Source organism: Mauremys mutica, chromosome 13, assembly GCF_020497125.1.
Source record: "Mauremys mutica isolate MM-2020 ecotype Southern chromosome 13, ASM2049712v1, whole genome shotgun sequence".
NCBI lineage: Eukaryota > Metazoa > Chordata > Testudines > Geoemydidae > Mauremys > Mauremys mutica.
Window position 1 is genome coordinate 44,352,707 of NC_059084.1, and position 70,468 is coordinate 44,423,174.

At 49.9% G+C, this 70,468-nt stretch overlaps 4 protein-coding genes across 4 annotated transcripts in view; all 4 read left to right on the forward strand.

Annotated features, from left to right (window-relative positions):
- Nucleotides 1-22,239: 22,239 nt before the first annotated feature.
- LOC123348084 (olfactory receptor 10S1-like) lies at nucleotides 22,240-29,126 on the forward strand. Its single transcript, XM_044985403.1, has 2 exons — nucleotides 22,240-23,151; nucleotides 29,100-29,126. Exons 1-2 carry the CDS (start codon nucleotides 22,240-22,242, stop codon nucleotides 29,124-29,126), a joined length of 939 nt encoding a protein of 312 aa, XP_044841338.1.
- An 11,030-nt stretch (nucleotides 29,127-40,156) lies between these two features.
- LOC123347446 (olfactory receptor 10S1-like) lies at nucleotides 40,157-47,970 on the forward strand. The gene is made up of 3 exons (XM_044984864.1): nucleotides 40,157-41,068; nucleotides 42,758-42,840; nucleotides 47,913-47,970. Exons 1-3 carry the CDS (start codon nucleotides 40,157-40,159, stop codon nucleotides 47,968-47,970), a joined length of 1,053 nt encoding a protein of 350 aa, XP_044840799.1.
- A 720-nt stretch (nucleotides 47,971-48,690) lies between these two features.
- Nucleotides 48,691-55,589, forward strand: LOC123348083 (olfactory receptor 10S1-like). Its single transcript, XM_044985402.1, has 2 exons — nucleotides 48,691-49,602; nucleotides 55,563-55,589. Exons 1-2 carry the CDS (start codon nucleotides 48,691-48,693, stop codon nucleotides 55,587-55,589), a joined length of 939 nt encoding a protein of 312 aa, XP_044841337.1.
- An 8,645-nt stretch (nucleotides 55,590-64,234) lies between these two features.
- Nucleotides 64,235-70,468, forward strand: part of LOC123348082 (olfactory receptor 10S1-like) — a 6,547-nt gene continuing 313 nt past the window's right edge. The window contains exon 1 of the mRNA XM_044985401.1: nucleotides 64,235-65,146. Coding sequence (XP_044841336.1) covers nucleotides 64,235-65,146 — 912 coding nt within the window. The remainder of the gene's footprint in view (nucleotides 65,147-70,468) is intronic.

Here is a 70,468-nt window from a genome sequence, read left to right on the forward strand (position 1 = left end):
TTCTCCATTCACAGCACGCTGCAGCATGAGGTCTCCCCATTCCTTTCCAGTTGGTAGTGGCCAAGGGAATGCTGGGAAATGTAGTTCTTTCCCTGCTCCAGGGCTGGCTCTATAGGCAGGGAGCTAATCAAGGAACTACAGCTCCCAGGGGCCCCTCTTGGTTCTCAGCTCCCAGGCTGGATCCCTGCCGGCTGCCGCCCCTGCAAATGGGCTGCCCCAAACAGGTGCTTGCTTTGCTGATGCCTAGAGCCGCCCCTGGTCTTGTATGAACGCTTGTAGTGGTCTGAACTCAATGGCCAAGCTGAGGTATGAATACAGACTGTGGTTATGAAACTCTGGGTATGTCTACACTACCAGAGTAGTTCGATTTAACTTAACTCGAATTTGTGGAATCGACCTTACAAAGTCGAACGTGTGTATCGACACTAAGGACAGTAATTCGACTTTGTGAGTCCACACTAACGGGGCAAGCATCGACATTGGAAGCGGTGCACTGTGGGCAGCTATCCCACAGTTCCCGCAGTCCCTGCTGCCCATTGGAATTCTGGGGCGAGCCCCCAATGCCTGCTGGGGGAAAAAAATGTGTTGAGGGTGGTTTTGGGTAACTGTCGTCATTCAACCGTCACTCCCGCCCTCCCTCCCTGAAAGCGCCGGCGGGAAATCTGTTCGCACACTTTTCTGGTCAGTGACAGCGCGGACGCCACAGCACTGTGAGCATGGAGCCCGCTGCAATCATTGCTGCACTTATGGCCATTGTCAACTCCTCGCACCTTATCGTCTACCTCTTCCACAGTCAGATGCTGAGAAATCGGGCAAGGAGGCTCCGGCAGCGTGGTGAGGACATGAAGTGTGAGAGTGGCACAGACCTCTCACAAAGCACGGGACCCTGCGCCGTGGACATCATGGTGGCAATGGGTCATGTTCATGCTGTGGAACGGCGATTCTGGGCCTGGGAAACAAGCACGGACTGGTGGGACCACATAGTGCTGCAGGTCTGGGATGAATCTCAGTGGCTGCGAAACTTTCGCATGCGTAAGGGCACTTTCCTTGAATTCTGTGAGTTGCTGTCCCCTGCCCTGAAGCGCAAGGACACCCAGATGCGAGCAGCCCTGACTGTGCAGAAGCGAGTGGCCATAGCCCTCTGGAAACTTGCAACGCCAGACAGCTACTGGTCAGTAGTGAACCACTTTGGCGTGGGCAAATCTACCGTGGGGGTTGCTGTTATGCAAGTAGCCCACGCAATCGTTGAGCTACTGCTCTCAAAGGTAGTGACCCTGGGAAACGTCCAGGTCGTCATAGATGGCTTTGCCGCGATGGGATTCCCAAACTGCGGTGGGGCTATAGATGGAACTCACATCCCTATCCTGGGACCGGACCACCAGGCCAGCCAGTATATTAACCGAAAGGGCTACTTTTCAATGGTGCTGCAAGCACTGGTGGACCATAGGGGACGCTTTACCAACATCAACGTCGGGTGGCCGGGCAAGGTTCATGACGCGCGTGTTTTCAGGAACTCTGGTCTGTTTAGACGCCTGCAGGAAGGTAGTTTCTTCCCGGACCACAAAATAACTGTTGGGGATGTGCAGATGCCTATAGTGATCCTCGGGGACCCAGCCTACCCGCTAATGCCCTGGCTCATGAAGCCCTATACAGGCGCCTTGGACAGTGACAAGGAGCTCTTCAACTACCGGCTGAGCAAGTGCAGAATGGTGGTGGAGTGTGCTTTTGGACATCTCAAGGGGAGATGGAGGAGCTTACTGACTAGCTCGGATCTCAGCGAAACCAATATCCCCATGGTTATTGCAGCTTGCTGTGTGCTCCACAATCTCTGTGAGAGCAAGGGGGAGACCTTTATGGTGGGATGGGAGGTTGAGGCAAATCACCTGGCTGCTAATTACACTCAGCCAGACAGCCGTGCAATTAGAAGAGCCCAGCGGGAAGTGCTGTGCATGCGGGAGGCTTTGAAAGCTAGGTTCCTCAGCGAGCAGCGTGACCTGTGACTGTTCAGTTTCTTTACAGAGAAGCTGAACCTGCCCCTGTTTCTTTACCCAGTTACTGTTGACTATCCTCTGCAGTTACATACCCCGTTCACCCCGTTTCCCCCCTTCCAACAGACGTTTAAAAATAAAATACATGGAACATTGTTAATTAACAACGTTTTCTCTATTAATGACTTCGCGTTAAAGAGTTGAAACTGGGACGCAGACTGTGCTGGGTAGGGTGTGTAGTGATGTAAAGACCGCTTCTAAACTCGAGGAATGACAGGCTCCTGCTCCTAGAGCAGTCTGCAGTGCCGGACTGGTTGTTTCAACGGAGCCTGCCATCTCTCCTTTTCGGGACTCTGTGTGTGGGGGCTATGTGACCTTGTGGCTGGGGAGGACAGTTACAGATTCCCCTGCTGCATGGCTCTGTGGTCCAGGACAAGGACCGCTGCATAAGATCTGTAACCGCCCTCCCCCGCCACAAAGTCATATACCCCCCACCCACACAGAACATGAAAACCACCTCCCAGACTGACCAGGGTGCCTACTGACTGCACTGTGTGTGTGACCTGCTGCTGATCCTGCCCCCGTGTCTGTACCCTGGTAAAGGTGACTGTTCTATGCAATTACCAACCCCCTTCCTCCCCCCTTCAAACACAGTCTTCTGTACAAGAACATGATGGAAACAGTAATTAACAGCAAAGTATTTTTAATAATCAACTAGACAGCTAGGGGATGAAACTGGGATTGGGGCTTGGGTGAGTCAGGAAGGGAAGGACTTCTCAAAAATTAGGGAATGAGAGCTTTTTGGTAATTGAGCACTCTGCAGGGGTGGAGTGACAGTTTTCATGGCCCCTGGCGCACCTCCTTCTTGTTACTTTGGGTGAGGGGGGTATGGGACTTTGTGGTGGGGGTGGGCGGTAGCAGATACACTGCAGGGGGGCTCTGTCCTCCTGCCTGCGGTCCTGCAGAACATCCACAAGGTGCCAGAGCATGTCCGTTTGCTCCCTCATTAGTCCAGGCAGCGTTTGAGTTGCCTGCTGGTCCTCTTTATGCCACCTGTCCTCCCGTTCGCTGTGTGAGCGCTGGTCCTGAGAGATGTTCTCCCTCCACTGGCTCTGCTGGGCCGCCTCGGCTCGGGAGCAGCCCATAAGGTCTGCGAACATCTCGTCCCGTGTCCTTTTCTTTCACCGCCTAATCTGCACCAGCCTCTGTGAGGGGGATGCTGGGGCAGGTCGGGAGACAGTCGCAGCTGTGTGATGGGAAAAAGGGAGTGAATTCCTTACAAAGATACATTTTTGTGAACAATGAACATAGTCCAGTCTGTCTCTGTGAACAAGACCATGCACAGCACCTATCTCATGCACACTCAGGACAAGTTCAAATTTTCGGCCTTCGCGTTCATTGCCTGGGGTCTTGCACTGGAGATCAGACAAGCGGGGCAGGACAGCAGAATCCGTGTAGCAGGCAGGCATGGTAAGCCATAGACTTTTGGCTGCTTAAAACTTAATGTATAGCAGTGCCCTCCTGCTGCAGACAATCCGGAAAGCATGAACTCTGCCCCTGTTCCACCTCCTCGTGGCTGTCCCCGGGAAAGATCCCTGTATGCTGCCCCTCTGCAGCCTCCACCATGTGGCTGTAAACCGACGCTTATTGTTATGCAAAGGAACAGTGAAGCATTCCCAATACTAACATTACCCTAATTCAATGCAGGGGTCGCAGAGCGAGATCACCTTGAGGAGGATCACTGACAGAGACAGAGAGCGCATGCTGCATGAAAGCCAGCACAAACCAGGGGCCTATGCTGCCATGCTCGTGGAGGCAATGCTCCCAGAGTACCTGATGATAGCCTGGCACGGAAAAGTGTCCTATCACGGAGCACCCAATAAGGCAGCTCTCCCCAGGAACCTCATGCGGAGGCTTTTCAATTACCTGCAGGAGAGCTTCGTGGAGATCTCCCAAGAGGATTTCTGTTCTATCCCCATATATATTGACCTTCTTTTCACATAGTTCAGATTCCTGTTCCATTAAAAATAAATGTTTACATGTTTAAAGCACTTACCGACTGATCCTTCCCCTGATTCAGGGTCCGGGTTAACGGCCGGGGAGGGTTGGTAAGGGATCTCCGTGAGGGTGATGAAGAGATCCTGGCTGTCGGGGAAATCAGTGTTGTAAGCGCTGTCGACTGCCTTGTCCTCCTCATCTCCTTCCTCATCTTCTCCGTCCGCGAACATCGACGAGAAACCGGCCGTTGACACTATCCCATCATCAGAGTCCACACACACTGGTGGGGCAGTGGTGGCAGACCCACTGAGAATGGCATGCAGTGCCTCGTAGAACTGGCATGTCTGGGGCTGGGATCCAGAGCGTCCGTTTGCCGCTTTGATTTTTTGGTAGCCTTGTCTCAGGTCCTTGATTTTCACGCGGCACTGCATTGTATCCCAGCTGTATCCTCTGTCTGCCATGGCTTTGGAGACCTTCTCGTAGGTCTTTGCATTCCGTTTTTTGGAGCGCAGTTCTGAAAGCACAGACTCATCGCCCCACACAGCGATCAGATCCAAGACTTCCCGGTCAGTCCAAGCTGGGGCCCTCTTTCTATTCTGAGATTGCATGGACTCCTCTGCTGGAGAGCTCTGCATCGCTGCCAGTGCTGCTGAGCTCGCCACGACGTCCACACAGGAAATGAGATTCAAACTGGCCAGACAGGAAAAGGAATTCAAATTTTCCTGGGGCTTTTCCTGTGTGGCTGGTCAGAGCATCCGAGCTCGGACTGCTGTCCAGAGCGTCAACAGAGTGGTGCACTGTGGGATAGCTCCCGGAGCTATTAGCGTCAAATTCCATCCACACCTAGCCTAATTCGACATGGCCATGTCGAATTTAGCGCTACTCCCCTCGTCGGGGAGGAGTACAGAAATCGAACTAAAGAGACCTCTATGTCGAACTAAATAGCTTTGTTGTGTGGACGGGTGCTGGGTTAATTCGAATTAACGCTGCTAAATTTGACATAAACTCCTAGTGTAGACCAGGCCTCTGTCTTATGCTCATGACTGGCACTACAAATCCCATCTCCTCACAGCAAGGAGCGGGGGAGGGGTCCTCCCAAGCCTGTTGTGTACACAACACAACCACAGCCAGGAAAAGACAATGGGGGCTTTCAAGGCTAATTCCCCACTCTGACACTTCGAGTGCATAAGGTGGGGACCCTCAAGGACTCCAAAAATTAATACTGGTCACTCCAAGCTGGTAATGCTGCCACCACCCAAGTGACAAACTGCCTTTTGCCAATTGTAGCAGGGTGGTCACCCCACTCCGGCCCTGAAAGGGTTAAAGGGCAGCCCTTGGAAAGGGCTGGGGCTAAGAGCCAAGAAGAAAAGCCTGGGAGGCAGCCAATCAGGGCCAGGCTGGGCCCTATAAAAGAGCTGCGGGGCCTGGCTGCCTGGGAATAGAGGGTACGTGATGCAGAGCAGGGCTGGGGAAAGGCAAGAGGAGCTGGGGAGCTCCAGCCTGGCAACTCTCCAGGCTGAGGCCTGGTTAAAGGCCTAAGCAGGTACTGGGGCTGCAGAGGTGCAGCCTGGGGATAGGCAGAGGCAGCTGGTATGGGAGGTATGGGATACTGGGGTCTGGGAGGGACTCGGGGGTCCTGAGGCAGGAGAGACACCAGCCAGCAGAGGTGCTTCGTGCTGGAATCGAATTAATTCCTGAGGCAACCAGTAGGAGGCGCTGTGCCAGTGAGTGTCGAGCTACTACACCAATCCAGAAAAAATCTCACTTGGGAAGATTTTTTTTCTGAGACCCCTCAGCTTTCCCACCCCTCCCTCGGGGCAGCCGAGAAAGAAAACAAAAGAAAGGGGAAGCTCAGCTCTTGTATCAGCTGATTAACAGATGCACAAACCTTTACCTCCTAAGGGTATGTCTACACTATGGGATTATTCCGCTTTTACAGAAATCGATTTTTGGAAACAGATTGTATAATGTCGAGTGCATGTGGCCACACTAAGCACATTAATTCTGCAGTGTGAATCCATGTACCGAGGCTAGTGTCGACTTCCGGAACGTTGCACTGTGGGTAGCTATCCCATAGTTCCTGCAGTCTCCCCCGCCCATTGGAATTCTGGGTTGAGATCCCAATGCCTGATAGGGCCAAAAATTTGTCGCGGGTGGTTATGGGTAAACGTTGTCAGTCAATCCTCCCTCTGTGAACGCAACGGCAGACAATCATTTCGCGCCCTTTTCCCTAGATTGCCCGGACAGACGCCATAGCACGGCAACCATGGAGTTCGTTCAGCCTTTTTTCACTGTCACTGTATGTCTACAGTGACAGACGCAGTACTGCAGTGCTACACAGCAGCATTCACTTGCCTTTTCAAGTTAGCAAAGACGGTTACCAGCCCTACTGTACCGTCTGCTGCTTTGCGAGTTGACAAAGACAGTTACCAGTCATACTGTACTGTCTGCTGCTGTCATGGGTGCTCCTGGCCGGCCTCGGTGAGGTCGGTTGGGGGCGCCTGGACAAAAATGGGAATGACTCTCCAGGTCATTCTCTTCTTTAAGTTTTGTCTAATGGAGAGTCAGTCCTGCTTAGAATATCAGGCAACCCTACTAAAGAACCAGAGAGGCAAACAGCTGCTCTGGATCAGAGCCCCAGACATCCCATCGAAATGAAGAGCTGCCTGCCATTCTAGGGGTTGCCCCTGCAACAACCCCACCCGTTGCTTCCCTCCTCCCCCACCCCTCCTGGGCTACCACGGCAGTTATCCCCCTGTGGAGGCCAAGAATTAATTAATAAAGGTTTGAAGGGATCTTAATGTATGTTAGCTAATTAGCAGAGGTTAAGCTGTTACCCTGTATCTGGTGCAGAGTGAATTGTGTGAAAAGTCGTTACGACCTTGTGAATTGCAGTCTTGTTTTCTGTTCTGGTATTGCAGACAAATAAGATAACGAATAGGCTTATGTATAAACAAATGCAAATGTTTATTTTTACTGTCTGCAAGTATGCTAACCATGGTCTGCTAGAAAGGTATAAAGATTGTTATGATTGTTTACTAATTGAGAGAGATCTGTCCAGGACAAGGGGCAACCCAGTTCCTGACACTCTCTCCCTCTTGTGTTCACTAGAGTATTATAATAAAGTATTTGTTTTTGCTGCACCCAAACATAAAAGCGAGAACTGAGTTTTCTTCGACAATTTGGGGGCTCGTCCGGGATGGCAACGCCCACGGACACACAGACGGCTGCTACGGATCGTTCCCCTTCGAACCCCATGGCGCCACAATAGAGGTAAGAGACCTTTTGAAATCTCTATTGGGGTATCGGAGGAGGACTGTCTGTGGGGGACGTCTGTTTCTGTTGGGCTCACGCCATCTGAACTTTTTGACTGTGCAGCAGGATCAAATGCAGAGTGGTATTGGGGAGAGGCCCCAATAAGGTTAGTTATAGCAGTACTGGGAACTGCTGAGTTGGCCAACAGGTAATGCATAAGGTAATGCATTAGAATGCACCGGTGCTGAGGGGTTTTTACCGCCTCAAGAGGGGTTGTCATACCGCCTCATGGTATTGGTCCGGACCAGGTAACGATGCATCTTGGTTAAAACAAAACAAAAACAAAAAACAAAAAAAATTTTTAAAAAGGTTAAAAAAGGGTTAAATAGAGGAAAAGAGGCCTTGGTGTGTGTGTGTGTGTGTATACCTGTGTGAGTGTTCGTTACTGGAAGACGCCCAGATTGCCCTGTGAAGCGATTGCTAATGATCAGGAGTAGTCTAACGCAAGACCAGTAACTAGTGGATCTTTAGGAGATCCGACCCACGGTGGGCTGACTCAGCTTGGCATAGTCCGGCGAGGAAGCTGCCTGGGTCTAGGAGTGTGTAAACCCATCTTCCCTCCCTTTCCCTTCTGTGTGGGCTACTGACAATCTGATCGTCTCCCTGGAAGCAATTAGAGTATGTGGCTTTATCTCCCAGAGATTAGCCGACGCTCTTTGCTGAAAGGGGGTGTAAGAGGGTCGTAGTCTTTCTTGTGAGTCTCTCCTGTACGTGAGTGCCCTGTAGGGAGGGATTCTTAGATTCTGGTCCGCTAGCGCGGACAGGGACCCCCTCGGTTGGTGTGACTGGAAAATGGGGGGGGAACAGTCTAAACTTTCCACTTTACCCCCTAAGGGTACCCCAGCATATTATATGTACGTACATTATGGTCCTAACACCTGCAGGTATTTAAATGATTGGAATCTGTACACGCGTGAAAATTCATTTAAACAATGCCCATTAGAAGGTACCTTTGAGTTAGATAAACTTACATACCTCCGGGAAACCCTTAAATCACACACCTCTGCTGCGCAGTGCGAGCAGTTTCTGTCTTGGTGGGAGGAAGCAACAAAGAGACTCCATGAGTCTCGGGTGCGGAGTCTGAAGGACTCCCAGGAGAAATTAAAAACTGAAGTACAGGATTTAAAACATAAATGTCAGACATCCAAATGTCTTCCTGCTTCAGTGCAGCCCTCTGCTTCTCTTTATCCTCAATTAGTTAAACCTGAAAGTGAGGAGGAGACTACAGAAGATATAGTGGATTTTTTTAGCAGCATTCCACAGCCGCAGCCCGTTTCCCCCTCGGCCCCCCCTTCTCGGGCTGTGCAGGCAGTGATTGTCTCGTCACCGCAATTATCAACTGCACAAGTTGTTCATTCTCCTTCTTCGGAAGAATTATCTTCTTCCCTACTGACTGACACCAGTAGTCCGGTTAACCCTGCTTCTGCTGATAACCATGCCGGCTACTTTCTTAGAAGCACGACACAGGCACTCCAGGCTCCTTTAAGGGACTTGCCTGGAGCTGGAGCGATAGGGGGGTTAGTTAAGGTACATGCCCCTTGGACACCTGGAGATCTTAGAAACTTGGTGAAAGAATTTCCTAAAATCAGGGAGGAGCCAGTAAAGTTTAGAGAAGAGCTCCAGACAGTGATTCAGTGCTATAATCCATCTTGGGCAGATATTAATCAACTTTTACGAGCTGTACTGCCCGCCGAAGTTCAGCAACGACTTAACAGACAGGCAGCTTGGCCTGATACCGACCCTGGTATTGGGGATGCTTTGACAGAGGCTAGGAATCGTCTCTTGACCTCTATTTCAGAAGTTTGTCCTAAGAAAACAGATTGGACCAAGATTGCAAATTGTAAACAAAATAAGGGAGAATCCCCTGCTGATTATCTTGATCGACTGACAAAGGTCTTTGAACAGCATTCGGGAATTACTGATCCAGCTGATAATGCCAGGGAAGCGGTAGGAGCTGCTTTTGTTCAGGGACTCTTGCCAAAAGTTCAGCAACCATTGAGAACTATTTGTATTGGCTGGCAAACTAAACCCCTTTCAGAATTGGTGACAGTTGCAAATCATTGTACGGCTTGCATAGACCAGAAGAAAGAAACCAGTGAAACAAAACTTATGGCTTTACAGTTACAAACTTATCAGAACAGGGGTCGTGGGGGAATGAGAAGAGGACGGGGACGAGGTCGTGGGAGAGGTATGGGACGGGGTTCCTCATATCCTGCCCAGAATCCTGCCCCGACTGGGAGCACTGCATGCCACTTGTGTGGTCAGGAGGGACACTGGAGAAATGAGTGTCCAAATCGTTTTGCTCAAAATCCTACTCAGTTCCCCAATCCTGAAGCACCTGTATTCTCCCCACAAGGAACCCCTTACTAGGACAGCCTGAGGGAACGTAACTGCATCATGAATCCTTTAATTTCTATTAATCAAGAAGGCCCATTTGTTGATTGTAATATTGCTGGTAAATCTGTTACTTGTCTTGTAGACACTGGGGCTAGTAGATCTGCTCTGAGATCCTCAGAGTTTCCCTCTGTTCCTTTGTCCGCTTTGTCTGTTAATGCTGTGGGCATTTCAAACTGTCCTGTTTCGCATCCTGTCTCAGTACCCCTCGAAATTTGTCTTGGCCCTCTAGAAGATAAACATTCCTTTCTACTTCTCCTGTGAATTTGCTGGGAAGAGATCTGTTGTGTAAATTAGGTTGTACCATCTACTGTACACCAGATGGCGTATTCTTACAGGTTCCTGATGAGAATACTAACCTGGTGTTGGCTACACTCCATATATCCGAGCCAGCTGCGTCGAAGTCTCCACTCAGCCCTGACCTTGTGCATTTGTTGTCACAAGTGCCCCCCCATCTCTGGTCTCGTCATGCAAATGAAGTGGGACAGATTAGAACAGCCGAGCTGGTTAAGATTTTTGTGGACCCTGCTAAGCTTTTGCCAAGGATTCCACAGTACCCACTGCGTCCTGAAGCAGTGGCAGGCATAGCTCCGGTTATAGAATCTTTATTGCAACAGGGTATTATTGTTCCCACTATTAGTTCTTGTAATACTCCTATCTTTCCTGTAAAGAAGCCAGGAAGGAATACCTATCGGTTTGTTCAAGACCTTCGCGCTATTAATGCTGTGGTTTTGCCTTCTTTTCCAGTGGTTCCAAATCCAGCTACAATTCTTTCTTGTATTCCACCGTCAGCCACTTATTTTTCTGTTGTAGATTTGTGTTCAGTTTTTTTTTCTATTCCAATTCACCCAGATAGTCAGTATTTGTTTGCCTTTACTTATAAAGGATGTCAGTATACCTGGACCAGGTTACCCCAAGGGTATACTGAATCTCCCTCCCTGTTTTCTCAGATCCTGAAGAAGGATCTGGATGATGTGGTTTTCCCTGGAAAATCAGTACTTATACAGTATGTGGATGACCTTTTACTGGCGTCTTTCTCTTTTGAATCTTCTAAAACTGATACTCTGACTCTTTTAACTGCTTTAGCTGCCAAGGGTCACAAAGCATCCCAGGAGAAACTCCAACTGTGTCAACCCAAGGTTCATTATCTTGGTCATGATATTTCTCATGGCAAGCGTCATTTATCAGACTCTCGTATTTCAGCTATTTTAAATATGCCTAGGCCTAGTACTGTTTCTCAAATGCGTACTTTTCTGGGCATGACTGGATATTGCAGGCAGTGGATTTTAGGTTATGCAACAGTGATTAAACCCTTACAGGATCTGACTAAGTCTGGTACCCCTGAACCTCTTCCTTGGCCCCCAGAGGCTGAGAGCGCTTTTGTTGCTATTAAACAGAGACTATCTACTGCTCCGGCCCTAGGACTTCCTGATTATACTAAACCATTTACTCTTTTCTGTCATGAGCGTAATGGGTTTGCTTTGGCTGTACTAACGCAAAAGCACGGGGACAAACACCGTCCAATTGCCTACTACAGTACTGCCCTAGACGCTGTGGCGGTAGGATTTTCCCCTTGTTTACGGGCTGTAGCGGCAGCGGCCCTTTCTGTTCAGTTATCTGAATCTATTGTATTGGGTTCTCCTTTGAGTGTGTGTGTTCTGCATGCTGTGGCTGCACTCTTGTTGAAATCTCGGACGCAGCATTTATCCGCTTCTCGTCTTATCAAATATGAACTGGTTTTGCTATCTTCCTCTCATATTACTTTGGCTCGTTGCCCTGTTCTTAATCCAGCCTCTTTGTTGCCTGGGCCTGAAGATGGAACCCCACATGATTGTATGTTTGTAACGTCTGTTCTTACTCGTCCTAGGGATGATTTACTGGATGTGCCTTTGCAGAATCCTGATCTCCTTTATTTTGTGGATGGCTCGTGTTTGCGAGATTCTAAGGGTAAATTAGTTGCTGGTTATGCTGTCTGCACTACCTGTGCTGTTGTTGAGAGTGCTTTCCTTTCTTCAGTGTTTTCCTCTCAAGTAGCTGAACTTGTGGCTTTGACTCGAGCTTGTGTTTTGGCTCGAGATCAAACGATCACTATCTATACGGATTCTCGTTATGCTTTTGGAGTGGTTCATGATTTTGGATTGCTTTGGAAATATAGAGGCTTCCTTACATCCACTGGTTCTCCTATTAAGAATGGTTTTTATGTTTCTGCTCTTTTGGATGCTCTTTTGTTGCCTAAAGCTATAGCTGTTGTTAAATGTACTGCTCACAAGACCCCTCATGATGAAGTTACCCGTGGGAATGCTCTAGCTGACTCTGCAGCTAGGACAGCGGCTCTTTCTGCACCTCAGGCTGTACATTCCTGTGTACTGATAGAGCAGCCTTCACTGGCCTCCCTTGACGATCTGGCTAAGATCCAGGAGGCAGCATCAAGAACTGAGAAGCACTCTTGGAGTGCTGCTGGCTGCATTTTACATTCTGATAATCTTTGGCGTGCCCCGGATGGTCGCCTGGTGGCACCAAAGATGTTATTGCCCTATCTTGCTCGCATATACCATGGGATGGCACACGTGAGCAAAGGGGGGATGGTTGCTGCAGTTGCCCGAGATTGGTTTGCACCCATTTTCCCTTCTGTTGCCCATTCCTACTGTCAACACTGTGTGATTTGTCAACAACACAACATTGGTAAAGCTGTTAAAGCTATGCGAGCAGCCCACCCTCCTCCTTGGGGACCTTTTGTAAATATTCAGATTGATTTTATTCAAATGTCTAAATGTTGTGGTTATGAATATGTATTAATTTTAGTTGATGTATTTACCAATTGGGTTGAAGCTTTTCCCTGCAGGAAGGCAGATGCCAGGACTGTTGTGAAACTTCTGCTTAAGGATTTTGTCCCTCGTTTTGGCATTCCTGTGAGTATCAACAGTGATCGTGGAACTCACTTTACTGGACAGATTGTAAAGGAGTTATGTACAGCTTTGCAGATCCAACACAACCTTCACTGCCCTCATCACCCACAATCTGCTGGGACAGTGGAACGCCAGAACGGGATTTTAAAAAATAAACTGGCCAAGATTTGTGCTGAAACGAACTTAAAGTGGCCAGATGCCCTTCCATTGGCACTGATGAGTATGAGAGCCATTCCCAATCGAAAGACTGGACTCAGCCCTCATGAGATTTTGACGGGGCGCCCAATGCGACTACCAACTGCACCCCCACTGACCTTAGCTCAGATGGACATTCATTTGATGGATGATATAATGCTTAAGTATTGTCAGGCACTAATGAAATGTGTTAAGTCTTTTTATACACAGGTGAAGGAAGCCTTACCGAAGGATCCTGTGCAACCTTGCCACTCGTTGGAACCGGGAGACTGGGTCTACATAAAGGTCCATCAACGAAAGACTGCCCTGGCTCCACGCTGGAAAGGCCCTTTCCAAGTCCTGTTGACTACCAACACTGCTGTGAAGTGTCAAGGACTACCTGCCTGGACCCATGCATCGCACTGCAAAAAGACCCCACCACCTCGGGAGGCCACACCTACTGATGATCAACGTGCTCCTTCTTCTAGCCCTGCTGTTCCTGCTGGACAGCGGAAGAAGAGGACAAGGTGACGTGCTAGAAACCTCTCCCTTGTCCTCTGACGGACCTACTGTGCCTTTGGATTTTTCTAAAGGAATTCCCACATTACAACCCTCTTCCCTTTATCATGCTAGAGCACGATTGTTTTTGGGGAAGAGGAGAAGATATATTCGTTCTGCAAACTCCTCCAGAGTCCAGGGATTCCTGACTAAAAGAGACATTATGAACTGGCCCTGGTGGAAGAAACGAAGCATCGTTTATTGGCAAGGAGGGAACTGTGGGGAGCGTGCTTGGGCGTGTGGGGTTGAATGGTGGCTTGGATTTCTTCCAGGGGCAGGGCTCTGTGCTTATGGACAAGTACCCTGGGGTTGTACTGCCCTCCCTAATTGGCTTTCCGATAATGACTACCAAAAGCACCTTGCTACCACAAAGGTTACCCCCACTAGCCCCTCAACCCTGGCCGTCACTTCTGTAATTTATCCAGATGTAAACGAAATTGTATATTCTAATGAGATTTGTTGGCCCAGACCTTCCCATCTTAGTGATTTATTAGAATATTGCTCAGAAAGCCTATTTTTTAAAGTTCAACAGACTTCATATGAGAGAACCATTGAGTGGAAAACAAATGGATCAGTGGCAATAGAGATCCATAATATTACTGCAGATCAGCCCCTAGACTTTAAATATGAAATTGATGGATTCCATAGTGAAGTAGATATGATGGTTATTCCTGGAATTTGTGCTATGTTACCTGAAAGAGGCCCTTATTGTTATTTGGTTACCCAATTAGTGAATAATCAAACGACTACCCAAAGAGTTTGTTCTACTACTGGAAATTTTACCTGTCTGGAGACCATTCCAGTGACTGATAATGTAACTTGTACTTTATTGCAATACACTCCCTCTTATGCTATTGATATTAATGCCTCTCAGAAATATATGCAGGTCTACACCCAACAGATGTGGTATAGACCTACGCTGAGGGGAAATGTGCCAGAATATCGGTGGACTGTACTTAACACTACACTTGGGACTGTGAAGTTTACATTGCCTTTATCTAGTTTTCAGATCACCTCTACATATCCAAATTGTTCCCAAGGGGCTGCCATTAGATTAGCACAACTGAGGGCCTGGGTTATTTCCTCTAGAAAGAAGAGGGATCTAGCCGGATCCTTGTGGGATGGGGCCAATTCTGCAGCTGCTGTTTGGAATATTTTTAAGACCCAGGAGCATGATGAGAAATTGGGCCAATTAGAGAAGGCCACTGGCCTGATTTCTGGGGCACAGCTGACACAAGTGCAAACCGGAGTGGGTGAGTTACATGTCATTTCCTCCCTTAGTTCTCTGACCCAGAATTTATTGAGAGAGATGGTACTGAATATCACTGAGGCTGGAAAGGCATTGCAGTGGGATCTAGCATGTTCGGAAATTCAGGATTTCCTGAATGACCAGCTGATGGCCATTCAGAATGATCTAGTGCACCAAGCTTGGCCCACTGCCCTTACAGACACGTCAGGAGTACCATCTGATCTGTGGCCATGGAGACATACTTGGAGACTTTCTGGATGGAAATGTGGACGTTCACAGTGCTCCTTCCAAGCATATGGACCGGTTAAGGGGGTGTGGGCTCCCACATACCGAATCCTGCCGGGTCCATGGGGAGGATGCATGTGGGATTGGGTGATTCACCGAGATATCTGGGAAGTCAGGCCACCTGATTCTCCTAATCGCTTTTTGGTTAGTGCTCCTGGGATTACAGCTGATATTTGGATGGGGTTAGGGAATTTATGGACATTTTGGCCGTTAGAACCACCACAGCTTCAGTGTATACGGAAACTGAAGCCAGGGGAAGTTGTCACTGTTTATGACAATATTTGCTGGGAGGGTAGAGGTCAAGGGACTACCCTTACAGGACACCCACTTTTTCAGGCTAATGATAGCTGTGTGTACGTTAATACCACCACATTAAGAGATATACATTTTAATCTTACCACTGCTGCAGGCAATCATATTATTTACTGGCCTGCAGATAGAATGTTACATGTAGCTCTTAGATTTCAGGTATATTTTAATTGGACTAGGATAGTACCTGATCGGTTTCAGAATTTGCTTTCATTGTTGCCAGAGGTTCGCAGAATCTCTGAGTTGCAAGGGCAAATTCACATGCTTCAGAATATATATCATGCTGAGCAGAATGCCTTTCATACAGCTTATAGAGTGTCTACTTTATGTACTAAGTTTGATGTATTGTGCTTTGTTACCAAAACTGTACGACAACCCCATTATTTTATTCCTATGGGGATGTTATTGTTTGTAGTGTTGTTGGTTGGTGTGGGATTATGTTATTGTTGTTGTTGTTGTAAAGGACGTAATGATAGTAATAGTACTTTTCATGTTCATGCTAATCATGCATTGTCATTACATCCCATGAAAACCCCTAAGGTTGAGATGTCTCCTGTAGACTCTGAAATCCATGGTTTAATGCAAATTGAGATTTGAGGTATTTGTTGTACTAGAAGTACAAAAGGGGGGAATGTGGAGGCCAAGAATTAATTAATAAAGGTTTGAAGGGATCTTAATGTATGTTAGCTAATTAGCAGAGGTTAAGCTGTTACCCTGTATCTGGTGCAGAGTGAATTGTGTGAAAAGTCGTTACGACCTTGTGAATTGCAGTCTTGTTTTCTGTTCTGGTATTGCAGACAAATAAGATAACGAATAGGCTTATGTATTAACAAATGCAAATGTTTATTTTTACTGTCTGCAAGTATGCTAACCATGGTCTGCTAGAAAGGTATAAAGATTGTTATGATTGTTTACTAATTGAGAGAGATCTGTCCAGGACAAGGGGCAACCCAGTTCCTGACACTCTCTCCCTCTTGTGTTCACTAGAGTATTATAATAAAGTATTTGTTTTTGCTGCACCCAAACATAAAAGCGAGAACTGAGTTTTCTTCGACACCCCCATTTGTGTGATGAAGTAATAAAGAATGCAGGATTTTGAAACAACACTGACTTTATTGCCTCTGCAAGCAGAGATCAAAGGTGGGTGGGGAGGGCGGCTGGCTTACAGCGAAGTAGAGTGAACCACCATTCTGCACTTACTCAGCCTATAGCTGAAAATGGGAATCTGTGACAAGCACTTGGATAGAAGCACAGGCAGGACTGAATCTCCATTTGTGTGTGGGCCTTTGGTTGACTCTGGTAAAATACAAAATGTCCCAGGATATGTATATTGGGGGACAGTTCTAAACGGCAGCTTAATTTTTTTATTTGCAGCAAAATGTAGAGGTCTAAGTATCTGATTGTGAGCCCTAGTAGCAAGGGTAGGCTGGGGTAGGGGTGACTGCATAGAGCTGCTGACTGGGAGAGCAGCCTGAGGCAGAAGCCTCCCGCTTCCGTGATATTCCAGGCAGGACTGAATCTCCATTAGACAAAACTTAAAGAAGAGAATGACCTGGAGTCATTCTCATTTTTGCCCAGGTGCCCCGGACCGACCTCACCGAGGCCAGGAGCACCCATGGGACGACGAGGACGGATACCAGTCATACTGTACCGTCTGACATCCGGAAGGGAAGGGAAGGGGATGCTGCTGTGTAGTGCTGCAGCACCACGTCTGCCAGCAGCATCCAGTAGACATATGGGGACATTGAAAAAAGAGGCGAGAAACAATTTTTTTCCCCTTTCTTTCATGGGGGAAGGGGGCGCTGAGGACATATACCCTGAACCACCCATGACAATGTTTTTGACCCTTCAGGCATTGGGAGCTCAGCCCAGAATTCAAATGGTTTTCGGAGAGTGCGGGAACTGTGGGATAGCTACAGTCGTCAGTCGACCCTCCCTCTGTGAGCGTCCATTTGATTCTTTGGCTTTCTGGTACACTTGTCTCAGCTCCTTAAGTTTCACGCAGCACTGTGTTGAGTCCCTGTTGTGGCCTCTGTCCATCATGGCCTTGGAGATTTTTGTAAATGCTTTGGCATTTCGTCTTTTGGAACAGAGTTCTGATAGAACAGATTCATCTCCCCATACAGAGATCAGATTCAGTATCTCCCGTACAGTCCATGCTGGAGCTCTTTTTTGATTCTGGGACTGCATGGTCACCTATGCTGATCGGCGCTCCACGCTGAGAGAACAGGAAATGAAATTCAAAAGTTCGTGGGACTTTTCCTGTCTACCTGGCCAATGCATCCAAGTTCAGATTGCTGTCCAGAGTGGTCACAATGGTGCACTGTGAGATAGCGCCAGGAGGCCAATAGCGTCGAATTTAAGCCACATTAATCCTAATTCAAAATGGCAATGTCGATTTCAGTGCTACTCCCCCCATTGGGGATGAGACCAGAAATCGATTTTAAGAACCTTTATGTCAACAAAAATGGCTTCGTTGTGTGGACGGGTGCAGGGTTGATTCGATTTAACGCTGCTAAATTCGACATAAACTCATAGTGTAGACCAGGCCTAAGACACAGAAATCTAATCAAGTTCTTAAAAAAGGTAAATTTTAATGAAAAAAGAAAGAAAACGCATCTGAAAACTCAGGCTGTTAGGGACTGAACACCAAAAATGACTTTCTTGGGGTCCAGTTTAAAGGTTACAAGCAAAACAAAAACACCTGGGGTTAGTATAGAGGAATCCACAAGCCCAAAATGAAGAATTAAATCTTATCATGTCTAACTAGACATTCATGATCTACTTACATAGCTGTGGTTTCAAAGGAGTAGTTTCTAGCTATGATGTTCATGATTTTTATACCTGCCCCAAACCTTATAGCATGTTGCTACCTTGTTTGCTTCTGCCCGAGAGACAAAAGATCCCCACACCCACCAGTTTTTCCCCATTTGAAAGAGTACAGCTTCCCTGTTGGTTCCTCTGCTCAGGCGTCAACTCATGTTAAGCATCTCTTACCCTTTACAGGTAAGGCAATTAGAGAACAGCTACTAAAAAGGACTTTATTGCTAACTGACTGGTTGGGGAGTTACACAAGGGAGTTACTGAATCTCTCTCTCTCTCTCTCACACACACACACACTGACAGACACACACACACGCACACACACACAAACGTGTCTCTATACAACCCTGCAGTCACATCTGATCCAGGCAGAAGGGGACATAAAATGGAGGCTTCTGGACTTTTTGTACAATGCCATAGAGTTTATGGCCAGACGGGACCATCAGCACAGCCAGTCTGCCCGCCTGTCTCTCGCAGGCCACCAACCCCACCCAGCATCCTCCCACTGAAGCCAACACATGAAATCAGACCAAGACGTTGCATCCACAGGCAGAGAACAGGAGAGACCGAGATGCACCATGACCTGGGGGTTCCCTGCACTGGTGGGGGTTTGATTTAGTGAGACATATCCAGGTGAACCCAGCAAGCAACTGCACCCCCCTCCCACCACCACCAACACTGCAGAGGAAGGCCAGAAAACCCCACGGTCACTGCCTGGGGGGAAATTCCTTCCCAGCCCCCCATACGGTGAATTGGCAAGAACTATTTATCTGTGGGTATTCGCATCGGCCAGCTGTGCAGCTGCTCTAATTCAGAGGTGCTGCGATGACTCCAGTGGAGCTGTGGATGATTTACACCAGATGGGGATCTGGCCACATTGACTCCAATTGACTCTGGGGGATTTACACTATGAAGGGTACCCACTGATACACTAGCAATGGGCTTTCCTCCGTCTTAGCTTGCCTCTTAGCTGACCCTCAGTCCCAACCCAGACACTCCCCCCCCCCCCACACACACACTGTCTGGCTTGTTTGAGCGATGCCCTGCTGGTTTTTCACCACTAGATCATGCTCGATGCAGACTCATCCCAGTAAAGCTCCCGGGATCTTGGAAGCTGCCAGAGGCATGTTAAAATGATCTCCATGTAGCTAGCAGCAACGCAGCCCTGGGTAGCGAACCGTCAGACACTCAGCGAAGAATCCCGATGGGATGCCCACTCTCCCCTGCTGACAGGGTCTGGGAATGGGAGACCTGGGGCGAGGCTTCGCCTGGATTTGCGTCAGACAGTTAGCTCCAAGGAGCATGGTGAGCAGTGTACCCAAGGGTGAAAATATCTTTCAAATACTTGGCTGACTCAGGCACTTTGCCACAGCGGAGACAATGAAGCGGCTGTTCCTCATCCCGGTACCGTGAGAGTGGTGAGTGCGTCTGAGCCGGGGAATGTTTTTTCTTTAGGGACAGAGGGACTGCCAGAGCAGGTTAACCCAAGGTCCATCCAGCCCAGGCTCTGATCTGAGGCTCTGCTACCAGCTGGTTCATAGGATACACGGTACAAGAAACCCTACAGAGGGCAGCTAAGAGTTCACCTGCCTCTAGTGGGTCCTTTCTCCCTCACCTCTCCCAGTTCAGGATCAGCTCATTCCCGGATCAGGAGAGGACACCACCCTTCCTGCTTTATACAAATCCCCTGATTTCATGCTGGCTGTCATCTGTGCAGGCACTCTGGATGTTGACTTTCCTGTGTGGAAAAGTTTTGAAATTGGAACTGGAATCATGCAATAGACCAGGGGTCGGCAACCTTTCAGAAGAAGCTGAGTCTTCATTTATTCACTCTAATTTAAGGTTTTGCGTGCCGATAATACATTTTAACGTTTTTAGAAGGTCTCTCTCTCTATAAGTCTAAACTATTGTTGTATGTAAAGTAAACAAGTTTTTTAAAATGTTTAAGAAGCTTCATTTAAAATTAAATTAAAATGCAGATCTTATCAGTTTAGAGCAGTGGTTCTTAACCTGGGGTGCACGCACCCCCTGGGGCAGGGCCGGTGCAAGGATATTTTGCCACCTAGGCGAAACTTCCACCTTGCCCATTGGTTCATTGAGGGACAAATCCCCAACAAGCCTTTATAGACCCCAGGGGCCAGCCAAGCCCAGGGGCTGCTCCCCAGACCAGGTTCCCCCCTCCCCACTCACTGAACTCCCCTGGAGAGTGCACAGCCCCCCACGAGCCCTCCCAACCCCACCCAGGTGGCTCCTGCCCCGAGTCCACTCACTGGCTTTGCCGGGCTTGGGCTGCTGCAGCAGCTCGGCAGGGAGGAGCCACCTTCTGGGGGCATTGGAGAGCCAGAGCATCCCGCTTGCGGCGGCGGCGAGCCCCAGCCATGGAGGAGCCGGCACAGTGCAGGGGGGCAGCAGCCCTGCAAAGGCGGCAGTGGTACTGCTAGCGGGGAGCAGCTGCGCCCCTCCACCCCTCCTGCCCAGGCTGTGGCCCGGTGCCTCCCTGGGGGCTCCTGCAGGCTGCAGTGGATGTATGTGAGCGCCAGCCCCATGCACCCCCTGGCTGCCCCCTCACCTAGGGTTACCATATTTCAACAATCAAAAAAGAGGGGAGAGCCCTGCCCTAGCCCCCATCCACTCCCTCCCACTTCCCACCTCGATTGCCCCGGTCAGAACCCCAAACCCCCCACCCCCTGCTCCTTGTCCTCTGACTGCCCCCTCCTGGAACCCCTGCCCCTAACTGCCCCCCAGAACCCCACCCCCTACCTAAGCCTCCCTGCTCCTTGTTCCCTGACTGCCCTCTCCTGAGACCCCCCCCCAACTCTCCCCCTAAGAACCTACCCCCTACCTGTCCCCTGACTGCCCCAACCCTTATGAACACCCCTGCCCCAAGACAGACCCCCGGGGACTCCCACGCCCCATCCAACCACTCCCCACCCCCTGACAGGACCCCCCAGAACTCCCAACCCATCCATCCCTCCCCCTGCTCCCTGACTGCCCCCCGGGACGCCCCTTACCAGGCCCATGCTGGTGAGACTCTGGCTCCACGTCGAGGCAAAGCTCCATGCGGAGTGCTGAGGCAGCGGAAGAGGAGGGAGCTGCAGGAGGAGCAGTGGCAGCTCACACTTCTGGGAGCCGCAAAACCCGAGTGCGATGAGGGGGGAGCCAGGGGGCGCGCCTGCCCAGGCTGCGGCCTGGTGCCTCCCCCGGGGGGGGCTTCCTGCAGTGGATGCATGCGGGCAGTGGGCCCTATGTACCCCCCGGTTCCTCCCTCGCTGTGCTTGGGCTCTGCAGCTCCCGGGAGTGTGAGACGCCGCTGGCTATTTATCTACCTACACTAGCAGGACATTGTTCACAAATGATGTGAGAGAAGACAAGATGAGAGGAAGGAGGATCCAGCAGTGAAGTCACTAGCCATGGATATAAGACACCTGAGTTTAAATCTCCTGCTCTGATGTGGGCTTCCTGTGTGACTTTGAGCTGTTCTGTACCTCGACTCACAGGCTGGAAAACCGAGGTATTGTGAGAAAAAAATGCATGTGAGAGCCTCAAACTTTTAAATGTAACAGTCATGGGGTCTAGATAGATAGCGGAGGGCATGAATAATCGCTGTGCTTTGGCTTGCGATGAGGGGCTGGTGGGACACTAGAGTGAAAAGACCTCTGAATTATGGTGCCATGCTATGTTGCGTCTCATGCGGGCCGGATAAAGCACAACAACCAATATGATTGCAAGCTGAATCATTTATTGTGTACAATGCATCATATTATATAGACTTCTCCATGTTAGCAAACGTCAGACACACCAACATCACATTGCTGCTGATTGGTTCTTTGTCCGATACACACGCTTTTCACATGCATGGCCCTTTGCTCACTGGTTCCCCATTTCCCATGCAATCCATCTGATTATGGTCTTGTTTATCACCTTGAAACCGATCCCAGCCAGGCCATCTGGCACCTGCTTCCTCCTGGCTAGCTCCCTACTTTCTCACAACAACTTTATCTAACCCCTCTGTCTTTGTGGCCTGCTACTGTAACTTTCCACCAAGGCAGCATAGGGATGATATATCCCCACAATGCTACTCCACTGAACTGTGTGTGTGTGTGTGTGTGTGTGTGTGTGTGTGTGAGAGAGAGAGAGAGAGAGAGAGAGAGAGAGAGAGAGAAACACACACACACACACACACAAACAGGCTGGAATAACTTCTGCTCTAGCTACTGTTGCTCTGCACAGGGGGAAGCAGATGAAGCCAGGAAACCAAACGCCGGTGACACAATTCATCCTGGAGGGACTTCCAAACACCAGGGAGCTTCCCTCTCTCTTCTTCCTCCTCTTCCTCCTCATTTACCTGCTCACCCTGCTGGGCAATGCCCTCACCCTGCTGACTGTGCTCCGCGATTCTCGACTCCATGCCCTGCCCATGTACTGCTTCCTTGGCCACCTCTCCTTCCTCGACGCCTGCCTCTCCTCCGTCACTGTGCCCAAGATCCTGGCTGGCTTGGTGGGGCCCAGTGGCAGGGCCATCTCCTTCGGCGGCTGCGTGGCGCAGCTCTACGCCTTCCATTTCCTGGCCAGCACGGAGTGCTTCCTCTATACGGTAATGGCCTATGACCGCTTCCTGGCCATCTGCCAGCCTCTGCGCTACAGCGTGGTGATGAGCAGAAAGACCTGCCTGTGGCTGGCAGCTGGCACCTGGCTAACTGGCTCAATCCATGCCGCCATCCAGGCGTTCCTGACCTTTCGCCTGCCCTACTGCGGCCCCAACAAGGTAGAATACTTTGTCTGCGACATCCCCGCCGTGCTGAAGCTGGCCTGTGCCGACACAGCTGCCAACCAAGTCGTCATTCAGGCCAACATTGGGGTGGTGGCAGTCGGCTGCTTCCTGCTCATCTGCGTTTCTTATGCCTACATAGCCTCCACCATCCTGAAGATCCGCTCGGCCCAAGGGAGGCAGCGGGCCTTCTCCACTTGCAGTGCCCACCTCACCCTGGTGCTGCTCTACGGTGGGCCCCCAGTCTTCATATACCTGCATCCCTCTTCAAGTCAAGCATCCGACGGGGCAGTGGCTGTATTCTATACTGCGGTCACTCCTCTGCTGAACCCCTTTATATACACCCTGAGGAACAAGGAGATGAAAAAGGCCTTGAGGAAAGTAGTTGGTGGACAAACACTTTCTCTGCATGCATAAGATAGACCCAAACCCTGGGAGACTTGCAAAGAAACCTAAGGACACAAGATGCCCACCTCCCATGGGTGCACGGTCCTCTTAGACCCTTATGGTAGCCCAGCCAACATTTCTCTTCTATCTGGCCACTTTGGTAGGTTGAGTTCTTCAGTGCCATTCATTCCCTGAGGCTAGCAAAAGCTCTCCAGTCAGGACTTAGATTATTGTTCACAGTCTGAGCTCGATGGTGGCAGTTTTTCAAGGTGGGGGAGTCAATGAGGAGGTGTATCAGGCTCCTGAACTCTGCCAGTGGAGGACTCAGCTGAGTTTCCCTGTAACATCAGTGTAACCAGTGAGGATCTAATCGCCTGGTGCAATCACAGCCCTGGGGCTCCCCACCAGCTGTTTTTTGGAGCCATAACTCCTCGGAGAAAGCAAGACAGTTCAAACTATTCACTGACCCATCCAGCCAGTCCACCTTGCTGTGTCGCATGTATGTGGAAATGGACTAGTCTAGCGTCTAGCACTCTGCTGGGATTGACACAGCCATGGAAATTAACTACCCCAAATCTGTTATTGCAGAATGAAGGCTGCCCAGTGCAGGGTGAGTGGCTGCACTGAATTCTGCATTAATCCACTTTTTGGACAGTTAATGTCTTTTTCCTGGCTCCTTTGGGGTTGTTGGGGGGTTAAATCCATGACAGATTTGCGAGTTGCTCAGACACATCATCAATGGGGTGAGGTGAGTCAGATCAACTCAGCGTAGCTTTGCTGTATGCGAATAAAGGGACCTGAGTGATGAGATCTGGAGCAGAAGTGAGTTTCCCCAGGGAACTGGATGAAGTGCTCTCTCAGAGCTGGATCAGCCAAGTGGAACAGGCCTTGGAGGGAATCCCAACGAACAGAGACCCTGGTTTTTTTGCTCATTACAACAATTTTGTAACATAATGTGGTGCCTACTAAACTTCCTTTGTCTTATGCCTGCACAGGTGTTAAGTGACCTCTCCATTGCCAGTGGTCTCCTACAACATGTGTGAACCCCTTATGATAAAGTATCTTATACAACATACGACCTGAAGAGAACTGACAGTCTGACCATTTTAACTATTGCTGCTCAGTGTCCAGGGGGTCCATTTCAATAACTCAATGCAAAACAGGCTCAAGCCCCCACCCAGTCACCTGGGACAATTACATACCACGCCCGCCCCCGGGCGCTTCTAGGAGGCAGTACTTCCCCTCTCGCAAGCACAGAGCCTGAGTGTAGCAAAATCCTTTTAATAAAGGAGGGAAACCATGTGGCATCATATTGAGGAAACACTACAAACAGGATTCATAACATAAACCATGAGCCAAAGACCCACCAAGTAAGTTTTGACAGTGTCCAATCACCCCAAAGTCCAACAACCCAAAAGTCTTTGTCCCTGGTCAGTGCCGCCCCAGAGTTCAAAAGTTCATCTGCAGAATTTTTAACCCCCCCACCTGGGTGGAAATGATGGGGGGGCACACAGGGTGTTAATGGGTCCGAGGCCGACTGCCCCGCCTCTCCATGGGGTTCTGCTGCCGCCTTCACCATGAACAGCTCCACTCCACCAGCCGACCTGTGAGCCGCTCCGGCCATCCCTGCAAACCGCTCTGCTCGCTCGCTCACTGTTCCATGGGCTGGTCCAACCATCCTGCAAACTGCTCAGCTCTGCTCCGCTCTGCTCTGCGTTCTGTGGGCTGCTCCAACCGTCCTGCAAACGGCTCAGCTCTGCCAGCTGCTTAGCGATATATCTCCAGACTCCCCCACTAGTTAACACAGCACTCAGCTCAGTAAGTTTAGCTCTTCTAGTGATTTCAGCTCATAGTACTGGAGCCCCAGTGCTGTTGCATCATTGGCCCAAAGTGAATTCAGCTTTCAGCAGCTTCTAGCTAGATATCTAATAAAATCAAAATTAACTCTGCTATTCAATAGTGGAGAGAAGAGGCAGTGCAATTAGTGTTCAAGGCCCTCAAAAGACACCCATACCATCAAGTACACATACCAGTCCCCAGCCTCTCTTAATTCACTGGGTTTTGAAACCCATATCCCTTGTCTAGCAAGTGCTACTTAGTTGATGGTCAGACCCTCTGTCATAAAACCAGTTCATAGTCCCTCATTCACATAATCAGGGTAACAACACTTTATTCCTCCTGCCCCAATAACAGAGAAATTGGAGATCCCACAGCTGTCAAAGTGACCATTTTAGGCTGCCCTGGGCTATGCTAGGCAGGGTGGGTGTGCCTATGCAAACAAGATCAGCCCCTGAAATTCTTTTCCACACTTGCCATAATTCATAACCGGATATCAGGGTAGAGCTCATCCTCACTCTGCTTACATCTGGAAAATAGCAAGAATAAAACTCCAGATCATTGAACTCAATGGGAGGATCTTGGCCAAAGTTCTTTGTATTTAGCTGTGACACTCAGGTTCCCTCCTCCAGAGCTGGGCAAGAGCTCTGTCCAGCTCGAAAGCTTGTCCCCTCCACCAATAGGAGTTGCCCCAATGAAAGGTGCTCTCTGACCCACCTTTTCTCTCTCAGGTCCTGTGTCCACCATGGCTACAACGCTGCAAACAATATCTAATCTATCGATCGAGTTACCTTATTTCGTCTCACTCATATAAAGAGTATTGGAAACTAGTTATAATAATGACTGCAGCCCATTTTTCTCCTGTGGAATCCTGTCTTATATTTATTGGATGCTGAATGTTAATAAAAACTGATACTTTCTTTCAATAGAAAGCCGGTGCAATGTTTTAAAGAGTATTTGCAGTTGTTGCCTGATCCTTTGTAATGATTAATCATAGCTGGATTGATTGCCAATCCTGAGGATTTTTCACCCAATGTGTAACAGGGCGAGGGCTCCCTGCTGTGGCGCCTCCTGCTGTCATCCTGGGAATTAGCTCTTTCATAGCCTTGGAGCGCCCTCTGCAGGCCCCTGTCTTGCCTTGCTGGGCCCCTGAGTCCCTCTGGGAGCCCGGTGCCCCTGTCCACTGGGGTTCTGCCCCTTGCAGTTCTCCTGCAGTCTCCGTGGATCTCCCCTCCCCAGGGAACCCCCACCCCCATATCCCCAGCTTGCCTCAGTCTTGGCTACTGCCAGTCTCCATATAGCCCCCGTTCTCTGGGGCAGACTGCAGTATATAAGCCACTCATCACCGGCAAGGAGGGTTCGGGCCTGCTGCTCTGCCTACCCATGGGCTCCCCTTTGCAACTCCAGTACCTTTTGGCCTTGCACTAGGCCGGCAGCCTGTCAGGGGGTTCCAGGCCGGAGTTCCCCAGCTCCTGTTGCCTTCCCCCAGCCCTGCTCCACCTTAGGTTCACTCCCCAGAAGCCAGGCCCTTCTCCCTGTAAAGGCAGAGCACGAGTCTCAGAGCGCCTGGCTCACGGCCCTTTTATAAGGGCCAGCTGTGTTCTGTTTGGGGCGTGGCCCCAACTGAGGCTGCTTCCCCAATCACAGTCCTATCCTGGGCTGTTCTAAGCCCTTTAAGGAGGGAGCGGGGCGACCACCCCACTACATAAAGGCTTCAAACTGATTGGAAAATGTTAGCTAAATAACCCACCTGCGAGGTGCCTCGTTGACTGCTGAAGGGTAGCCACCTCTGGGGTGGGACGCTGTGGGTGTTTTACAGTGCACTGTAACGGTGCATTATAGTAGAGGAAGAAGAGCCCTGTACCAAGTTCAAACCAAAAAAGGGAACAGAAGAAGGCAGAATGAGACGAGCTGCGTCTGAGTTTGGGCTGGACACCAGCTGTAAGGAAAGCGACAAGGCCACTAGTAGCAGAGGGCTGGTTTCAAGCTTAACCCAAGAGAGGGAAATTCCCGATGCCTCATGGCCCGCTAGCACCACACTGGGGCATTGAGGTCAGGGCCGACTGCGAGGGGACAGCGCCCCCTGCTGAACCTCCCACCTAGCTCCCTGCAGCACACGGGGACTCAGAGCCGTTCCCCAGCAGGGGGCGAAAAGGGAGTTCAGAGTCACTGCCCCATTTGGCACCTGGTATCTCCAACAAGCAATACAACAGGGCTGGGAGCTGGTGCCCGATGTCTCAGTGTTTCTACTTGGTATGTGCCCCAGGAGCAGGGTGGGCCACTGCCAGATATTTTACTGAGCCAGTCAAATAGCCCCTTTGTGCTAATGGCTGTCAGCAGAACCTGAATGGTTAATTTCTCCTTGTGTTAAGATCCAAGGGGTTGGATCGGTATCACCAGGGAATTGGTGGAAAAGCCTCAAGGCAGCCCAGGGAGGAGAAAGTTTTGGGGGGACAGGGAGTGTGCCAGACACTGGAATTCTGGCTGGTGGCAGCGTTACCAGATCTAAGCTAGGAATTAAGCTTAGAAGGGTCCATGCAGGTCCCCACATCTGTATCCTAAAGTTCAGAGTGGGGGAGGAAACCTTGAAAGCCCCAAACCTTATAGCATGTTGCTACCTTGTTTGCTTCTGCCTGAGAGACAAAAGCGAGTTCAGAGTCACTGCCCCATTTGGCACCTGGCATCTCCAACAAGCAAAACAACAGGGCTGGGAGCTGGTGCCCGATGTCTCAGTGTTTCTACTTGGTATGTGCCCCGGGAGCAGGGTGGGCCACTGCCAGATACTTTTACTGAGCCAATCAAATAGCCCCTTTGCGCTAATGGCTGTCAGCCATTAGTGGACTGGAGCCAAAGCCCCATATGCCATTCCCATATTCGCTGGCTTGGAGCCAGATTGGCACTGGGGTGGAACCTCTTAATGGGGAAAGGTTCCATATCCTATTCCTAACCCCCTGAGCCAGCTAGTCCCCTTGGCCTTCTGCCAGGTCAGAGCCAGCTGCCTTTAGAGTGGAGAAGCCCCATATCCCATTGCCCCCCCCACCACCACCACCTGAGCCAGCCCATGCCTCTGCTCTAGGACTGGATTGGAGCTGGTGCCCCCAAGAAGGGGAAGGCCCCGTATCCCATTTCCAGACAACCCACGAGCCATCTGTGTCACAGGGTGTTTAACTGTGATGGGCCACTCTGTGCTTGTCTTTAGCATCCATTTGTTAGGGATTGTTGCTGAGAAATTCTCCAGGGACCCCGGGTCCATTTCGTTAGCCGGAATATATTAATGGAGTCCCATTGAACTGGACTGGCCTCGGGCTGATTTACCCCAGGTGGGGATCTGGTGTTAGACATGTGCTTCTGCTTCTTACATCATTATTGTTCTTCAGGAGCTTTTGGCCTTGCTAATGTCTCACTTTGGCTTAGCCCCTGCTCTGCACACAGCCGGGTTTCCTTTAGCTACAATTCCCTTCTCTTTCCAAACATACATTCGCTGTTTGCCAACCTCTCGTGCTGCGGCTAACGAGCCCCATAGGGGCATTAATTCAAAGCTCTCCCTAATTAGCCCTGGGGATTACACACTTTGCAAGCAGGGAGCAAAGGCAACAATTCAAAAGTTATGGCAGGGAGGGACTGCAAGTTTTTTAACGAGCCGCAATGGGAACCAGAAATTACATGGTAACATTTTGACCAAGCAACAGGAAAACACACCACACAGCTCCTTAAAACTCTAGTTACAGCTGTGCAGCTTTGCGGATCTGTCTGCTTCACAACCATCAGCAGGCCAGAGGCTCAGCAGCTGTATTTTGGCTACTCTGATTTATACCAGCTGGAGATCTGGCACCACTGACTTTATTGCAATGACACCAATTCACCCAGCTACAGGTCTGCCCCATTGACTCCAATGGTGCTATGGTGGATTTCCAGGCACTAGTCATCTGGCCCCTGTCTATTCTGGGCCCTTAATTCTAAATTACCTGTTCTGTTCATTCCCGCTGGGGCACCTGGCATCGCCACTGTCGGAAGACAGGACACTGGCAAGATGGACCTTTGGTCTGACCCAGTCTGGCCATTCTGAAGTTCTTATGTACTTTTTATAAAGACAAAACTGCCCGGTGTAGAAGGATAAAGTGTTTTACACAAAATAAGAACCTGATGAGAGGTGACAGACTGTCCAGTTTTACTATTGCTGCAGCTACCTGGGTTACATTCCTTAGGGCACTGGTTCTCAGCCAGGGGTCCATGTCCCCCTGAGGTACGCAGAGGTCTTCCAGGGGGTACATCCACTGAAATGTCAGGACACTATTTATATTACTATGAGAAAGTCGGCCATTTTTCAGACTCCTGAAAGAGTTATAATAGTTTGGAGAGGTGGAGAGCCACTGCCTTAGGGGTTTATGCTGTTACTTTTCTCTGTAGTCTCAGCGCCTCCCATGTAAAAAAAAATGGGAGGGGTGATACTAAATGAGAACAAGGACACTGCTGATAGGAGCCAGGTTGTGCCTCTGGAAAGCAGGCCACTAATAACAGTGAGACTCATGTCTTAGATCTCCTAGGCTCTGGTCTTGTGTTTTAACCATGAGGTTGCTATTAGCATCCCACCCGCTCTGGACAAAGCTGAAAAACCAGGATGCAATTCCTTCCCCCCGCCCAAGTTAGTTTTATACGATGAACTATAGGGACTGACTATCAGAGGGGAGGCATGTTAATCTGTTTCCACAGAAGAAGTGGGTTTTTTACACATGAAAGCTTATGCCCAAATAAAACTGTTAATCTTTAAGGTGACACCGGACTCCTCGTTGTTTTTATAGGGACTGACACCTGCTGAAACAGGGAGTTTAAGGCCAGAAGGGACCCTTAGATCATCTGGTCTAATCGCCCGTATCACACAGGCTGGAGAATTTCTCTCAGTAGCTGTCATAAACAGATAGTTAAGGGTTAATGTCTCTTTTACCTGTAAAGGGTTAAGATGCTCAGTAAACCTGGCTGACACCTGACCAGTGAACCAATAAGGGGACAAGATACTTTCAAATCTTGGTGGAGGGAAGTCTTTTGTTTGTGCTCTTTGTTTTGGGGGTTGTTCGTTCTCGGGACTGAGAGGGACCAGACATCAATCCAGGCTCTCCAAATCTTTCTGAATCAGTGTTTCATGTTTCAAACTTGTAAGTAATAGCCAGACAAGGCGTGTTAGTCTTATTTTTGTTTTCTCAACTTGTAAATGTTCCTTTTTGCTGAAAGGATTTTACCTCTGTTTGCTGTAACTTTGAACCTAAAGCTAGAGGGGGAGTTCCTCTGGGTCATAAGAATCTGATTACCCTGTAAAGTATTTTCCATCCTGATTTTACAGAGATAATTTTTACCTTTCTTTCTTTAATTAAAAGCTTTCTTATTAAGAACCTGATTGATTTTTTCTTTCTTGTTATAAGATCCTAGGGAATTGGGTCTGGACTCACCAGGAGTTGGTGGGGGAAAGGAACGGGGAATGGTTAATTTCTCCTTGTGTTAAGATCCAAGGGGTTGGATCGGTATCACCAGGGACTTGGTGGAAAAGCCTCAAGGCTGCCCAGGGAGGGGAAAGTTTTGGGGGGACAGGGAGTGTGCCAGACACTGGAATTCTTGCTGGTGGCAGTGTTACTGGATCTAAGCTTGTAATTAAGCTTAGAAGTGCCATGCAGGTCCCCACATCTGTACCCTAAAGTTCAGAGTGGGGGAGGAAACCTTGACATGGTGAGCAGCAGTGAGGGATTTTTTAGGAACCAAAAGCCAGTAGGATTTTTTTCTCTCTCCTGTCTAGCTGCTTAGAAAGCAGCCTGAGGGCAATGGTGTTAAGTTTTTTTTAACAAGGGTCTTTGTTAAGAGGAGGCTTCAAGCTGTGAGCAAACAGACAGCAAAAGGAATTTACAAGCTGAATTGTTTTTTTCTTTCTACCTCTCAGGTATAGCTAGTTAGAAAGTTTCTGTTAACCAAGCAGCCCTGAGCTGAGTGCATCGCAGTCAGTGAGCTGCAGAGGGGTGTGGCCAGCACAAGAAAGCAGGAAAATGAGTACCAGTGAAACAGTTAACAAACTCAAACTGGCTAGGCTGGACGCAGAAGAGAAAGCCAAAGAGGCTGACCACAGGAGAGCTATGGAGATGAAACAAAAAGAGATGGAGATGAATGAAAAAGAGAGGGAAAAAGAGAGAAAGCATGAACTGGACTTAGCAAGGGTTAGGCAGGATGCACCCCCCAACCCTAACAACCCTTCTCCAGGTACTGTTTCCCATCCCAGAAAATTCCCCACCTACAAGGCAGGTGATGATACTGAGGCCTTCTTAGAAAATTTTGAAAGGGCCTGCCTTGGGTACAGCATCTCTACAAACCAGTACATGATAGAGCTGAGGCCACAGCTCAGTGGACACTTAGCAGAGGTAGCGGCTAAAATGCCTCAGGCACAAAAGAACGATTATAAACTTTTTCAAACCAAGGCCAGAATCAGAATGGGGCTAACACCTGAGCATGCCCGTCGGTGGTTCAGAGCCCTAAGGTGGAAACCCGATGTGTCATTTACCCGACACGCCTACCACATTGAAAAGAATTGGGAGGCCTGGATATCAGGAGCAAGTGCTGAATCTCTGGAAGCTCTGTCCTTTCTAATGCAAATGGAGCCGTTCTTAGAGGGTGTTCCTGAGGAAATAGAAAGGTACATCCTAGATGGGAAACCCAAAACTATAACCGAGGCGGGGGAGATTGGAGCCAGATGGGTGGAAGTGGCAGAAAAGAAAAAAACTACTAGCAAGGGGAGCGAATATCAGAGGGGGCAAACCGAAAATAAACCCTATCACTGCGGGCAACCCAAGACCCCACCTACAACCCAAGAAAAGCCCCAGACCCCCTATTGTCCCACCTCACCAGTCTCCAGCAACCCACCTCGGCCCAGTGACCAGTCAGCTGGGCGATGTTTTAAATGTAATGAACTGGGACATATAAAGGCCAACTGCCCCAAGAACCCCAACCGAGTACAGTTCATTACACCACCATCACACCAAAGTTCCCCAGGCCCTGATGCCTCTCAAATACCCTCGGAGGGAAGGGAAACCTTGAGAGTGGGCGGAAAGAAGGTTATCGCTTGGAGAGACACCGGGGCACAAGTGTCAGCTATCCACCAATCCTTAGTGGACCCCAAATTCATCAACCCCGAAGCCCAAGTGACAATTCACCCATTCATGTCAAAATCTTTAAACTTGCCTACAGCTGAGTTGCCTGTTCAGTACAAGGGCTGGTCAGGAAGGTGGACTTTTGCCATCTATGACAATTATACCATCCCCATGCTACTGGGGGACGACTTGGCCAACCATGTGAAGCTGGCCAAGAGGGTGGGAATGGTCAACCGCAGCCAGGCCAAGCAAGCTTCCACACACATTCCTGTTCCTGAGCCATCCACAAGGGCCCTGTCTGTGTTACCAGAGACCCAGACAGAGGTGGTGAAACCGGATCCCCTTCCAACGACTGCAACAGCTCTAGTGCATCCAGTCCCCGAACCGGAACTGGAAAAGCAACCAGCACCAGAACCGTTGCCAGCACTGACGCCAGCTCTTGCAAGCCCATCTACCATTCCAATGCCAGAGGGCGCCAGCGGGCCTGAACTGGCAGAAGCAGCAGACAACCCTACCCAAGAGGCTCAGCCAGAGCCTGAAATATCACCTAGTGTACCAGTGTACAGCGGTTCACAATCAACGAATACAACCCCATCACCTACATCGCTTCCAGAGGTACCAAGCCCAAGTCCACAGTCTATGGAGGAACTGGTGTCTCCAGCCTCAAGGGAACAGTTCCAGACTGAGCAGGAAGCAGATGACAGCCTTCAAAAAGCTTGGGCGGCGGCATGGAGCACCCCACCGCCTCTCAGCTCTTCTAACCGATCCCGGTTTGTTGCAGAACAAGGACTTTTATACAAGTAGACTCTTTCTGGTGGACACCAGGAAGACTGGCCTCCTCAAAAACAGTTGGTAGTTCCAACTAAGTACCGGGTAAAGCTCTTAAGCTTAGCCCATGATCATCCCAGTGGCCATTCTGGGGTAAACAGGACCAAAGATAGGTTGGGGAAGTCCTTCCACTGGGAGGGAATGGGCAAGGACGTTGCTAATTATGTCCAGTCTTGTGCGGTGTGCCAAAGATTGGGAAATCCCCAAGACCAGGTCAAAGCCCCTCTCCAGCCACTCCCCATAATTGACGTCCCATTTCAGCGAGTAGCTGTGGATATTCTGGGTCCTTTCCCAAAAAAGTCCCCCAGAGGAAAACAATACATACCGACTTTCATGGATTTTGCTACCCAATGGCCGGAAGCAGTAGCTTTAAGCAACATCAGAGCTAAAACTGTGTGCCAGGCCTTAGCAGACATTTTTGCCAGGGTAGGTTGGCCCTCCGACATTCTTACAGATTCAGGAACTAATTTTCTGGCATGTACAATGGAAAACCTGTGGGAAGTTCATGGGGTGAATCACTTGGTTGCCACCCCTTACCACCATCAAACCAAAGGCCTGGTGGAGAGGTTTAATGGAATTTTGGGGGCCATGATACCTAAATTCGTAAATGAACACTCCAATGATTGGGATCTAGTGTTGCAGCAGTTACTTTTTGCCTACAGGGCTGTACCACATCCCAGTTTAGGGTTTTCACCATTCGAACTTGTATATGGCCACGAGGTTAATGGGCCATTACAGTTGGTGAAACAGCAATGGGAGGGGTTTATGTCTTCTCCAGGAACTAACATTCTGGACTTTGTAAGCAACCTACAAAGCACCCTCTGACACCCTTTAGCCCTTGCTAAAGAAAACCTAAAGGATGCTCAGGAAGAGCAAAAGGCCGGGTACGATAAACATACCAGAGAGCGTTTCTTCAAAGTAGGGAACCAGGTTATGGTCCTAAAGGCGCAACAGGCCCATAAGATGGAAGCATCATGGGAAGGGCCATTCACGGCCCAAGAGCGCCTGGGAGCTGTTAACAATCTCATAGCATTCCCCACCTCAACCCTAAAGCCTAAAGTGTACCATGTTAACTCTCTAAAGCCCTTTTATTCCAAAGACTTAAAGGTTTGTCAGTTTACAGCCCAGGGAGGAGATGACGCTGAGTGGCCTGAAGGTGTCTACTATGACGGAAAAAGTGACAGTGCCGTGGAAGAGGTGAACCTCTTCACAACCCTGGAACGTCTGCAGCGGCAACAGATCAAGGAGCTGTGCACTAGCTTCGCGCCAATGTTCTCAGCCACTCCAGGACGGACTGAACGGGCATACCACTCCATTGACACAGGTAATGCTCACCCAATTAGAACCCCACCCTATTGGATGTCTCCTCAAGCCCAACCTGCTATAGAACGGAAGATCCAAAGCATGCTACAGATGTGTATAATCCGCCCCTCTAACAGTGCATGAGCATCTCCCATGGTTCTAGTTCCCAAACCAGATGGGGAAATACGCTTTTGCATGAACTACTGTAAGCTAAATGCTGTAACTTGTCCCAACAACTATCCAATGCCACGCACCGATGAGCTATTGGAGAAATTGGGACGTGCCCAGTTTATCTCTACATTAGACTGGACCAAGGGGTACTGGCAAGTACCGCTAGATGAACCCGCCAAAGAAAGGTCAGCCTTCATCACCCATGCAGGGGGTGTATCAATTTAATGTGCTTCCCTTCGGGCTGTGAAATGCACCCGCCACCTTCCAAAAACTTGTAGATGGTCTCCTAGCAGGATTGGGAGAGTCTGCAGTTGCCTTCCTTGATGATGTGGCCATTTTTTCTGATTCATGGGCAGAACACCTGGAACACTTGGAAAAAGTCTTTGAGCGCATCAAGCAGGCAGGACTAACTGTTAAGGCTAAAAAGTGTCAAATAGGCCAAAACAGAGTGACTTACCTTGGACACGAGGTGGGTCAAGGAACAATAACTCCCCTACAGGCCAAGGTGGATGCTATCCAAAAGTGGCCTGTCCCAGAGTCTAAGAAACAGGTCCAATCCTTCTTATGCTTGGCCGGATATTACAGGCGATTTGTACCCCACTACAGCCAAATCGCTGCCCCACTAACAGACCTGATGAAAACCACACAGCCAAATGTGGTTAAGTGGACTGATAAGTGTCAGAAGGCCTTTACCAAGCTTAAGGCAACACTCATGTCTGACCCTGTGCTAAAGGCCCCAGACTTTGACAAACCCTTCCTAGTAACCACAGATGCATCTGAGCGTGGTGTAGGAGCAGTTTTAATGCAGGAAGGACCAGATCAAAACTTCCATCCTGTCGTGTTTCCCAGCAAGAAACTGTCTGAGAGGGGAAGCCACTGGTCCTTGAGTGAAACAGAATGCTACGCCATTGTGTATGCCGTGGAAAAGCTTGGCCCATACGTTTGGGGACGGCGTTTCCAGCTACAAACCGACCATGGTGCGCTAAAGTGGCTTCATACTGCCAAGGAAAACAACAAAAAACTTCTTCAATGGAGTTTAGCTCTTCAAAATTTTAATTTCGAAATTCAACACATTTCAGGAGCTTCTAACAAAGTAGCTAATGCACTCTCCTATAAAAGTTTCCCAGAATCAACTGGTTAAAAATTGTCCCTGAAATGTGAAAAATCTTGTAGTTTTACATAATTAGTAGTATATGTAAAGTTTCATGTGTTTTATTAATCTGTTTATTCTAAAGTTCTAGGAAAAAATCACTGCCAGTGTGGTTCCACACTGTCTGAGATTTGGGGGGGCGTGTCATAAACAGATAGTTAAGGGTTAATGTCTCTTTTACCTGTAAAGGGTTAAGAAGCTCAGTAAACCTGGCTGACACCTGACCAGAGGACCAATAAGGGGACAAGATACTTTCAAATCTTGGTGGAGGGAAGTCTTTTGTTTGTGCTCTTTGTTTTGGGGGTTGTTCGTTCTTGGGACTGAGAGGGACCAGACATCAATCCAGGCTCTCCAAATCTTTCTAAATCAGTATCTCCTCGTGTTTCAAACTTGTAAGTAGCACAGACAAGGTGTGTTAGTCTTATTTTTGTTTTCTCAACCTGTAAATGTTCCTTTTTGCTGAGAGGATTTTACCTCTGTTTGCTGTAACTCTGAATCTAAGGCTAGAGGAGGAGTTCCTCTGGGCTAACTGAATCTGATTATCCTGTAAAGATTTTCCATCCTGATTTTACAGAGATAATTTTTACCTTTCTTTCTTTAATTAAAAGCTTTCTTTTTAAGAACCTGATTGATTTTTTTCTTTCTTGTTTTAAGATCCCGGGGAACTGGGTCTGGACTCATCAGGAGTTGGTGGGGGAAACGAGGGGGGAATGGTTAATTTCTCCTTGTGTTAAGATCCAAGGGGTTGGATTGGTATCACCAGGGACTTGGTGGAGAAGCCTCAAGGCTGCCCAGGGAGGGGAAAGTTTTGGGGGGACAGGGAGTGTGCCAGACACTGGAATTCTGGCTGGTGGCAGCGTTACCAGATCTAAGCTAGGAATTAAGCTTAGAAGGGTCCATGCAGGTCCCTACATCTGTACCCTAAAGTTCAGAGTGGGGGAGGAAACCTTGACAGCTCCAAACCTTATAGCATGTTGCTACCTTGTTTGCTTCTGCTTGAGAGACAAAAGATCCCCGCACCCAGCAGTTTTTCCCAATTTGAAAGAGTACAGCTTCCCTACTGGTTCCTCTGGTCAGGCGCCAACACATTTTAAACATCTCTTAACCCTTTACAGGTAAGGCAATTAGACAACAGCTACTAAAAAGGACTTTATAGCTAACTGACTGGTTGGGGAGTTACACAAAGGTGCTACTCCTCCTCATTTATCATAGGGGTCCATTAGAGATAATGTGGAAACACTGAAACAACTTGGAACTGAATCTCTCTCTCTCTCTCTCTCTCTCTCTCTCTCTCTCACACACACACACACACGTCTCTATACAACCCTGAAGTCACATCTGTTCCAGGCAGAAGGGGACATAAAATGGAGGCTTCTGGACCTTTTGTAGAGTTTATGAGCACACGGGACCATCAGCACAGCCAGTCTGCCCGTCTGTATCTCGCAGGCCACCAACCCCACCCAGTATCCTCCCATTGAAGCCAACACATGAAATGAGACCCAGGCATTATCTCCACAGGCAGAGAACAGGAGAGACTGAGATGCACCATGGCCTGGGGGTTCCCTGCACTGGTGGGGGTTTGATTTAGTGAGACATATGCAGGTGACCCCGGCAAGCAACTGCACCCCCCTCCCACCACCACCACCACTGCAGAGGAAGGCCAGAAAACCCCACGGTCACTCCCTGGGGGTAAATTCTTTCCCAGCCTCCCATACGGTGAATTGACAAGAACTATTTATCCGGGGGTATTTGCATCAGCCAGCTGTGCAGCTGCTCTAATTCAGAGGTGCTGTGATGACTCCAGTGGAGCTGTGTATGATTTACACCGGATGGGGATCTGGCCACATTGACTCCAATTGACTCTGGGGGATTCACACTATGAAGGGTACCCACTGATACACTAGCAATGGGCTTTCCTCCGTCTTAGCTTGCCTCTTAGCTGCCCCTTAGTCCCAACTCAGACACCCCCCCCCACACACACACACTTACTGCCTGGCTTGTTAGAGCGATGCCCTGCTGGTTTTTCACCACTAGATCATGCTCGATTCCGACTCGTCCCAGTAAAGCTCCCGGGATCTTGGAAGCTGCCAGAGGCATGTTAAAATGATCTCCATGTAGCTAGCAGCAACGCAGCCCTGGGTAGCGAACCGTCAGACACTCAGCGAAGAATCCCGATGGGATGCCCACTCTCCCCTGCTGACAGGGTCTGGGAACGGGAGACTAGGGGCGAGGCTTCGCCTGGATTTGCTTCAGACAATTACCTCCAAGGAGCGTGGTGAGCAGTGTACCCAAGGGTGAAAATATCATTCAAATACTTGGCTGACTTGGGTACTTTGCCACAGCGGAGACCATGAAGTGGCTGTTCCTCATCCCGGTACCGTGAGAGTGGTGAGTGCGTCTGAGCCGGGGAATAGTTTTTCTTTAGGGACAGAGGGACTGCCAGAGCAGGTTAACCCAAGGTCCATCCAGCCCAGGCTCTGATCTGAGGCTCTGCTACCAGCTGGTTCATAGGATACACGGTACAGGAAACCCTACAGAGGGCAGCTCAGAGTTCACCTGCCTGTAGTGGGTCCTTTCTCCCTAACCTCTCCCAGTTCAGGATCAGCTCATTCCCGGATCAGGAGAGGACACCACCCTGCCTGCTTTATACAAATCCCCTGATTTCATGCTGGCTGTCATCTGTGCAGGCACTCTGGATGTTGACTTTCCTGTGTGGACAAGTGTTGGAACTGGAACGGGAATCATGCAACAGGGTCAGCTCCCAGCATCATTCAGTGGCATCTCTCCAGCACGCCCTTCCTGCATCCGGAAGGCTGATGGTGGGTGACAAGAGGAGAATCAGGCTAGACAGATAATGTGCAAGAGACAAGAAGATTGGTGTGTATAGGGATAGATAGAGAGATAGATAGTGACTGGTCAGGAGGTGACAGACTGCTAATCAGGCTATTTATCTACCTACACTAGCAGGACATTGTTCACAGATGATGTGAGAAGAGACAAGATGAGAGGAAGGAGGGTCCAGCAATGAAGTCACTAGCCATGGATGTGAGACACCTGAGTTTAAATTTCCTTCTCCGATGTGGGCTTCCTGTGTGTCTTTGAGCTGTTCTGTGCCTCGGCTCACAGGCTGTAAAACCAAGGTTTTGTGAGGAAAAAATGCATGTGAGAGCCTCAGACTTTTAAATGTAACAGTCATGGGGTCTAGATAGATACTGGAGGGGTTGAATGTTCGCTGTGCTTTGGCTTGCTATGAGGGGCTGGTGGGACACTAGAGTGAAAGGACCTCTGAGTTATGGTGTCATGCTACTCCATTGCACTCTGTGTGTGTGTGTGTGTGTGTGTGTTTGAGAGAGAGAGAGAGAAGCACACACACACATGGTGGGATAACTTCTGCTTAGATTTGTGCTGCTCTAACTACTGTTGCTCTGCACAGGGGGAAACAGATGTTGGCTAAAAACTTAGTTCTCACTTTTTGGTTGGGTGCAGCAGAGTCAGATACTTTATTTTCTCTTTACAATTGTATAGAGGGAGGGAGTGCCCTAGGACACAGGGTTGCCCCAGTCCCAGGCAGGTCTCTCCACAGGTAAACAATTACAGCAAGGATTTATACCTTTTCTTACATACAATAATAAGCAACAGCTGCATTTTGTTTATACATAGGCCTACTTGATATCTTATTTTTCTCACTTCCAAAGAGATGCCAGTCTACATTCCTTATTATCGACACAAGGTCGCAACAACTTCTCACTCAGTTCTTTCCCACTCGCCTCACATAACCCTCACTTCTACAAGTCTCGTGTTATTAGGGTTACAGTTAGCCTAACTCTTGCTAACAGAGACTGTCATTGTCAAGGTTTCCTCCCCACTCTGAACTGTAGAGTACAAATGTGGGGACCTGCATGGACCCGTCTAAGCTTAATTTATAGCTTAGACCTGATAGCGCTGCCACCAACCAAAAATATAGTGTTTTGGTACACTTTCCCCCTCCTTTTTCCCCCCACCAACTTCTGGTGAGTCCAGACCCAACTCCTTGGATCTTAAAACAAAGAAAATCAATCAGGTTCTTAAAAAGAAAGCTTTTAATTAAAGAAAGAAAAAGAAAAATTTATCTCTGTAAAATCAGGACGGAAAAATGCTTTACAGGGCACTTAAATTTATATAGCCAGAGAAATCCCCTCTAGCCTCAGGTTCAAAGTTACAGCAAACAGAGGTTAAAATCCTTCCAAGAAAAGAAACATTTACAGGTTGAGAAAACAAACATAAGACTAACACGCCTTCCTGGCTGGGTACTTACAAATTTAAAACATGAGACTGATTCAGAGAGGTTTGGAGAGCCTGGGTTGACGTCTGGTCCCTCTCAGTCCCCGAGAACGAACAACCCCCAAACAAAGAACACAAACAAAGACTTCCCTGCAACAAGATTTGAAAGTATATTGTCCCTTCATTGGTCCTCTGGACAGGTGTCAGCCAGGTTTATTGAGCTTCTTAACCCTTTACAGGTAAAAGAGACATTAACCTTAACTATCTATTTATGACAGTCATGCATTAAGATCCCCTACAAATCCCTGTCAGTTTTTTCTCTACTTCCACGCAGATGAAACCAGGAAACCAAACGCCGGTGACAGAATTCATCCTGGAGGGACTCCCAAACACCAGGGAGCTTCCCTCTCTCTTCTTCCTCCTCTTCCTCCTCCTCTACCTGCTCACCCTGCTGGGCAACACCCTCACCCTGTTGACTGTGATCTGCGATCCTCGACTGCATGCCCTGCCCATGTACTGCTTCCTTGGCCACCTCTCCTTCCTCGACGCCTGCCTCTCCTCCGTCACTGTGCCCAAGATCCTGGCTGGCTTGGTGGGGCCCAGTGGCAGGGCCATCTCCTTCGGCGGCTGCGTGGCGCAGCTGTACACCTTCCTTTTCCTGTGCAGCACGGAGTGCTTCCTCTATACGGTAATGGCCTATGACCGCTTCCTGGCCGTCTGCCAACCCCTGCGCTACAGCGTGGTGATGAGCAGAAAAACCTGCCTGTGGCTGGCAGCTGGCACCTGGCTAACCGGCTCAATCCATGCCGCCATCCAGACCTTCCTGACATTTCGCCTGCCCTACTGCGGCCCCAACAAGGTAGAATACTTTGTCTGCGACATCCCCGCCGTGCTGAAGCTGGCCTGCGCCGACACAGCTGTCAACCAAGTCGTCATTCTGGCCAACATTGGGGCGGTGGGAGTCAGCTGCTTCCTGCTCATCTGCGTTTCGTATGCCTACGTAGCCTCCGCCATCAGGAAGATCCGCACGGCCCAAGGGAGGCAGCGGGCATTCTCCACCTGCAGCGCCCACCTCACCCTGGTGCTGCTCTACTATGGGCCACCAGTCTTCATATACCTGCATCCCTCTTCGAGTCAAGCATCCGACGGGGTAGTGGCTGTATTCTATACTGCAGTCACCCCTCTGCTGAACCCCTTTATATACACCCTGAGGAACAAGGAGATGAAAAAGGCCTTGAGGAAAGTAGTTGGTGGACAAACACTTTCTCTGCATGCATAAGATAGACCCAAGTCCTGGGAGACTTGCAAAGAAACCTAAGGACACAAGATCCCCACCTCCCATGGGTGCAGGGTCCTCTTAGACCCTTATGGTAGCCCAGCCAACATTTCTCTTCTATCTGGCCACTTTGGTAGGTTGCGTTCTTCAGTGCCATTCATTCCCTGAGGCTAGAAAAAGCTCTCCAGTCAGGAATTAGATTATTGTTCGCAGTCTGAACTCAATGGTGGCAGTTTTTCAAGGTGGGGGAGTCAATGAGGAGGTGTATCAGGCTCCTGAACTCTGCCAGTGGGGGACTCAGCTGAGTTTCCCTGTAACATCACTGTAACCAGTGAGGATCTAATCGCCTGGTTCAGTCACAGCCCTGGGGCTCCCCACCAGCCGTTTTTTGGAGCAATAACTCCTTGGAGAAAGCAAAACAGTTCAAACCATTCACTGACCCATCCAGCCAGTCCACCCTGCTGCGTCGCATGTACGTGGAGATGGACTAGTCTAGCGTCTAGCACTCTGCTGGGATTGACACAGCCATGGAAATTAACTACCCCAAATCTCTGTTATTGCAGAATGAAGGCAGCCCGGTGCAGGGCGAGTAGCTGCACTGAATTCTGCATTAATCCACTTTTTGGACAGTTATTGTCATTTTCCTTGGGGTTGTTGGGGGGCTAAATCCATGGCAGATTTGCGAGTTGCTTAGACACATCATCAATGGGGGGTGAGGTGAGTCAGATCAACTCAGCATAGCTTTGCTGTATACCAAATAAAGGGACCTGAGTGATGAGATCTGGAGTAGAAGTGAGTTTCCCCAGGGAACTGGATGAAGTGCTCTCCCAGACCTGGATGAGCCAAATAGAACAGGTCTTGGAGGGAATCCCAACGAACAGAGACCCTGGTTTTTTTGCTCATTACAACAATTTTGTAACATAATGTGGTGCCTACTAAACTTCCTTTGTCCTATGCCTGCAGAGATGTTAAGTGACCGCTCCATTGTCAGTGGACTCCTACAACATGTGTGAACCCCTTATGATAAAGTATCTTCTACAACATACGACCTGAAGAGAAGTGACAGTCTGACCATTTTAACTGTTGCTGCAGCTGTGTTATCTGCCTCAGGGTTTGATTCTTTTACTTATTTCAGTTGTATCTGTAACCCTTCTGGCCCTCTGCTTTGGCAGCAACAAGGGCCGGGTTCAGTATCCAGGGGTTCCATTTCAATAATGCAATGCAAAACAGGCTTGAGCCCCCACCCAATGACCTGGGACAATTACATACCACCCCCCCCGGGTGCCTCTTGGAGGTAATACTTCCCCACTCGCAAGCACAGAGCCTGAGTGTAGCAAAATCCTTTTAATAAAGGAGGGAAACAATGTGGCATCATATTGAGGAAACACCACAAACAGGATTCATAACATAAACCATGAGCAAAACACCCACCAAGTAAGTTTTGGCAATGTCCAATCACCCCAAAGTCCAACAACCCAAAAGACTTTGTCCCTTGTCAGTGCTGCCCCAGAGTTCAAAAGTTTATCTGCAGAATTTTACCCCCCAAGCCCAGGTGGAAATGAGGGGGGGCACACAGGGTGTTAATGGGCACCTTACGTGGTCCGAGGCCAACAGCCCCGCATCTCCATGGGCTTCTACTGCCGCCTTTACCATGAATAGCTCCACTCCTCCAGAAAACCTGTGAGCCCCTCCAGCCGTCCCTGCAAACCGCTCCGCTTACTCGCTCACTGTTCCATGGGCTGGTCCAGCCATCCTGCAAACTGCTCAGATCTGCTCCGCTCCGCTCTTCATTCTGTGGGCTGCTCCAACAGTCCTGCAAACAGCTCCACTCTGCCAGCTGCTTAGCGGTACATCTCCAGGCTCCCCCACTAGTTAACACAGCACTCAGCTCAGTAAGTTTAGCTCTTTTAGTGTTTTCAGCTTGTAATAGTGGAGTCCCCAGTGCTGGTGCATCATTGGCCCAAAGTTAATTCAGCTTTCAGCAGCTTCTAGTTAGATTTCTAATAAAATCAAAATTAGCTTTACTATTCAACAGTGGAGAGAAGAGACAGTGCAATTGGTGTTCCAGGCCCTCAAAAGCCACCCATACCATCAGGTACATATATCAGCCCCCAGCCTCTCTCAATTCACTGGGAATTGGAACCCATGTCCCTTGTCTAGCGAGTGCTACTTAGTTGATGGTGAGACCCTCTGTCATAAAACCAGTTCATAGTCCCTCATTTACATAATCAGGGTAACAACACTTTATTCCTCCTGCCCCAATAACAGAGACATTGGGGATCCCACAGCTGTCAAAGTGACCATTTTAGGCTGCCGTGGGCTATGCTAGGCAGGGTGGGTGTGCTTATGCAAACAAGATCAGCCCCTGAAATTCTTTTCCAAACTTGCCATAATTCATCACCAGATGTCAGGGCAGAGCTCATCCTCACTCTGCTTACATCTGGAAAATAGCAAGAATAAAACTCCAGATCATTGAATTTAATGGGAGGATCAGGGCCAAATTTCTTTGTATTTAGCTGTGATACTCGGGTTCCCTCCTCCAGAGCTGGGCAAGAGCTCTGTCTAGCTTGAAAGCTTGTCCCCTCCACCAACAGGAGTTGCCCCAATGAAAGGTGTTCTCTGACCCACCTTTTCTCTCTCGGGTCCTGGGAGCACCATGGCTACAACGCTGCAAACAATATCTAATCTATCGATCGAGTTACCCTTTTTCATCTCACTCGTATAAAGAGTATTGGAAACCAGTTATAATAATGACTGCAGCCCATTTTTTCCCTGTGGAATCCTGTCTTATATTTATTGGATGCTGAGTGTTAATAAAAACTGATACTTTCTTTCAATAGAAAGCCGGTACAGTGTTTTAAACAGTATTTGCAGTTGTTGCCTGATCCTTTGTAATGTTCTAAGTCCTTTAAGGAGGGAGTGGGGCGACCACCCCACTACATAAAGGCTTCAAACTGATTGGAAAATGTTAGCTAAATAACCCACCTGCGAGGTGCCTCATTGACTGCTGAAGGGTAGCCACCTCTGGGGTGGGACGCTGTGGCTGTTTTACAGTGCACTGTAACGGTGCATTAGAGTAGAGGAAGAAGAGCCCTGTACCAAGTTCAAACCAAAAAGGGAACAGAAGAAGGCAGAATGAGACGAGCTGCGTCTGAGTTTGGCCTGGACACCAGCTGTAAGGAAAGCGACAAGGCCACTAGTAGCAGAGGGTTGGTTTCAAGCTTAACCCAAGAGAGGGAAATTCCCGATGCTTCATGGCCCCCTAGCACCACACTGGGGCATTGATGTCAGCGCCGACTGCGAGGGAACAGCACCCCCTGCTGAACCTCCCACCTCACTCCCTGCAGCACACGGGGACTCAGAGCCGTTCCCCAGCAGGGGGTGAGAAGCGAGTTCAGAGTCACTGGCCCATTTGGCACCTGGCATCTCCAACAACCAATACAACAGGGCTGGCAGCTGGTGCCTGATGTCTCAGTGTTTCTATTTGGTATGTGCCCAGGGAGCAGGGTGGGCCACTGCCAGATACTTTTACTGAGCCAATCAAATAGCCCCTTTGTGCTAATGGCTGTCAGCAGAACCTGAATGGTTAATTTCTCCTTGTGTTAAGATCCAAGGGGTGGATCGGTATCACCAGGGACTTGGTGGAAAAGCCTCAAGGCTGCCCAGGGAGGGGAAAGTTTTGGGGGGACAAGGAGTGTGCCAGACACTGGAATTCTGGCTGGTGGCAGCGTTACCAGATCTAAGCTAGGAATTAAGCTTAGAAGGGTCCATGCAGGTCCCCACATCTGTACCCTAAAGTTCAGAGTGGGGGAGGAAACCTTGAAAGCCCCAAACCTTATAGCATGTTGCTACCTTGTTTGCTTCTGCCTGAGAGACTAAAGATCCCCACACCCAGCATTTTTTCCCAATTTGAAAGAGTACAGCTTCCCTATTGGTTCCCCTGGTTAGGCGCCAACACAGGTAAGGCAATTAGACAACAGCTACTAAAAAGGACTTTATTGCTAACTGACTGTTTGGGGAGTTACACAAAGGTGCTACTCCTCCTCATTTATCATAGGGGTCCATTAGAGATAATGTGGAAACACTGAAACAACTTGGAACTGAATCTCTCTCTCTCTCTCTCTCTCTCTCTCTCTCTCTCTCTCTCACAAACACACACACACACACACACGTCTCTATACAACCCTGCAGTCACATCTGTTCCAGGCAGAAGGGGACATAAAATGGAGGCTTCTGGACTTTTTGTAGAATGCCATAGAGTTTATGGCCAGTCTGCCCGTCTGTATCTCGCAGGCCACCAACCTCACTCGGCATCCTCCCACTGAAGCCAACACATGAAATGAGACCAAGGCGTTACATCCACAGGCAGAGAACAGGAGAGACCGAGATGCACCATGGCCTGGGGGTTCCCTGCACTGGTGGGGGTTTGATTTAGTGAGACATATCCAGGTGACCCCGGCAAGCAACTGCACCCCCTCCCACCACCACCAACACCGCAGAGGAAGGCCAGAAAACCCCACGGTCACTGCCTGGGGGGGAATTCTTTCCCAGCCTCCCATACGGTGAATTGGCAAGAACTATTTATTAGTGGGTATTTGCATCAGCCAGCTGTGCAACTGCTCTAGTTAAGAGGTGCTGCGATGACTCCAGTGGAGCTGTGGATGATTTACACCAGATGGGGATCTGGCCACATTGACTCCAATTGACTCTGGGGGATTCACACTATGAAGGATACCCACTGATACACTAGCAATGGGCTTTCCTCAGTCTTAGCTTGCCTCTTAGCTGCCCCTCAGTCCCAACCCAGACACCCCCCCCACACACACACACACTGTCTGGCTTGTTTGAGCGATGCCCTGCTGGTTTTTCACCACTAGATCATGCTCGATGCAGACTCATCCCAGTAAAGCTCCCGGGATCTTGGAAGCTGCCAGAGGCATGTTAAAATGATCTCCATGTAGCTAGCAGCAACGCAGCCCTGGGTAGCGAACCGTCAGACACTCAGCGAAGAATCCCAATGGGATGCCCACTCTCCCCTGCTGACAGGGTCTGGGAACGGGAGACCCGGGGCAAGGCTTCGCCTGGATTTGCGTCAGACAATTAGCTCCAAGGAGCGTGGTGAGCAGTGTACCCAAGGGTGAAAATATCATTCAAATACTTGGCTGACTCAGGCACTTTGCCACAGCGGAGACAATGAAGCGGCTGTTCCTCATCCCGGTACCGTGAGAGTGGTGAGTGCGTCTGAGGTGGGGAATGGCTTTTCTTTAGGGACAGAGGGACTCCCAGAGCAGGTAAACCCAAGGTCCATCCAGCCCAGGCTCTGATCTGAGGCTCTGCTACCAGCTGGTTCGTAGGATACACGGTACAAGAAACCCTACAGAGGGCAGCTAAGAGTTCACCTGCCTCTAGTAGTTCATTTCTCCCTAACCTCTCTCAGTTCAGGATCAGCTCATTCCCGGATCAGGAGAGGACACCACCCTTCCTGCTTTATACAAATCCCCTGATTTCATGCTGGCTGTCATCTGTGCAGACACTCTGGATGTTCACTTTCCTGTGTGGACAAGTTTTGTAATTGGAACTGGAATCATGCAATAGACCAGGGGTCGGCAACCTTTCAGAAGAAGCTGAGTCTTCATTTATTCACTCTAATTTAAGGTTTTGCGTGCCGATAATACATTTTAACGTTTTTAGAAGGTCTCTCTCTCTATAAGTCTAAACTATTGTTGTATGTAAAGTAAACAAGTTTTTTAAAATGTTTAAGAAGCTTCATTTAAAATTAAATTAAAATGCAGATCTTATCAGTTCAGTGCAGTGGGTCTTAATCTGCATGCACCCCCTGGGGCAGGGCCGGTGCAAGGATATTTTGCCACCTAGGCAAAACTTCCACCTTGCCCATTGGTTCATTGAGGGGCAAATCCCTAATGAGCCTTTATAGACCCCAGGGGCCAGCTGTGCCTAGGGGCTGCTCCCCAGACCAGGTTCCCCCCTCCCCTCCCCCTGAACTCCCCTGGAGGGTGCACAGCCCCCCTGTGAGCCCTCCCAACCCCACCCAGATGGCCCCTGCCCCGAGTCCACTCTCTGGCTTTGCCGGGCTTGGGCCGCTGCAGCAGCTCGGCAGGGAGGAGCCACCTTCTGGGGGCACCGGAGAGCCAGAGCGTCCCACTTGCGGCGGCGAGCCCCAGCCATGGAGGAGCCAGCACGGTGCAGGGGGGCAGCAGCCCTGCAAAGGCGGCAGTGGCACTGCTAGCGGGGAGCAGCTGCGCCCTCCCACCCCTCCTGCCCAGGCTATGGCCTGGCATCTCCCTGGGGGCTCCTGCAGGCTGCAGTGGATGTATGTGGGCGCCAGCCCCCATGCGCCCCCTGGCTCCCCCCTCACCTAGGGTTACCATATTTCAACAATCAAAAAAGAGGGGAGAGCCCTACCCTAGCCCCCATCCACTCCCTCCCACTTCCCACCCCGACTGCCCCCGTCAGAACCCCCAAACCCCCCCGCTCCTTGTCCTCTGACTGCCCCCTCCTGGAACCCCTGCCCCTAACTGCCCCCCAGAACCCCACCCTCTACCTTAGCCTCCCTGCTCCTTGTTCCCTGACTACCCCCTCCTGAGACCCCCCCCAACTTCCCCCGTAAGACCCTACCCCCTACCTGTCCCCTGACTGCCCCAACCCTTATGAACACCCCTGCCCCCAGACAGACCCCCGGGGACTCCCACGCTCCATCCAATCACTCCCCACCCCCTGACAGGACTCCCAGAACTCCCAACCCATCCATCCCTCCCCCTGCTCCCTGACTGCCCCCCGGGACTCCCCTTACCAGGCCCATGCTGGTGAGACTCTGTCTCCACGTCGAGGCAAAGCTCCATGCGGAGTGCTGAGGCAGCGGAAGAGGGGGGAGCTGCAGGAGGAGCAGCGGCAGCTCACACTTCTGGGAGCCGCAAAACCCGAGTGCGATGAGGGGGGAGCCAGGGGGCATGCCTGCCTGGGCTGCGGCCTGGTGTCCCCCCCGGGGGGGGCTCCTGCAGTGGATGCATGCGGGCGGTGGGCCCTGTGTACCCCCCCGCTCCTCCCTCGCCGTGCTTGGGCTCTGCAGCTCCCGGGAGTGTGAGCCGCCACTGGCTATTTATCTACCTGCACTAGCAGGACATTGTTCACAAATGATGTGAGAGAAGACGAGATGAGAGGAAGGAGGATCCAGCAGTGAAGTCACTAGCCATGGATCTGAGACACCTGAGTTTAAATCTCCTGCTCTGATGTGGGCTTCCTGTGTGACTTTGAGCTGTTCTGTGCCTCGGCTCACAGGCTGCAAAACCGAGGTATTATGAGGAAAAAATGCATGTGAGAGCCTCAGACTTTTAAATGTAACAGTCATGGGGTCTAGATAGATACCGGAGGGGATGAATAATCGCTGTGCTTTGGCTTGCAATGAGAGGCTGGTGGGACACTAGAGTGAAAAGACCTCTGAATTATGGTGCCATGCTACTCCACTGAACTCTGTGTGTGTGTGTATGTGTGTGAGAGAGAGAGAGAGAGAGAGAGAGAGAAATCCTGGGATAACTTCCGCTCTAGCTACTGTTGCTCTGCACAGGGGGAAGCAGATGAAGCCAGGAAACCAAACGCCAGTGACAGAATTCATCCTGGAGGGACTTCCAAACACCAGAGAGCTTCCCTCTCTCTTCTTCCTCCTCTTCCTCCTCCTCTACCTGCTCACCCTGCTGGGCAACGCCCTCACCCTGCTGACTGTGCTCCGCGATTCTCGACTCCATGCCCTGCCCATGTACTGCTTCCTTGGCCACCTCTCCTTCCTCGACGCCTGCCTCTCCTCCGTCACTGTGCCCAAGATCCTGGCTGGCTTGGTGGGGCCCAGTGGCAGGGCCATCTCCTTCGGCGGCTGCGTGGCGCAGCTCTACGCCTTCCATTTCCTGTGCAGCACGGAGTGCTTCCTCTATACGGTAATGGCCTATGACCGCTTCCTGGCCATCTGCCAGCCCCTGCGCTACAGCGTGGTGATGAGCAGAAAGACCTGCCTGTGGCTGGCAGCTGGCACCTGGCTAAGCGGCTCAATCCATGCCGCCATCCAGGCCTTCCTGACATTTCGCCTGCCCTACTGCGGCCCCAACAAGGTAGAATACTTTGTCTGTGACATCCCCGCCGTGCTGAAACTGGCCTGCGCCGACACAGCCGCCAACCAAGTCGTCATTCTGGCCAACATTGGGGCAGTGGCGGCCGGCTGCTTCCTGCTCATCTGCGTTTCTTATGCCTACATAGCCTCCACCATCCTGAAGATCCACACGGCCCAAGGAAGGCAGCGGGCATTCTCCACCTGCAGCGCCCACCTCACCCTGGTGCTGCTCTACTATGGGCCCCCAGTCTTCATATACCTGCATCCCTCTTCGAGTCAAGCATCCGATGGGATAGTGGCTGTATTCTATACTGCGGTCACTCCTCTGCTGAACCCCTTTATATATACCCTGAGGAACAAGGAGATGAAAAAGGCCTTGAGGAAAGTAGTTGGCGGACAAAGACTTTCTCTGCATGCATAAGATAGACCCAAATCCTGGGAGACTTGCAAAGAAACCTAAGGACACAAGATGCCCACCACCCATGGGTGCAGGGTCCTCTTAGTAGGAACGGCTGCAGACCCCAGCGCGCCAAGCGTGCGCTTGGGGCGGCATTTTGCCGGCAGGGCGGCAGCCAGCTCCGGCGGACCTTCCGCAGTCATGACTGCGGAGGGTCCGCTGGTCCCGCAGCTCTGGTCGACCTCCTGCAGGCATGACTGCGGATGGTTCGCTGGTCCCGCGGCTCGGGTGGACCTCCCGCAGGCATGACTGCGGATGCTCCACCAGAGCCATGGACCAGCGAACCCTCCGCAGCTGCGGGAGGTCCACTGGAGCCGCGGGTCCAGCGGACCCTCCGCAGTCATGCCTGCGGGAGGTCCGCTGGTCCCGCGGCTCCGGTGCACTTCCCGCAGGCATGACTGCTTGGGGCGGCCAAATTCCTAGATCCGCCACTGCCTCTTAAGCCCTTATGGTAGCCCAGCCCACATTTCTCTTCTATCTGGCCACTTTGGTAGGTTGAGTTCTTCAGTGCCATTCATTCTCTGAGGCTAGAAAAAGCTCTCCAGTCAGGACTTCGATTATTGTTCACAGTCTGAGCTCGATGGTGGCAGTTTTTCAAGGTGGGGGAGTCAATGAGGAGGTGTCTCAGGCTCCTGAACTCTCCCAGTGGGGGACTCAGCTGAGTTTCCCTGTAACATCAGTGTAACCAGTGAGGATCTAATCACCTGGTACAATCACAGCCCTGGGGGTCCCCACCAGCCATTTTTTGGAGCCATAATTCCTCGGAAAAAGCAAGACAGTTCAAACCATTCACTGACCCATCCAGCCAGTCCACCCTGCTGCGTCGCATGTAGGTAGAGATGGACTAGTCTAGCGTCTAGCACTCTGCTGGGATTGACACAGCCATGGAAATTAACCACCCCAAATCTGTTATTACAGAATGAAGGCTGCCCAATGCAGGGCGAGTGGCTGCACTGAATTCTGCATTAATCCACCTTTTGGACAGTTAATGTTGTTTTCCTGCCTCCCTTGGGGTTGTTGGGGGGCTAAATCCATGACAGATTTGCGAGTTGCTTAGACACATCATCAATCATCATCAATCATCAGATCAACTCAGTGTAGCTTTGCAGTATGCCAAATAAAGGGACCTGAGTGATGAGATCTGGAGTAGAAGTGAGTTTCCCCAGGGAACTGGATGAAGTGCTCTCTCAGAGCTGGATCAGCCAAGTGAAACAGGCCTTGGAGGGAATCCCAACGAACAGAGACCCTGGGTTTTTTGCTCATTACAACAATTTTGTAACATAATGTGGTGCCTACTAAACTTCCTTTGTCCTATGCCTGCAGAGATGTTAAGTGACCGCTCCATTGCCAGTGGCCTCCTACAACATGTGTGAACCCCTTATGATAAAGTATCTTATACAACATACGACCTGAAGAGAAGTGACAGTCTGACCATTTTAACTATTGCTGCAGCTGTGTTATCTGCCTCAGGGTTTGATTCTTTTACTTATTTCAGTTGTATCTGTGTAACCCTTCTGCCCCTCTGAGTTGGCAGCAAGAAGGGCCGGGTTCAGTATCCAGGGGATCCATTTCAATAATGCAATGCAAAACAGGCTCGAGACCCCACCCAGTCACCTGGGACAATTACATACCCCCCCCCCACCTCCAGGCGCTTCTAGGAGGCAATACTTCCCCTCTCGCAAGCACAGAGCCTGAGTGTAGCAAAATCCTTTTAATAAAGGAGGGAAACAATGTGGCATCATATTGAGGAAAAAACACAAACAGGATTCATAACATAAACCATGAGCAAAATACCCACCAAGTAAGTTTTGGCAATGTCCAATCACCCCAAAGTCCAACAACCCAAAAGTTTTTGTCCCTGGTCAGTGCCGCCCCAGAGATCAAAAGTTTATCTGCAGAATTTTACCCCCCAGAGCCTAGGTGGAAATGAGGGGGAGCACACAGGGTGTTAATGGGCACCTTACATGGTCCGAGGCCGACTGCCCCGCCTTTCCATGGGGTTCTGCTGCCGCCTTCACCATGAACAGCTCCACTCCACCAGCCGACCTGTGAGCCGCTCCGGCCATCCCTGCAAACCGCTCCGCTCGCTCGCTCACTGTTCCGTGGGCTGATCCAACCGTCCTGCAAACTGCTCAGTTCTGCTCTGCTCCGCTCTGCGTTCTGTGGGCTGCTCCAAGAGTCCTGCAAATGGCTCCACTTTGCCAGGTGCTTAGCAATACATCTCCAGGCTCCCCCACTAGTTAACACAGCACTCAGCTCAGTAAGTTTAGCTCTTTTAGTGTTTTCAGCTCATAGTAGTGGAGCCCCAGTACTGGTGGATCATTGGCCCAAAGTGAATTCAGCTTTCAGCAGCTTCTAGCTAGATTTCTAATAAAATCTAAATTAGTTTTGCTATTCAACAGTGGAGAGAAGAGGCAATGCAATTGGTGTTCCAGGCCCTCAAAAGACACCCATACCATTAGGTACACATACCAGTCCCCAACCTCTCTCAATTCACTGGGAATTGGAACCCATGTCCCTTGTTTATAGAGTGCTACTTAGATGATGGTGAGACCCTCTGTCATAAAACCAGTTCATAGTCCCTCATTCACATAATCAGGGTAACAACACTTTATTCCTCCTGCCCCAATAACAGAGAAATTAGGGATCCCACAGCTGTCAAAGTGACCATTTTAGGCTGCCATGGGCTATGCTAGGCACGGTGGGTGTGCCTATGTAAACAAGATCAGCCCCTGAAATTCTTTTCCACACTTGCCATAATTCATCACCAGATGTCAGGGCAGAGCTCATCCTCACTCTGCTTACATCTGGAAAATAGCAAGAATAAAACTCCAGATCATTGAACTCAATGGGAGGATCTGGGCCAAAGTTCTTTGTATTTAGCGGTGACACTCGGGTTCCCTCCTCCAGAGCTGGGCAAGAGCTCTGTCTAGCTCGAAAGCTTGTCCCCTCCACCAACAGGAGTTGCCCCAATGAAAGGTGTTCTCTGACCCACCTTTTCTCTCTCGGGTCCTGGGACCACCATGGCTTCAACGCTGCAAACAATATCTAATCTATCAATCGAGTTACCTTATTGCATCTCACTCATATAAAGAGTATTGGAAACCAGTTATAATAATGACTGCAGCCCATTTTTTCCCTGTAGAATCCTGTCTTATATTTATTGGATGCTGAGTGTTAATAAAAACTGATACTTTCTTTCAATAGAAAGCCGGTACAATGTTTTAAACAGTATTTGCAGTTGTTGCCTGATCCTTTGTAATGATTAATCATAGCTGGATTGATTGCCAATCCTGAGGATTTTTCACCCAAAGTGTAACAGGGCGAGGGCTCCCTGCTGCGGCGCCTCCTGCTGTCGTCCTGGGAATTAGCTCTTTCATAGCCTTGGAGCGCCCTCTGCAGGCCCCTGCCTTGCCTTGCTGGGCCCCTGAGTCCCTCCTGGACCCCGGTGCCCCTGTCCACTGGGGTGCTGCCCCTTACAGTTCCCCTACAGTCTCGGTGGGTCTCCCTTCCCCAGGGAACCCCCACCCCCATATCCCCAGCTTGCCTCAGTCTTGGCTACTGCCAGTCTCCATATAGCCCCCGTTCTCTGGGGCAGACTGCAGTATATAAGCCACTCATCACCGGCAAGGAGGGTTCGGGCCTGCTGCTCTGCCTACCCATGGGCTGCCCTTTGCAACTCCAGTACCTTTTGGCCTTGCGCTAGGCCGGCAGCCTGTGCGGGGGGTCCCAGGCCGGAGCTCCCCAGCTCCTGTTGCCTTCCCCCAGTCCTGCTCCACCTTAGGTTCACTCCCCAGAAGCCAGGCCCTTCTCCCCGTAAAGGCAGAGCACGAGTCTCAGAGCGCCTGGCTCACGGCCCTTTTATAAGAGCCAGCTGTGTTCTGTTTGGGGCGTGGCCCTAACTGAGGCCGCTTCCCCAATCACAGCCCTCTCCTGGGCTGTTCTAAGCCCTTTAAGGAGGGAGCGGGTTGTCCACCCCGCTACATAAAGGCTTCAAACTGCTTGGAAAATGTTAGCTAAATAACCCACCTGCGAGGTGCCTCGTTGACTGCTGAAGGGTAGCCACCTCTGGGGTGGGACGCTGTGGCTGTTTTACAGTGCACTGTAATGGTGCATTAGAGTAGAGGAAGAAGAGCCCTGTACCAAGTTCAAACCAAAAAAGGGAACAGAAGAAGGCAGAATGAGATGAGCTGTGTCTGAGTTTGGGCTGGACACCAGCTGTAAGGAAAGCGACAAGGCCACTAGTAGCAGAGGGTTGGTTCCAAGCTTAACCCAAGAGAGGGAAATTCCCGATGCTTCATGGCCCCCTAGCACCACACTGGGGCATTGATGTCAGCGCCGACTGCGAGGGAACAGCGCCCCCTGCTGAACCTCCCACCTCGCTCCCTGCAGCACACGGGGACTCAGAGCCGTTCCCCAGCAGGGGGCGAGAAGAGAGTTCAGAGTCACTGCCCCATTTGGCACCTGGCATCTCCAACAAGCAATACAACAGAGCTGGGAGCTGGTGCCTGATGTCTCAGTGTTTCTACTTGGTATGTGCCCCGGGAGCAGGGTGGGCCACTGCCAGATACTTTTACTGAGCCAATCAAATAGCCCCTTTTCACTAATGACTGTCAGCCATTAGTGGACTGGAGCCAATGCCCCATATGCCATTCCCATATTCGCTGGCTTGGGGCTAGATTGGCACTGGGGTGGCACCCCTTAATGGGGAAAGGTTCCATATTCTATTCCTAACCCCCTGAGCCAGCTAGTCCCCTTGGCCTTGGGCCAGATCAGAGCCAGCTGCCTTTAGAGTGGAGAAGCCCCATATCCCATTGCCCCCCTACCACCACCTGAGCCAGCCCATGCCTCTGCTCTAGGACTGGATTGGAGCTGGTGCCCCCAAGAAGGGGAAGGCCCCGTTTCCCATTTCCAGACCACCCACGAGCCATCTGTGTCACAGGGTGTTTAACTGTGATGTGCCACTCTGTGCTTGTCTTTAGCATCCATTTGTCAGGGATTGTTGCTGAGAAATTCTCCATGGACCCCGGGTCCATTTCGTTAGCCGGAATATATCAATGGAGTCCCATTGAACTGGACTGGCCTCAGGCTGATTTACCCCAGGTGGGGATCTGGTGTTAGACATGTGCTTCTGCTTCTTACATCGTTATTGTTCTCCAGGAGCTTTTGGCCTTGCTAATGTCTCACCTTGGCTTAGCCCCCCTCTGCACACAGCCGGGTTTCCTTTAGCTACAATTCCCTTCTCTTTCCAAACATACATTCGCTGATTTCCAATCTCTCGTGCTGCGGCTAATGAGCCCCATAGGGGCATTAATTCAAAGCTCTCCCTAATTAGCCCTGGGGATTACACACTTTGCAAGCAGGAAGCAAAGGCAACAATTCAAAAGTTATTGCAGAGAGGGACTGCAAGTTTTTTAACGAGCCGCAATGGGAACCAGAAATTACATGGTAACATTTTGACCAAGCAACAGGAAAACACACCACACAGCTCCTTAAAACTCTAGTTACAGCTGTGCAGCTTTGCGGATCTGTCTGCTTCAGATCCATCACCAGGCCAGAGGCTCAGCAGTTGTATTTTGGCTACTCTGATTTATACCAGCTGGAGATCTGGCACCACTGACTTTATTGCAATGACACCAATTCACCCAGCTACAGGTCTGGCCCATTGACTCCAATGGTGCTATGGTGGATTTCCAGCCACTAGTCATCTGGCCCCTGTCTATTCTGGGCCCTTAATTCTAAATTACCTGTTCTGTTCATTCCCGCTGGGGCACCTGGCATCGCCACTGTCGGAAGACAGGACACTGGCAAGATGGACCTTTGGTCTGACCCAGTCTGGCCATTCTGAAGTTTTTATGTACTTTTTATAAAGACAAAACTGCCCGGTGTAGAAGGATAAAGTGTTTTACACAAAATAGGAACCTGATGAGAGGTGACAGACTGTCCATTTTTACTATTGCTGCAGCTACCGGGGTTACATTCCTTAGGGCAGTGGTTCTCAGCCAGGGGTACATGTACCCCTGAGGTACGCAGAGGTCTCCCAGGGGGCACATCAACTGAAATGTCAGGACACTAATTATATTACAATGAGAAAGTCGGCCATTTCTCAGCAACGCTTGTGTGCTTTTATGTCTGATTTTGTAAGCAACTAGTTTTTAAGTGAGGTAAAACTTGGGGGTACACAAGACAAATCAGACTCCTGAAAGGGGGACAGTACTTTGGAGAGGTGGAGAGCCACTGCCTTAGGGCTTTATGCTGTTACTTTTCTCTGTAGTCTCAGCGCCTCCCATATAAAAAAATGGGAGGGGTGATACTAAATGAGAAGAAGGACACTTCTGATAGGAGCCAGGTTGTGCCTCCGGAAAGCAGGCCACTAATAACAGTGAGACTCACGTCTTAGATCTCCCAGGCTCTGGCCTTGTGTTTTAACCATGAGGTTGCTATTAGCATCCCACCTGCTCTGGACAAAGCTGAACACCAGGATGCAATTCCTTCCCCCGCCCCCCGGTTAGTTTTATACGATGAACTATAGGGACTGACTATCAGAGGGAGGCGTGTTAGTCTGTATCCACAAAACCAACGAGGAGTCTGTGCATCTGAAGAAGTGGATTTTTTACACATGAAAGCTTATGCCCAACTAAATCTGTTTATCTTTAAGGTGACACCCGACTCCTTGTTGTTTTTTCAGGGACTGACACCTGCTGAAACAGGGAGTTTAAGGCCAGAAGGGACCCTTAGATCATCCGGTCTCATCGCCCGTATCACACAGGCTGGACAATTTCTCTCAGTAGCTGTCATAAACAGATAGTTAAGGGTTAATGTCTCTTTTAAGGGTTAAGAAGCTCAGTAAACCTGGCTGACACCTGACCAGAGGACCAATAAGAGGACAAGATACTTTCAGATCTTGGTGGAGGGAAGTATTTTGTTTGTGCTCCTTGTTTTTGGGGGTTGTTCGTTCTCGGGACTGAGAGGGACCAGACATCAATCCAGGCTCTCCAAATCTTTCTGAATCAGTCTTTCATGTTTCAAAATTCGTAAATGAACACTCCAATGATTGGGATCTAGTGTTGCAGCAGTTACTTTTTGCCTACAGGGCTGTACCACACCCCAGTTTAGGGTTTTCACCATTCGAACTTGTGTATGTCCACGAGGTTAAGGGGCCATTACAGTTGGTGAAAGAGCAATGGGAGGAGTTTACGCCTTCTCCAGGAACTAACATTCTGGACTTTGTAAGCAACCTACAAAGCACTCTCCGACACTCTTTAGCCCTTGCTAAAGAAAACCTAAAGGATGCTCAGGAAGAGCAAAAGGCCGGGTACGATAAACATACCAGAGAGCGTTTCTTCAAAGTAGGGAACCAGGTTATGGTCCTGAAGGCGCAACAGGCCCATAAGATGGAAGTGTCATGGGAAGGGCCATTCACGGCCCAAGAGCGCCTGGGAGCTGTTAACTATCTCATAGCATTCCCCACCTCAACCCTAAAGCCTAAAGTGTACCTTGTTAACTCTCTAAAGCCCTTTTATTCCAGAGAAGTAGAAATAGAATAGAATAATTGGAGATATACCAATCTCCTAGAACTGGAAGGGACCTTGAAAGGTCATTGAGTCCAGCCCCCTGCCTTCACTAGCAGGACCAATTTTTGCCCCAGATCCCTAAGTGGCCTCCTCAAGAATTGAATTCACAACCCTGGGTTTAAGAGGCCAATAATCAAACCACTGAGCTATCCCTCCCCCTTGTCAATTTACAGCCCAGGGAGGAGATGACGCTGAGTGGCCTGAAGGTGTCTACTATGACGGAAAAAGTGACGGTGGCATGGAAGAGGTGAACATCTCCACAACCCTGTAATGTCTGCAGCGGCAACAGATCAAGGAGCTGTGCACTAGCTTCATGCCAATGTTCTCAGTCACTCCAGGATGGACTTAACGGGCATCTCCATTGACACACATAATGCTCACCCAATTAGAACCCCACCCTCCCGGGTGTCTCCTCATGCCCAAGCTGCTGTAGAATGGAAGATCCAAAGCATGCTACAGATGGGTATAATCCGCCCCTCTAACAGGACATGAGCATCTCCCGTGGTTCTAGTTCCCAAAACAGATGGGGAAATATGCTTTTGCAAGGACTACTGTAAGCTAAATGCGGTAACTCGTCCCAACAACTATCCAATGCCATGCACCGATGAGCTATTGGAGAAATTGGGACGTGTCCAGTTTATCTCTACATTAGACTTGACCAAGGGGTACTGGCATGTACCACTAGATGAACCCGCCAAAGAAAGGTCAGCCTTCATCACCCATGCAGGGATGTATGAATTTAATGTGCTTCCCTTCAGGCTGCGAAATGCACCCGCCACCTTCCAAAAACTTGTAGATGGTCTCCTAGCAGGATTGGGACAGTCTGCAGTTGCCTACCTCGATGATGTGGCCATTTTTTCTGATTCATGGGCAGAACACCTGGAACACTTGGAAAAAGTCTTTGAGCGCATCAAGCTGGCAGGACTAACTGTTAAGGCTAAAAAGTGTCAAATAGGCCAAAACAGAGTGACTTACCTTGGACACCAGGTGGGTCAAGGAACGATAACTTCCCCTCAGGCCAAGGTGGATGCTATCCAAAAGAGGCCTGTCCCAAAGTCTAAGAAACAGGTCCAATCCTTCTTAGGCTTGGCTGGATATTACAGGTGATCTGTACCCCACTACAACCAAATCGTTGCCCCACTAACAGACCTGACCAAAAAAACCACAGCCAAATGCGGTTAAATGGACTGATAAGTGTCAGAAAGCCTTTACCCAGCTTAAGGCAACACTCATGTCTGACCCTGTGCAAAGGGCCCCAGACTTTGACAAACCATTCCTAGTAACCACCGATGCATCTGAGCGTGGTGTGGGAGCAATTTTAATGCAGGAAGGACCAGATCAAAACTTCCATCCTGTCGTGATTCTCAGCAAGAAACTGTCTGAGAGGGAAAGCCACTGGTCCATGAGTGAAAAAGAATGCTACGCCATTGGTATGCCCTGGAAAAGCTGCGCCCATACATTTGGGGACAGCGTTTCCAGCTACAAACCGACCATGCTGCGCTAAAGTGGCTTCATACTGCCAATTTCGAAATTCAACACAATAAAGGAGCTTCTAACAAAGTAGCTAATGCACTCTCCCGTAAAAGTTTCCCAGAATCAACTGGTTAAAAATTGTCCCTGAAATGTGAAAAATCTTGTAGTTTTACATAATTAGTAGTATATGTAAAGGTGCATGTGTTTTATTAATCTGTTTATTCTAAAGTTCTAGGAAAAAATCACCGCCAGTGTGGTTCCACGCTGTCTGAGATTTGGGGGGCGTGTCATAAACAGATAGTTAAGGGTTAATGTCTCTTTTACCTGTAAAGGGTTAAGAAGCTCAGTAAACCTGGCTGACACCTGACCAGAGGACCAATAAGGGGACAAGATACTTTCAAATCTTGGTGGAGGGAAGTCTTTTGTTTGTGCTCTTTGTTTTGGGGGTTTTTCACTCTTGGGACTAAGAGGGACCAGACATCAATCCATGCTCTCCAAATCTTTCTAAATCAGTCTCTCATGTTTCAAACTTGTAAGTAGCACAGGCAAGGTGTGTTAGTCTTATTTTTGTTTTCTCAACCTGTAAATGTTCCTTTTTGCTGAGAGGATTTGACCTCTGTTTGCTGTAATTCTGAACCTAAGGCTAGAGGGGGTACCTCTGGGCTATCTGAATCTGATTACCCTGTAAAGTATTTTCCATCCTGATTTTACAGAGATAATTTTTACCTTTCTTTCTTTAATTAAAAGCTTTCCTTTTAAAAAACAGATTGATTTTTTCTTTCCTGTTTTAAGATCCCAGGAAATTGGGTCTGGACTCACCAGGATTTGGTGGGGGAAAGGAGGGGGGAATGGTTAATTTCTCCTTGTGTTAAGATCCAAGGGGTTGGATAGGTATCACCAGGGACTTGGTGGAAAAGCCTCAAGGCAGCTCAGGGAGGGGAAAGTTTTGGGGGGACAGGGAGTGTGCCAGACACTGGAATTCTGGCTGGTGGCAGCGTTACCAGATCTAAGCTAGGAATTAAGCTTAGAAGGGTCCATGCAAATCCCCACATCTGTAACCTAAAGTTCAGAGTGGGGGAGGAAACCTTGACAGCTCCAAACCTTATAGCATTTTGCTACCTTGTTTGCTTCTGCCTGAGAGACAAAAGATCCCCACACCCAGCAGTTTTTCCCAATTTGAAAGAGTACAGCTTCCCTATTGGTTCCCCTGGTCAGGTGCCAACACGTTTTAAGCATCTCTTAACCCTTTACAGGTAAGGCAATTAGACAACAGCTACTAAAAAGGACTTTATAGCTAATTGACTGGTTGGGGAGTTACACAAAGGTGCTACTCCTCCTCATTTATCATAGGGGTCCATTAGAGATAATGTGGAAACACTGAAACAACTTGGAACTGAATCTCTCTCTCTCTCTCTCTCTCTCACACACACACACACACACACACGTCTCTATACAACCCTGCAGTCACATCTGTTCCAGGCAGAAGGGGACATAAAATGGAGGCTTCTGGACTTTTTGTAGAATGCCATAGAGTTTATGGCCACACGGGACCATCAGCACAGCCAGTCTGCCCATCTGTATCTCGCATGCCACCAACCCCACCCAGCATCCTCCCACTGAAGCCAACACATGAAATGAGACCAAGGCGTTACATCCACAGGCAGAGAACAGGAGAGACCGAGATGCACCATGGCCCAGGGGTTCCCTGCACTAGTGGCGATTTGATTTAGTGAGACATATCCAGGTGACCCCGGTAAGCAACTGCACCCCACTCCCACCACCACCACCACCACCACCGCAGTGGAAGGCCAGAAAACCCCACGGTCACTGCCTGGGGGGAAATTCTTTCCCAGCCTCCCATACGGTGAATTGGCAAGAACTATTTATCAGTGGGTATTTGCATCAGCCAGCTGTGCAGCTGCTCTAGTTCAGAGGTGCTGCGATGACTCCAGTGGAGCTGTGGATGTTTTACACCGGATGGGGATCTGGCCACATTGACTCCAATTGACTCTGGGGGATTTACCCTATGAAGGATACCCACTGATACACTAGCAATGGGCTTTCCTCCGTCTTAGCTTGCCTCTTAGCTGCCCCTCAGTCCCAACCCAGACCCACCCCCCCACACACACACACCGTGCCTGGCCTGCCGGTTTTTCACCACTAGATCATGCTCGATACAGACTCATCCCAGTAAAGCTCACGGGATCTTGGAAGCTTCCAGAGGCATGTTAAAATGATTTCCATGTAGCTAGCAGCAACGCAGCCCTGGGTAGCGAACCGTCAGACACTCAGCAAAGAATCCCTATGGGATGCCCACTCTCCCCTGCTGACAGGGTCTGGGAACGGGAGACCTGGGGCGAGGCTTCGCTTGGATTTGCGTCAGACAATTAGCTCCAAGGAGCATGATGAGCAGTGTAACCAAGGGTGAAAATATCATTCAAATACTTGGCTGACTCAGGCACTTTGCCACAGCGGAGACAATGAAGCGACTGTTCCTCATCCCGGTACCATGAGAGTGGTGAGTGCGTCTGAGGTGGGGAATGGCTTTTCTTTAGGGACAGAGGGACTGCCAGAGCAGGTTAACCCAAGGTCCATCCTGCCCAGACTCTGATCTGAGGCTTTGCTACCAGCTGGTTCATAGGATACACGGTACAAGCAACCCTACAGAGGCAGCTAAGAGTTCACCTGCCTCTAGTGGGTCATTTCTCCCTAACCTCTCTCAGTTCAGGATCAGCTCATTCCCAGATCAGGAGAGGACACCACCCTTCCTGCTTTATACAAATCCCCTGATTTCATGCTGGCTGTCTCAGACACTCAGAACTGGAACTGGAATCATGCAGGAGGGTCAGCTTCCAGCATCATTCAGTGGCATCTCTCCAGCACGCCCTTCCTGCATCCGGAAGGCTGATGATGGGTGACAAGAGGAGAATCAGGCTAGACAGATAATGTGCAAGAGACAAGAAGATTGGTGTGTATAGGGATAGAAAGAGAGATAGATAGTGACTGGTCAGGAGGTGACAGACTGCTAATCAGGCTATTTATCTACCTACACTAGCAGGACATTGTTCAGAGATGATGTGAGAAGAGACAAGATGAGAGGAAGGAGGGTCCAGCAATGAAGTCACTAGCCATGGATCTGAGACACCTGAGTTTAAATCTCCTGCTCTGATGTGGGCTTCCTGTGTTTCTTTGAGCTGTTCTGTGCCTCGACTCACTGGCTGTAAAACCAAGGTATTGTGAGGAAAAAATGCATGTGAGAGTGTAGCAGGCTGGCTACCCGCTCCTGCCCTTTGGGGCTTTAAAAACAGCCCTGGGAAGGGGCTTTTGGCTGGGCTGATTGGGGAAATGGCGGCAGCTGGGGGCCACGCCCCAAACTGAGCCCAGGGCCTTATAAAAGGCCAGAGCAGCCAGGAAGCCAGAGAGTCTCTCTCTGTGGTTAGGGAGAGATGGGCCTGGCTGCTTAGACGTTAAGATAAGTACCTAGGGTGAAGCAGGACGGGGAAAAGGCTGAGGGGCTGGGGAAGCTCCAGCCTAGGAAAGCCCCAGGCCTGCGGCCTAGCACGGGGCTAAGAGGTACTGGGGTTTGCAGGGGGCAACCTAAGGATAGGTAAAGCAGCAGGTTCGAACCCCGTTGTCGGTGATGAGAAGGCTGACACTGCAGTCTGTCCCAGGATATGGGGCTCGATAGTGACTGAGCAGTAGCCATTCTGAGGCAAGTGGGGATAGCGTGGTGCGGGGGGTTCCCCTGAGAGGGGGAGACCCAGTTAGAGTAAAAGGGGCACCGGGTCCAGGGAGGGACACAGGCTGAGAGTAAAGCAGGTGGATCACCAGCCTGCAGAGGGTGCTCCGGACTGGAAAAAGAGCTAAGTTGCGGAGTAACCAGTAGGAGGCGCCGCAGGGGTGAGTCCCGACCCGTTTACAGAGAGCCTCAGATTTTTAAATGTAACAGTCATGGGGTCTAGATAGATACTGGAGGGGTTGAATGATCGCTGTGCTTTGGCTTGCTATGAGGGGCTGGTGGGACACTAGAGTGAAAGGACCTCTGAGTTATGGTGTCATGCTACTCCATTGAACTCTGTGTGTGTTTGAGAGAGAGAGAGAGAGAGAGAGAAGCACACACACACATAGTGGGATAAATTCTGCTTAGATTTGTGCTGCTCTAGCTACTGTTGCTCTGCACAGGGGGAAACAGATGTCGGAGAAAAACGTAGTTCGCACTTTTTGGTTGGGTGCAGCAGAATCAGATACTTTATTTTCTCTTTACAATTGTATAGAGGGAGGGAGTGCCCTAGGCCACAGGGTTGCCCCAGTCCCAGGCAGGTCTCTCCACAGGTAAACAATTACAGCAAGCATTTATACTTTTTCTTACATACAATAATAAGCAACAGCTGCATTTTGTTTATACATAGGCCATCTTGATATCTTATTTTTCTCACTTCTAAAGAGATGCCAGTCTACATTCCTTATTATCGACAAAGGTCGCAACAACTTCTCACACAGTTCTTTCCCACTCGCCTCACACAAGCCTCGCTTGTACAAATCTCGTGTTATTAGGGTTACAGTTAGCCTAACTCTTGCTAACAGAGACTGTCATTGTCAAAGTTTCCTCCCCACTCTGAACTTTAGAGTACAAATGTGGAGACCTGCAAGGACCCTTCTAAGCTTAATTTCTAGCTTAGACCTGATAGCGCTGCCACCAACCAAAAATATAATGTTTTGGTACACTTTGCATTCCCCCCAAACCTTCCCTGGGGAACCCAAGACCCAAACTCCTTGGATCTTAACACATGGAGAAATTAACCATCCCCCCTTCTTTTCCCCCAGACTTTCCCCTCCCTGGGTTGCCTTGAGAGACTTTACACAGATACAAACTCCTTGGATCTTAAAACAAAGAGGAATTAACAATCCTTTTTCCCCCCACCAACTCCTGGTGAGTCCAGACCCAACTCCTTGGATCTTAAAACAAAGAAAATCAATCAGGTTCTTAAAAAGAAAAGCTTTTAATTAAAGAAATAAAAAGTAAAATTTATCTCTGTAAAATCAGGATGGAAAAATGTATTACAGGGCACTTAAATTTATATAGCCAGAGAAATCCCCTCTAGCCTCAAGTTCAAAGTTACAGCAAACAGAGGTAAAAATCCTTCCAGCAAAAGAAACATTTACAGGTTGAGAAAACAAACATAAGACTAAAACGCCTTCCTGGCTGGGTACTTACAAATTTAAAACATGAGACAGATTCAGAGAGGTTTGGAGAGCCTGGGTTGACGTCTGGTCCTTCTCAGTCCCCGAGAACGAACAACCACCAAACAAAGAACACAAACAAAGACTTCCCTCCAACAAGATTTGAAAGTATCTTGTCCCTTCATTGGTCCTCTGGTCAGGTGTCAGCCAGGTTTACTGAGCTTCTTAACCCTTTACAGGTAAAAGAGACATTAACCCTTAAGTATCTGTTTATGACAGTCATGCATTAAGATCCCCTACAAATCCCTGTCAGTTTTTTCTCTACTTCCACACAGATGAAGCCAGGAAACCAAACGTCGGTGACAGAATTCATCCTGGAGGGACTCCCAAACACCAGGGAGCTTCCCTCTCTCTTCTTCTTCCTCTTCCTCCTCCTCTACCTGCTCACCCTGCTGGGCAACGCCCTCACCCTGCTGACTGTGCTCCGCGATTCTCGACTCCATACCCTGCCCATGCACTGCTTCCTTGGCAACCTCTCCTTCCTCGACGCCTGCCTCTCCTCCGTCACTGTGCCCAAGATCCTGGCTGGCTTGGTGGGGCCCAGTGGCAGGGCCATCTCCTTCGGGGGCTGCATGGCGCAGCTCTACGCCTTCCATTTCCTGGCCAGCACGGAGTGCTTCCTCTATACGGTAATGGCCTATGACCGCTTCCTGGCTATCTGCCAGCCCCTGCGCTACAGTGTGGTGATGAGCAGAAAGACCTGCCTGTGGCTGGCAACTGGCACCTGGCTAACCGGCTCAATCCATGCCGCCATCCAGGCCTTCCTGACCTTTCGCCTGCCCTACTGCGGCCCCAACCAGATAGAATACTTTGTCTGCGACATCCCCGCCGTGCTGAAGCTGGCCTGCGCTGACACAGCCGCCAGCCAAGTCGTCATTCAGGCCAACATTGGGGTGGTGGTGGTCGGCTGCTTCCTGCTCATCTGCGTTTCTTATGCCTACATAGCCTCCGCCATCCTGAATATCCGCACGGCCCAAGGGAGGCAGCGGGCGTTCTCCACCTGCAGCGCCCACCTCACCCTGGTGCTGCTCTACAGTGGGCCCCCAGTCTTCATATACCTGCATCCCTCTTCGAGTCAAGCATCCGACGGGGTAGTGGCTGTATTCTATACTGCAGTCACTCCTCTGCTAAACCCCTTTATATACACCCTGAGTAACAAGGAGATTAAAAAGGCCTTGAGGAAAGTAGTTGGTGGACAAACACTTTCTCTGCATGCATAAGATAGACCCAAATCCTGGGAGACTTGCAAAGAAACCTAAGGACACAAGATGCCCACCTCCCATGGGTGCAGGGTCCTCTTACACCCTTATGGTAGCCCAGCCAACATTTCTCTTCTATCTGGCCACTTTGGTAGATTGAGTTCTACAGTGCCATTCATTCCCTGAGGCTAGCAAAAGCTCTCCAGTCAGGACTTCGATTATTGTTCACAGTCTGAGCTCGATGGTGGCAGTTTTTCAAGGTGGGGGAGTCAATGAGGAGGTGTCTCAGGCTCCTGAACTCTCCCAGTGGGGGACTCAGCTGAGTTTCCCTGTAACATCAGTGTAACCAGTGAGGATCTAATCGCCTGGTACAATCACAGCCCTGGGGGTCCCCACCAGCCATTTTTTGGAGCCATAATTCCTCGGAAAAAGGAAGACAGTTCAAACCATTCACTGACCCATCCAGCCAGTCCAGCCTGCTGCGTCGCATGTACGTGGAGATGGACTAGTCTAGCGTCTAGCACTCTGCTGGGATTGACACAGACATGGAAATTAACTACCCCAAATCTCTGTTATTGCAGAATGAAGTCTGCCCGGTGCAGGGTGAGTGGCTGCACTGAATTCTGCATTAATCCACTTTTTGGACAGTTAATGTCTTTTTACTGCCTCCTTTGGGGTTGTTGGGGGGCTAAATCCATGACAGATTTGCAAGTTCCTCAGACACATCATCAATAGGATGAGGTGAGTCAGATCAACTCAGCGTAGCTTTGCTGTAGGCCAAATAAAGGGACCTGAGTGATGAGATCTGGAGTAGAAGTGAGTTTCCCCAGGGAACTGGATGAAGTGCTCTCTCAGAGCTGGATCAGCCAGGTGGAGCAGACCTTAGAGGGAATCTCAACGAACAGAGACCCTGGTTTTTTTGCTCATTACAACAATGTTGTAACATAATGTGGTGCCTACTAAACTTCCTTTGTCTTATGCCTGCAGAGGTGTTAAGTGACCGCTCCATTGCCAGTGGTCTCCTACAACATGTGTGAACCCCTTATGATAAATTATCTTATACAACATAACAAAACAGGCTCAAGCCCCCACCCAGTCACCTGGGACAATTACATACCACCCCCCTTCCCGGGCACTTCTAGGAGGTAATACTTCCCCTCTCGCAAGCACAGAGCCTGAGTGTAGCAAAATCCTTTTAATAAAGGAGGGAAACAATGTGGCATCATATTGAGGAAACACCACAAACAGGATTCAAAACATAAACCATGAGCCAAAGACCCACCAAGTAAGTTTTGGCAATGTCCAATCACCCCAAGTCCAACAACCCAAAAGTCTTTGTCCCTGTTCAGTGCCGCCCCAGAGTTCAAAAGCTTATCTGCAGAATTTTACACCCCCCCCCCCCCGCAGCCTGGGTGGAAATGGGGGGGGGGGCACACAGGGTGTTAATGCGTCCGAGGCCGACTGCCCCGCTTCTCCATGGGGTTCTGCTGCCGCCTTCACCGTGAACAGCTCCACTCCACCAGCCGACCTGTGAGCCGCTCCGGCCATCCCTGCAAACCGCTCCGCTCGCTCGCTCACTGTTCCGTGGGCTGATCCATCTGTCCTGCAAACTGCTCAGCTCTGCTCCGCTCCGCTCTGCATTCTGTGGGCTGCTCCAACCACCCTGCAAACGGCTCCGCTCTGCCAGTGGCTTAGCGATATATCTCCAGGCTCCCCCACTAGTTAACACAGCACTCAGCTCAGTAAGTTTAGCTCTTTTAGTGATTTCAGCTTGTAGTAGTGGAGTCCCCAGTGCTGGTACATCATTGGCCCAAAGTGAATTCAGCTTTCAGCAGCTTCTAGCTAGATTTCCAATAAAATCAAATATCAGAGGGGTAGCCGTGTTAGTCTGGATCTGTAAAAGCAACAAAGAATCCTGTGGCGCCTTATAGACTAACAGACGTTTTGCAGCATGAGCTTTCGTGGGTGAATACCCACTTGCATCTGAAGAAGTGGGTATTCACCCACGAAAGCTCATGCTGCAAAACGTCTGTTAGTCTATAAGGTGCCACAGGATTCTTTGTTGCTTTTAATAAAATCAAAATTAGCTCTGCTATTCAACAGTGGAGAGAAAAGGCAGTGCAATTGGTGTTCCAGGCCCTCTAAAGACACCCATACCATCTGGTACACATACCAGTCCCCAGCCTCTCTCAATTTACTGGGTTTGGGAACCCATGTCCCTTGTCTAGCGAGTGCTACTTAGTTGATGGTGAGACCCTCTGTCATAAAACCAGTTCATAGTCCCTCATTTACATAATCAGGGTAACAACACTTTATTCCTCCTGCCCCAATAACAGAGACATTGGGGATCCCACAGCTGTCAAAGTGAACAGTTTAGGCTGCCGTGGGCTATGCTAGGCAGGGTGGGTGTGCCTATGCAAACAAGATCAGCCCCTGAAATTCTTTTCCACACTTGCCATAATTCATCACCGGATGCCAGGGCAGAGCTCATCCTGACTCTGCTTACATCTGGAAAATACAAAGAATAAAACTCCAGATCATTGAACTCAGTGGGAGGATCTGGGCAAAATTTTTTTGTATTTAGCTGTGAGACTTGGGTTCCCTCCTCCAGAGCTGGGCAAGAGCTCTGCCTAGCTCGAAAGCTTGTCCCCTCCACCAACAGGAGTTGCCCCAATGAAAGGTGCTCTCTGACCCACCTTTTCTCTCTCAGGTCCTGGGACCACCATGGCTCCAACGCTGCAAACAATATCTAATCTATCAATCGAGTTACCTTATTGCATCTCACTCATATAAAGAGTATTGGAAACCAGTTATAATAATGACTGCAGCCCATTTTTGCCCTGTGGAATCCTGTCTTATATTTATTGGATGCTGAGTGTTAATAAAACTTTTTTTCAGTAGAAAGCCGGTACAATGTTTTAAACAGTATTTGCAGTTATTGCCTGATCCTTTGTAGTAATTAATCATAGCTGGATTGATTGCCAATCCTGAGGATTTTTCGCCCAAAGTGTAACAGGGCGAGGGCTCACTGCTGCTGCGCCTCCTGCTCTCGTCCTGGGAATTAGCTCTTTCATAGCCTTGGAGAGCCCTCTGCAGGCTCCTGCCTTGCCTTGCCTGGCCCCTGAGTCCCTCCTGGATCCTGGTGCCCCTGTCCACTGGGGTGCTGCCCCTTGCAGTTCCCCTGCAGTCTCGGTGGGTCTCCCCTCCCCAGGGAACCCCCACCCCCATATCCCCACCTTGCCTCAGTCTTGGCTACTGCCAGTCTCCATCTAGCCCCGTTCTCTGGGGCAGACTGCAGTATATAAGCCACTCATCACCGGCAAGAAGGGTTCGGGCCTCATGCTCTGCCTACCCATGGGCTGCCCTTTGCAACTCCAGTACCTTTTGGCCTTGCGCTAGGCCGGCAGCCTGTGTGTCTGTGTGGAGTGGGGGTTCCAGGCCGGAGCTCCCCAGCTACTGTTGCCTTCCCCCAGCCCTGCTCCACCTTAGGTTCACTCCCCAGAAGCCAGGCCCTTCTCCCTGTAAAGGCAGAGCACGAGTCTCAGAGCGCCTGGCTCACGGCCCTTTTATAAGGGCCAGCTGTGTTCTGTTTGGGGCGTGGATCCAACTGAGGCCGCTTCCCCAATCACAGCCCTCTCCTGGGCTGTTCTAAACCCTTTAAGGAGGGAGCGGGGCAACCACCCCGCTACATAAAGGCTTCAAACTGCTTGGAAAATGTTAGCTAAATAATCCACCTGCGAGGTGCCTTGTTGACTGCTGAAGGGTAGCCACCTCTGGGGTGGGACGCTGTGGCTGTTTTACAGTGCACTGTAACGGTGCATTGTAGTAGAGGAAGAAGAGCCCTGTACCAAGTTCAAACCAAAAAAGGGAACAGAAGAAGGCAGAATGAGACGAGCTGCGTCTGAGTTTGGGCTGGACACCAGCTGTAAGGAAAGCGACAAGGCCACTAGTAGCGGAGGGTTGGTTTCAAGCTTAACCCAAGAGAGGGAAATTCCCGATGCCTCATGGCCCGCTAGCACCACACTGGGGCATTGAGGTCAGCACGGACTGCGAGGGGACAGCGCCCCCTGCTGAACTTCCCACCTCGCTCCCTGCAGCACACGGGGACTCAGAGCCGTTCCCCAGCAGGGGGTGAGAAGGGATTTCAGAGTCACTGCCCCATTTGGCACCTGGCATCTCCAACAACCAATACAACAGGGTTGGAAGCTGGTGCCCGATGTCTCAGTGTTTCTACTTGGTTTGTGCCCTGGGAGCAGGGTGGGCCACTGCCAGATACTTTTACTGAGCCAATCACATAGCCCCTTTGCGCTAATGACTGTCAGCCATTAGTGGACTGGAGCCAATGCCCCATATGCCATTCCCATATTCGCTGGCTTGGGGCCAGATTGGCTCTGGGGTGGCACCTCTTAATGGGGAAAGGTTCCATATCCTATTCCTAACCCCCTGAGCCAGCTAGTCCCCTTGGCCTTGGGCCAGGTCAGAGCCAGCTGCCTTTAGAGTGGAGAAGCCCCATATCCCATTCCCCCCACCCCCACCACCTGAGCCAGCCCATGCCCCTGCTCTAGGACTGGATTGGAGCTGGTGCCCGCAAGAAGGGGAAGGCCCCGTATCCCATTTCCAGACCACCCACGAGCCATCTGTGTCACAGGGTGTTAACTGTGATGGGCCACTCTGTGCTTGTCTTTAGCAGCCATTTGTTAGGGATTGTTGCTGAGAAATTCTCCATGGACACCGGGTCCATTTCATTAGCCGGAATATATCAATGGAGTCCCATTGAACTGGACTGGCCTCGGGCTGATTTACCCCAGGTGGGGATCTGGTGTTAGACATGTGCTTCTGCTTCTTACATCGTTATTGTTCTCCAGGAGCTTTTAGCCTTGCTAATGTCTCACCTTGGCTTAGCCCCCCTCTGCACACAGCCGGGTTTCCTTTAGCTACAATTCCCTTCTCTTTCCAAACATACATTCGCTGTTTGCCAACCTCTCGTGCTGCGGCTAACGAGCCCCATAGGGGCATTAATTCAAAGCTCTCCCTAATTAGCCCTGGGGATTACACACTTTGCAAGCAGGGAGCAAAGGCAACAATTCAAAAGTTATTGCAGAGAGGGACTGCAAGTTTTTTAACGAGCCGCAATGGGAACCAGAAATTACATGGTAACATTTTGACCAAGCAACAGGAAAACACACCACACAGCTCCTTAAAACTCTAGTTACAGCTGTGCAGCTTTGCAGATCTGTCTGCTTCAGATCCATCATCAGGCCAGAGGCTCAGCAGCTGTATTTTGGCTACTCTGATTTATACCAGCTGGAG

Excerpts from the sequence above, each read along its gene's own strand:
- LOC123348084 (XM_044985403.1), top strand. The coding sequence starts at position 22,240 with ATGAAGCCAGGAAACCAAACGCCGGTGACACAATTCATCCTGGAGGGA. Across the intron at positions 23,152-29,099 it reads AAAAGGCCTTGAGGAAAGTA|AAGGATAAAGTGTTTTACAC; the intron begins GTTGGTGGACAA and ends TGCCCGGTGTAG.
- LOC123347446 (XM_044984864.1), top strand. The coding sequence starts at position 40,157 with ATGAAACCAGGAAACCAAACGCCGGTGACAGAATTCATCCTGGAGGGA. Across the intron at positions 41,069-42,757 it reads AAAAGGCCTTGAGGAAAGTA|CTCCACTCCTCCAGAAAACC; the intron begins GTTGGTGGACAA and ends TACCATGAATAG. Across the intron at positions 42,841-47,912 it reads GCTCACTGTTCCATGGGCTG|GCCCATGCTGGTGAGACTCT; the intron begins GTCCAGCCATCC and ends TCCCCTTACCAG.
- LOC123348083 (XM_044985402.1), top strand. The coding sequence starts at position 48,691 with ATGAAGCCAGGAAACCAAACGCCAGTGACAGAATTCATCCTGGAGGGA. Across the intron at positions 49,603-55,562 it reads AAAAGGCCTTGAGGAAAGTA|AAGGATAAAGTGTTTTACAC; the intron begins GTTGGCGGACAA and ends TGCCCGGTGTAG.